This window comes from Silene latifolia, chromosome X (genome assembly GCF_048544455.1).
Source record: "Silene latifolia isolate original U9 population chromosome X, ASM4854445v1, whole genome shotgun sequence".
Classification (NCBI taxonomy): domain Eukaryota; kingdom Viridiplantae; phylum Streptophyta; class Magnoliopsida; order Caryophyllales; family Caryophyllaceae; genus Silene; species Silene latifolia.
Window position 1 is genome coordinate 212,953,182 of NC_133537.1, and position 72,089 is coordinate 213,025,270.

A 72,089-nucleotide genomic window follows, 5' to 3' on the forward strand; every position below is an offset into this window, starting at 1 on the left:
TACTGCGAAACAATGGTTGAAGAGCCTAGATAAGGCTACTCTTGGTATTGACACTTGGAAGAAATTGGCACTTGCTTTCTACAAGAAATTCTATCCTCCGGAGAAGACTAACATGTTGAGAGCCCAAATCACCGGGTTGAAACAAAGGGATGAAGAATCTTTATATGAAGCATGGGAGAGATTCAAGGATACTTGTCGATCTTGTCAACACCATGGACTTAGTGATTGGTTCCTTGTACAACAATTTTTGAACGGTCTATATGAAGACTCCCGAAACATTCTCAATATGGGATCAAATGGTATGTTTACCGAAGTTGATGATAATCAAACATGGAACAAGATTGAGAAAATGACGGTCCATAACTCACAATATAGTAGACCTCGGAAGGCTACTAGAGGAGGGAAGCATGAAGTGGACTCTATTACTCAATTGGGTGCTCAACTTAGTGCTCATATTGATACCATTAATTTGAAGTTTGAGAAGGCTATGGCTAAAATTGAAGAGACCTCCAAATCACCTAAGCAACATGTTAATGCCATAGTGGCATCTTCATCAATTCCAAGTGGAGTATGTGAGAGTTGTGGAACTTTGGGACATGACCAAAGTGAATGTAGGGGAACAAGTGAATGCTTTCCAAGCATACAAGAGTGGTACCCCTTATTCCAACTATCACAATGAAAACACCAAATTCCACCCCAACCTCTCATATAAAAGCCAAAATGTTCAAAACCCTCAAACAACATACACCCCACCTCCAATGAGAAACCAAGCTCAAAGACCCTTTTAAAATCAAAACCAAAGTTATCAAAATCAACCTCCGTATTCAAACAAATGACCAAGGTTTTGATGTTCAAAAAGCGGTCCTCAAAATGCAAAAGAACCAACAAGAATTTTTCACTCAAATGCAAAAGGATAGCCAAGCCAAAGACATCACCATTAACAACATACTAGCTCACACAAAGATGTTGGAGACCCAAATGTCTCAATTAGCATCCTCAAGTTCACAAAGACAAAAGGGGCAATTGCCACCTCAAGGTAATCCCCTAAGACAAGAGTCGGTGAGTCCCATCTATTTAAGGAGTGGTGCAAGGTATGAAGGGCCGAAGAGGCCCGTTGATGAAGATGTTGTGAATGTTAGTGACAAGGAAGGAGTTATTGAAGACTCTAAGAAAGAAGAAGAACCCACCACCATTCAAGAAGTTTCAAAGGAGAATGAATAAAAGGTTAAAGAGAAAGAGCCTATTGTGATTCGACTTCCATTTCCAAGTCGTCAAGCTAAGCCTAAGTTTGATGAACAACCTGGGAAGTTTATGGAGATTGTGAAGAAGTTGAAAGTCTCAATTCCATTTACGGAATTAATCAATCATGTTCCGGCCTATGCCAAATACATGAAAGATATTCTTACGAAGAAGAAATCCATCTGGAAGCTTGAGACTATTGCTTTCACTAAGGTAAGTAGTGCCATCCTACAAGGAAGTTCACGTCCAAAATTAAAAGATCCGGGAAGCTTCTCTATTCCATGTACCATTGGCGACACCACAATCAACAGAGCTTTATGTGACCTTGGGGCAAGTGTGAGTGTCATGCGATATTCGGTGTGCAAGAGGCTAGGAATGGGAGAGCTTAAGTGCACTAATATCACACTTCAAATGGCGGATCGATCAACAAAGACACCTTTAGGGGTATGGGAAGATGTGCTGGTAAGAATTGGCAAGTTCTTCATCCCGGTAGACTTTGTTATTGTTGATATGGAGGAAGACTCCAACATTCCTATCATTTTAGGAAGACCTTTCTTACACACCGCGGGAGCGGTGATTGACGTGAAACATGGAAAGCTCACCCTTAAAGTGGGAGATAAAACAATCACTTTTAATCTTGACAAGACAATGAGAGCTCCCTGACTACATGAGCCATGTTTTATGGTTGATTATTATAGCCGAGAAAGTGATAGGAAGAAGTTGGCATCTCAATGCAAAGAACAAGCTATGGATAAAGAATCACCACCCATGTGGGAGAAGAAAATAGGTAATCTCCAAGATATTACATCCAAAGAGCAAGAATGTTTCAACAAGAATGAGAGCATGAATAGCTCACCACCACTCATGACAAGAGAAGAGGAAGGCCTCTTTGGCCATAATGACAAGAAGAAAGAGGAGTTGTGCTCATAAACTCATGATACTATTGGGGAACAACTAGACGAAGTATGCAGTCTTTGGGATGATGAGTTTGAAGGGATATTCAATCCCTATATTGGTAATGTTATAACCCAAATCCACAATGAAGAACAACATGTGCAAAGGTCTATTGAGGATCTTTATCATAACAATGAACAAGCTTTCGACTACTTCTTCAAGGTGTTGAGCAACATCAACAAATCCTTGGCTATACCCGCTTGACATCTCATAGATGGATGAGAGTTTGGTAGAGTCCTCCCTAAACCATCATTTGTAAATATTCTAACCTCTTAACTTGCACTTTATTTATTGTACTGCATTTTTGACAATTTTGGATTTGTATTTTTATGCCTTCATCAAGATTTTCATCATTTCGAGAGAAAGTGAGGGAGGGACTTATATGATTATTGATGTGCAGTGTTTTGACATAGTGTGGGGATAGCAATTGCCTAGGCTATCCAAGCCTTCGTAGTCCCCTCACAATGGAGACCAAAGGAATGAAGAGTAAATGACACGGGTTATGAAATACCCACGAATGGAACTGAATTCGTGAGGTAGAGGGACAATCCGAGCGGCTCGACAAGAATCCGCTCGTCCTGAAAGACTATCGGAGCGTCCTGGGAAGAAGAAGCTCGTCCTGAGAGAGGTGGAAGAAAAAAAATTTGGTCTGACTGAAGATCTGAGCGTCTCCATAGAGAATCCGCTCGTCTCAGTCAAGACGCTCGTCCCGACAAGGATCCGCTCGTCTTACTGCTGGTAAAATTTGGGATTTCCTCCTGACAAGGAATCTGAGCGTCCTCAAGTAAATTCACTCATCTCCTCAGAAAGACGCTCATCTTCAGCATTAGACGCTCGTCTCAGCACGGTCTTATTTTCTGAAGCAAACTGAAGCAGCATCCGCTCGTCCTGACCCAGAATCCGCTCGTCTCCCCTGTGTAATTCAAATCCAACGGGATTAAAACCCCACCTTTTCCATTTCATTTTACTCATTCAAAACACATCCACATCTCCAAAACCTTCAAAACCCTCAATCCCTCCATCCAGAAAAATCAAATTTCTCAACCAAATTCACCCAAATTAACTCCAAACCCCCTCAAAACTCAAACAAATCACTCCTTTGTCAACAACAGGCAATTAAAACACCAAAATCTTCAAAGTTTGAATTGATTTTTAGGATACAAGGTAAAATTCAACTATCAAAAATCGATTTGGGTCTTATTGAAACTTGAAGAAATCAATCATACCTTTGGTGTTACTACATACAAGGAGAAGATGGCTAGGACAAAAGGTGAAAACAAGGCACCTCCAAAGAAGAATCTCTCAAAAAGGCAACAAGCTCTACAAGCTTCAAAGGCTTTGGTGGTTCAAAGTGCAAGTATGGAGATTCAAGAGACTAGTCCTTCTATGGTGGAAACTACTACTTCTACTCCGGTTGTTGAGCAACTAGATGATTATCCGGAGGTAATTTTCGCATCCGATGCCCATAGGAAGAAATTTTTATCTCTTGCTAAAAAATCTATTTTACCCACCAAGTTCATATGCTAAGAGACTTTGACCAAATCGGGTGTCTTAGAACAAACAAAGAATTTCTTCGAGTCCATGGGATTGCTTACTTTGTTTAATATGCAAGAGTTGACCTACTCATCCCTCACCTTGGAGATTTTAAGCTCATTGAAAGCTACAAAGGTGGACACTCGAACAAACATTGAATTCCGCCTTGAGAATGTTGATAGGAAAATATCTTATGCCGAGTTTGGTATAGTTTTTGGCCTTAGCAATGACTCGGCCTATGTGAAGCAACCCGTCACAAAATATGATCCCACTCCTTTATGGAAGGCTATTACCGGGAGAAAGTTCACATCTTACCATGATTGTCGTGCCCTTTATGTCCATCATCCGGGCATAAGGGTGTGGCACAAGGTTGTTGAGCATACTTTGATTGCTAGAAAGGGAACAAACCACTTCACCGAGCTTGGTTTTATTTATCTCGAGTCAACCTTGAATGTTGGTAGAGAGTTCACCAAGAGGTAAAATGTTCTTCAACTTTTGATCGAGAGGTGGCTCAATATCGACCAAGGAAAGGAAGGCACGACCTTTATTGTTAATGGGGGATTGGTAACTTATTTGGCAAAACACTTCAACCGGGACTTCAATAAAGATGTAACTTATAAACCGGTTAAGGGAGGCCATATCATTGATCTAGCCACCATGGTTCAAAAACTTAAATGGGTCAAGAATGATACTCTTGACGACAAATTTGGGTGGTTAACAAAAGATGCCAAATTCTTCACTTTACCGAACAAAATTTTTGGATTAAATGTCATAGGCCACACTACCTTCTCCCACTCTCCGAGGAAGCCGATTACATTATACAACACCAAAGGGAGGACATTGCTGAGCCCTCCTCCTCTATTATCACTCCACCCTACCCATTCACCTACCATGAGTTTCATCCCGAAAATGTTACGGCGGGGAATGAGTACTTGACTCTTTTGATGCAACAAATGCACAAGCAAGCCCATGAGGATAGAGTCGATGCTTATAGAGCATAATATTCGCCCCTCCTACATCTAGCTAGGCAAGGACTTCTTGACCCATCTTGTCCTTTGCCTAGTTGAGCGGATAGGGAAGTCTTCTTTCCTAGTGCTTCTAGGGGTGCTAGCTTGGGTGAAGTGGAGGTTGTTGTTGTTGAGAGTGGTGGAAAAGAAGGTGAAGAAAATGAAGAAGAAAATGAAGAAGGTGAGGAATAAGAAGGAAGTTCAAGTGCAAGTGATGATAACTCCGGATCTATGGAGGTTGATTCTAGTGAAGAGGTTGATGATGATGGAGATGATAGTGATGACTCCATGGGCGAAGATTGAGGATTATCAAGCTCTTGGGAGGATGCCACATTACTTTGTGAGTTTCCTACACCTCCTTTAAAGTTTGTTTATTTCTCTTGTTTTTCATATAATTTTTATCTTGATCATGATTTTTGAGTCCTAGCATCAATTAGAGGACTCACACCTCGGTCCCATTGAGGTATTTCTTTTAATTGTACCCACATTCAAAATCCAAAATGATAATTTAAGTTTCATGCATAGCATCCTTATGCATGAACTCCCCCAATTTTTGACATTAGCAATAGTGTCTATTTTTGTTTAGGGAAGTTTATGCATATGCATTGGGAGCTAATCTAAATTATGCTCTCCAACCAAAAAAAAAAAAAATCATGCATCATATAGTATAGTTTAGTTGCATCACTTGTTTATATGTCATATAGTTTGCATTTAGTTTAGAAATAATACATCTTCATATAAATTGCATAATTTCCTATCATATTGGCCATTGAGGACAATACCCATGCTAGTGTGGGGATGGAAAATTCTAACATGACTTCTAAAAACAAAAATGATAAAAATTGAAAAAACTTGAAAAATACAAAAACATGTCTTTTTATTTCATAAATCATAAAAACCATAAAAATTTGCAAAATCCAAAAACCCAAAAACATGTTCATTTCCTTTGTAGTATAGTCTTGTATATATTGTGTTTGTTCATTCTTCTTCACATTGATCGACTACGCTACATCCGAGACATGAGGATATTGAAGACCACATGGTATGATCTTTCCAATCTCCTTTTTCCTCTTTATGTTAATGACTATGTGGCTTTATTTTGATTGATGCGATATAAACAATGTGAATTTAGGATTGCATTTAAATTATTTGGCATACTAGTTGGTAGAATCATATGCATTAGAAAGTATAAATGTTAGTTGAATCATGGCATATAGTTGCATTTAGGAAAATTTTGTGAAAGCATCTATTTGGGAAGCTTGACAAGTGTATATAAGGCCCTTGTAGATACTTTTTCTTCTTAATACTTTGCTTGTTAGAATACCTGTAAAACACCCTATGATGTGTCATGCTAGTACTCTTTGACCCATGAATTAAGGCCTAGTCAAGAGTACCTTGTGGTGTGATAACTCATTGGCTACCGTTTATTCCAAGGTGACCCTTGAAACCATGCAACCATCATCCATGTTCTACCACATTTTGTCATCAAAAAGGGGAAGGGGCACAAAAATTGTTCAAAATTTGAGTTCAATAATTGAAATCAAAAGTCAAAAAGTTTGCAATTGCATCAAAATAAAAGAGGAGTAACAAAAATGAAAACTCCTATGCTTCAAAAATAAGCACCCTCACTACAAATGGGGTGACTTTGAAAATGTTCAAAAGAAATCCAAGAAAAAGTTGAAATTGTCAAGTGTTGAAAACGCCAAACATCAAAAGAAATGGCAACTAAATGTTCTCAAAATGTCAAATGCCATAAATTGGGGGGAAAAACACCAACAAAGCAAACTCCCATATGAAACTCAAGTTCTATTGATCCCTTTTCCATCGTATCCACTTTTGTGCATGGTAAGAAGGAGAATTCCGCGATCCTCCAGTGTTTCTAACACCATAGGGGGTCTACTCTTGACGAAAGCATTTAACGATTAAGGACAAAGGTACCCTAGCTTGACACAACTTGGAGGTGATTTATTGGTATCCTTCTAGGCTTAGTAGTTTGAAAAAACCGTATCTATGACGGAATGTGTACCCTTAGATTGCTTCCCTTGTAGATAATTTCCGTCACTTAGATGAGGAAAGTGGCTATTCATTTTTGTAGATGCATCCATTACTTGTTTTGTGTGCTTTTAATGCTTGGATGTTTCGCCATTTTGGCAAGCCCCACCTTGCCTTGCAAGAAGGCATCCTACCTCATTGTTGTCTTGTTGTGAGTTGAAGAGGTGGAGTGAGACCCGCTAATTGTCTCACTTCGGCTAGATTAGTAGGTTAGTTTGAATAAGGGTCCTAGTTTTTGTCACCTCTTTACTCGGGACGAGCAAAGGTTCGGTTTGGGGATATTTGATGTGACTCATATTTAAGCATATTTAGTCCCCAAATTAGCCTCGTTCCTATGCTTTTTAGTGCATAATTGGGTCATTTACTATCTTTAGTTTCCCATTTTGCATATTCTTTGAGGTTTTGTTCCCTTGGTAGGAAAGGAGTGCAAACCTTGCATTTTCATGGCAAAATGAAGCTAAATTGATCAAATTCAATGACCAAGCATCAAAGGGAAGATGATACTAGAAGGCCTATGTAGATAATAAAGTAGATTAGGCAATGATGAAAGGATCTTTGCATCCCCAACAAGATCCCCGAGGATTGTTGAGGAAAGAAGAAAAGAGAAGTGCTGACCCAGAATCCGAGCCTCTCCCTGCCAAGGACGAGCGTCTCCCTGCCCACAAATCTGAGCATCCTGATGCCAAGACGCTCGTCTTGAGACCAACAAATCCGAGCGTCTCTCCCTTGATCTGCTCGGATTCCCTTGCAGAACCCACCGTGCCTACTGCCTAGACGCTCGAGACGAGCAGATTTCCTGGAGACTACCAAAACAGAGATGAGCATCTCCCTGGAGAGGAGCACTTCCTCAACTTTTCTTAAGGGTCTTAATAGTCATTTATGCCCTTAGTAACTCTAATCCTTGTACCTAATCTCTAGTATAAATACCCCATTGTACTACATAGATTAGCATGTCATCTTAGTATCATCTAAATCTTATCTTAATCAAGTCTTAATACTCTCTAAGTCTTGTAATCAACTTTTAATTTATCATTAATACAAATCTCATTTCTTAATCTTTTCTTAATTTCTCTATTGTTCATCATTTATTTTGGGTAATTAGAAGACTATTTGGGTTTATTTGGAGGATTGACAACCTTCCATCAATCATCAAGTACTTCTATTATTCCTTTCTTTATTTTTTGGAATCATCTTTATAGGTATAATTCTCTCTTAATCCTTTTTAATTGTTGTTAACCATCTTTATTTGTTCATCATGTTTTGCCTTGCTAGTATGATTGACAAACTTTTTAGCATGTTAAACTTGATAATGAGTGGGTAGTTTTCTTAACTAGGGTTAATGGGGAATTAGGGGAAACCAACATGGGGATTGATTCATGCTTAATCTAATATGTTTTCATAATTAATTTGCTTGCTTGTTATGATTCCAACTTATGCACATGTTATGTTTGATGAAATGCGAGCTTATGAATCCTTGCATTTTTTTACCCATCACTTACCTTTTCAATGAGACTTGTAAGACATAAACTAACTCGAGTCTCATTAGACCATGCATATAGTTGGATAGGAAGTATTAACTCGACTTGTAGGTGTTGTACAATCTAATCGATTCGGCTCCGGGCCCCAAACCTTCTTAGGGATTGTAAGACATAAACCAACTCGATCCCATCACAACAATAAGTGCTTGCATCTAGTAGAAAACATGTTTGTATGATCAAATCCCATGAATCCCCTATGAACCCATGATACCCTAGTGCTTTTAATCAATTGTTTACATCTCATTTTAGTCATCTTGCTTGTTTTCATTGTTTTGCTTTTATATTGTTGATTAGTTTAGTTGATCTCCTACCTCAACCCAAATTGTGACACCCTTAGATACAACCATTTGAAATCGAAAATCCTACATCAATACCGGTCCCTTGGGATCCGACCTTTACTTACCTCTTTACTAAGAGTAGAGTAGTTTGTGAAATTATAAATATTATTTTTGTCTAGGTAACTTTTGACGACGAGTAACAAAACCGACACCGACCAATTATCGCTTGTTGATGAGCGGGGCTTAGGTGGGGATTGGCTGCGGTCGCCTCCACTGGCGGCGAGGATTACCTGTTGCGATGGGTAATCTGGCAGGGCTACACACTTCAGTGTGTAGTCGGTTACTGTGTGAGAAAGGGAGATCAGAGGTGGATGTTGATCAGCTGGTTACCTTTTTGTACTTGGCTTACTTTGGTTAATCAGTAAATGACCGCGTGTTGTGTTTTCAAAACTGTGGTGATCCATTCGGGGATGGTGAGCAGTTGGTTAAGCAGGTAGAGTTGGTTTGTTTGCTGATGGGCTTAGAGGGGAATCGAGTCACCACGCTACCGGATTAGAAGTCCCGACGCATGAGCTTAATAGTTGTCGTAGCTGGCACTTTATATTCCGTTACGTTTTTTTGTGTTGTAAAGACTAAAGTATTATAATATAAATGTTCTTTTATTGTATATTTTATCTACTACCACGGGTGACCGAGATGGTAACACCTTCATACACTGGGATGGTCCTTGCTAAGGCATCTTGGTGTGCGGGGGTGTTACAAAGTGGTATCAGAGCGACGATTTTGGAACCTGAACCAATGAACCGAATGAACATAGGGCGTCGAATTAAAATGAACCTGGTGTATGTGTGTTGGGAGCCCCTTTTATGTCGGTATTGAGTGACAAGGCGCCTTCATCTCAAAACCTCGGCCCCGATCATAATTAAGCCAGCCACTCGGAAGGATAGATAATAGCAGTAGCTGTGGGAAGTGTGTCTGTCCAATGTATGTGTTGGCTGTAACTCGTGTAGTAATGTGAGTCTAATGCTTGTGAATAGTTGAGTTTGTGAATTGTAGGGTTCATGATAAAGAACGATATGGTTCGAGTGAGATAATGGATGACCAAAGATTTTGTAATTGAGCATGATAGATTTTGTGCATGATACGTGTTGTATGAGACTTTCGTGGTATGTGTGTAGGAATGCGACATGAAGTGTGATGATGTAGCATCATAGTCTGATCCTTACAGGTTATGTAGCTAAGCTTAATTTGGAATCTTGCTTCTGTCCTGTTGAACTCGACCGAGTGTAGCTTATACTCGACCGAGTAGGACACAGTCAGCCGAGTAAAGTGGAACTCGACCGAGGACCCAGTAAGTCAGTTTAGAGGCGCTACTGATCTCTGGATACTCTACCGAGCATCCTGAATACTCGACCGAGTAGTCCATACTCGGCCGAGTAAACCCGATACTCGACCGAGTACCCTTTTATCATTACTCCAGCCGGTTTACTCTAAAAACTTTATATCTTCTTCTTTCTTATTATTTCCGCCTCCCATCTCATTCTTTCACCCCTAAAATATTCAAAACCCTTTTCTCTCTCAAAACCCTTGGGTGATTTGTTGGTAATTGTTTGTGGATTTTCTTCCTTGCTTTCTCAAAACCTCAATCAAGGTAAAGTTTTAATCAATTTCTTCATTTGTTATCAACTTTGGTATGAACTTGCCCCAATTTCGAATCCCTAGCTTGTGTAATTTGAAATTGGTGTTTTGTCTTTTTATATATTGAGTTTAGTTGCTCACAAACATCATCTATGCCGTCACAAACACGATTTCATGATTTAAAATCGCTTCTTGTGTGTTACAAAACTTTTCTAGGGTTTTGCCCTAAGTTGAATTTTCGGTCCTTTTGATCGTTCTAAGATACTCTTTTAAGGATTCTTCGGTAATAAAAATGCCTCTCTTGGATAGTATGCTTTGTATGTTGTTAGAAAATTTCGTCTTAAAACTTTGTCTTAAAGGTATATAATTCAAAAACAGTTCGGCCCATGGTAAATTCCTGTTGAAAACATCCTTGTTAAAATTCATCTTTTTACAGCATGCCGAAAGCGAAAGCCCCAGCCAAGAAACGGACTTGTGCCAACGTCCAATGGGAAACGGGTCAATCTAGCCAAGAACCCGTCGTCCTTCCGGTGGAAGAACATCCATCGGTAATCCTTTCCGACTTCAAGCAGCATAAGGCCTTTGTAGCTTTGATGGGTCGTCCCATGAGACCAACTCGGTGTGTGAACCCCGAGATTTTGGAGACTTTGGGGGTTAAGGAAGACATAGTTCATATCTTTGAGACCTTGGGAATGGAGGGGCTTTACCACTTACGAAAGAAGTCCTACCTCTATCTGACCATGTAAATCTTGAGCTCATTCGTGTATGACGTGAAAGAGAAGACTGTTTCCTTCCGCCTCATGAATAAGGATCATGAGTTGACCCTTGATGAGTTTTCTAGCCACCTAGGCCTAGAGGCAGAGGCGGAGGGATACCTTAGTGACGTAGCCAAGAATAGTGGCGCACCCCTTTACCTACCTTACCTTACTGGCCGACCTGCTCCTAGTGCTAGTGCCATGCTGATAAATGATGTTCAATATGTATCCCTCCGCATGTTTCTTAGGATGATAACCTGCCTTCTGTATGAGAGAGATGACGTGAGTAAGCTGAAATCTCATGAGGTCATGTTGTTGATGTCTTACTTGAACTTGCATCAGAGGAAGCCTTTTTATAATAGTGCTCCGGGGGTGGTATGTTCTAACCTGGATCACATGGCACGATCCCCAAACCGTCACATCTCTTGCGGGGCTATAGTGACCCATTTAGCCTAGCGACTGACTGATTTTGAGGCTCCACCTCCCTCGGGGGACGAGCTATTTGAGGCCGTACCTACCATGAATGCCAAGTAATCGTGTAACAACAGATGGCTGAGGAAGATGGATGATGGGTCATATGCTTGGAGAGTGAGGGGATCCTTGTGGATGGTACTTCCTGACCCCGCACACCTTCCCGTAGTCGACCATTTAGCTGAGTGGGAGCCAGTGGGTGTACCTAGACTTGGGCCTCAACATTATTTGATCGACCCCACCATCCTTCTAGACCTGCCTGCGCCTACCACAGTGTCAGAGAGACAGCAGGCTCCTCCTCCACCACGTGAGCGCCGCAGAGTGAGACAGCCTAGGGTGGACGAGGTTGAGACTGAGCCCTCTTACCCCACACCTAGTTTCTTCCCACCACAGTACTCGCCCTACCCTACCGTTCATGACCCCAGGATAGAGGTGAGTGACTTGACTGAGCGGATCTCCACTACCTCGGTGCTCCGCAACATGCATGAGATGGCCCATAACCAGGATACAGGACCGAGTTGGCACAGCCCGTCTGGTGGAGGGGACCAGGAGTAGACACATGTGTCTTCCACAGCTATGGAGTCGACCCAGGCTTTTGGAGGCCACCAGAGGAAACCGAGTTTGGCTGCCTCACGGGACCGTGGGGAGCCAACTACGGTAGTCAGCTAGGCGGAGGAGGCTACTCAGCTGGAGATTTTCATGGAGCAGGTACATCAGGAGTTGGTACATCCGGTGCAGGTGGTGGTGAGGAGATGGAGGAGGATCCAGATGTGTGATTTCGTTGTATTTCTAGACTTTTTTTCGGTTTGTTGATGGATATTTCTCGTTCTTAGTCGTACTCTTTTTCGTTGGGATGATTGTAATTGGCCATAAGACCGCTACTTTTTTTCTCGTACTGTGTGTGAGACATAGTAGACATAACACTTTTAGTAGGGAGTGGCATATGTGACTTTGTGCCGGTATGTGTTTTGGCAACCGCGTGCCTAATGTCAAAAATTTCTCTCTGCGCACGAAAACTCGACCGAGTATACGGCATACTCGACCGAGTAGAGCTTACTCGGTCGAGTACTCTCTTATACTCGGCCGAGTACCAGGAATTGCACCTTATATTGTTGAAAATCGTTATAGCTTTTAAATGGTTAATTCTTTGTTCTTGAGTGTGCTTCAATATTTTGATGGTGTCTACGAATCTTAGAATAGGGTACCTTGTACATGTAATCATGATCTATGGAAGAGTTTCAAGTATGACGGTAAAGGTAATACGTGGCGTGATTGTGTTCGTAGTAGTAGTAATACCATGACGTTTCATGCTTCTTGTAGTTCAATAAGTGGGTTTTGTGTATCATTTCCTTGTCTGGTATTCATAAAGTGGTATTCATAATGTGGTTGGTTGCTTACGTTTAGAGGTGTGTGTTTGATTTGTCCTAGAGTATAGGTTTTATAATGGTTGTTCGACTTTCGGTTGACCGTAGTTATTGGATGGAACGAACTGTGGGGACGAAGTTCCTTTTAGAGGGGTAGATAACATCGCGATATAAAAGTCCATATAAACCAAAGTTAAAGCAAAGTTCCTTTGTGCTTCACTTTCTTTCTATGTCCATCTTTTCCCTTCTATGTGATCACGAACCTAATGGCTATAACCGATGTTAGGATTGGACGCTATATCTGGGTAATGTTGTCGTGAACTTTGTAGTGGTCGGAATCTTGTGCACCTTATGTGTTTTGTAGTGGTTGGAATCTTGTGCATCTTTTATGTCGTATCGAACTTCTCTTAGGTGGCTGTCCTGGCGGTTGGGACGCATGGGTTAAACTTCGAGGACGAAGTTCCTTTTATGGGGGGAAGATTGTAACACCCGCTATGTTTAAGGACCCTTTTGACCGACCCTTTGACCGCAGAAGACCCTAGGAGGGGATAGGTGCGAGGCTAAGTGAAGATAAGTGGCTTACGAGAAAGGTTGCTCGACCTAGTAGAGACTACTCGGCCGAGTAGTGTGAACACTCAATCGAGTAAAGCTTACTCGACCGAGTATAACTGTTGTTGATGCGTTAATATAAAACGCAAGTTCGCAAGTCTTATTTCATTTTTTGACGGTTTTATTTCACTTTAACCCTAATTTATCTCTCTCTCACCTATCACCCACCTCTCCTTACACTCTCATCTAGCCTAGACTTTAACCATGGAAGGGGACAGGATTCCACTTGAAGGATGCGCGTGAGGATGTCGTCGTTGTCACCGTCGGTCCGCGTCATTTGGATGCGTCTCAGAGTCTTGCTTGGCTAATTGTGGATGCATTTTCATCGTTTGGCGATAAGGTAGGGTTTCCCTACTTGATTTACAGTTAATTGATTTAAGATTTTATTGTGTTTGTTGTAATTGATATTGTGATTATCTGTTGATCTTGGAATTGGTGTTGGGTGTTGGAGTTGTGATAGTTTTTGATGATGTTCGCGAGGTGTGTCCTCGGCTGAGTGGAGTCACTTGCGGGAGTGGCTTCATGCCCTAGTTTCGCCCTCTGTGGAACCCGCCACAGGAGGGGATGTGCACATTAATGGACAGGGTATCGCTCGTTGATGAGCGGGGCTTAGGTTGGATTGGCTGCGGTCCCCCCCACTGGCGGCGAGGATTACCTGTTGCGATGGGTAATTTGGTAAGGCTATACACTTCAGTGTGTATTCGGTTACTGTGTGAGAAAGGGAGATTCGAGGTGGATGTTGATCAGCAGGTTACTTTTTGTACTTGTCTTACTTTGGTTTATCGGTAACTGATCCCGTGTTGTGTTTTGAAAACTGTGGTGATCCATTCGGGGATGGTGAGTAGTTTGTTAAGTAAGTACAGTTGGTCTGTTTGCTGATGGACATGGAGGGGAATCGAGTCACCACGCTACCGGAGTAGAAGTCCCGACGCATGAGCTTAATAGTTGTCGTAGCTGGCACTTTATATTCCGTTACGTTGTTTTGTGTTGTTAAGACTAAAGTATTATAATATAAATGTTCTTCTATTGTTTATTTGATCTACTACCTTGGGTGACCGAGATGGTAACACCTTCATACACTGGGATGGTCCTTGGTAAGGCATCTTGGTGTGCGGGGGTGTTACTGTAGAAGCTAGACTTCCTTCTACAAAGGGTCCCATTCCCGACGTGCTCATGCACGATAATTCTCCACCCTTTGAACAAGCAGAAGTTAATATTCCACCAGGTCCTGCTAAAGCTGAAAAGCGACTCCAGTATTTGGAGGAGCAACTAATGTATCTCAAGAGAGATGACATCTACAGGGAAAACAGTTGCAAATATGAGGCAGTAAATGCCCAACTGTCAACTAACTTCAACATGACTGACATCCCAAAATTTAAGGGGCATGAAAACCCTTTGAACCATATTCGTGCATTCAAAGATTATATGTCTATCAAAGGCATTAAGCAAGAGATGTTCTTAAGGATCTTTCCTTCAACTCTTGATACTATTCCTAAGCAATGGTTCTACTCCTTGGATCAGAAGAAATTTGCTACTTGGGATAATGCTGCAATTGAGTTCACCAAACAGTACGCAAATAATGCTGAAATTCAAGTCAATATGCGCACTCTAGAGGTTCTTACCCAAAATCAGAAAGAAGGTTTCACCGACTTCCTATGTAGGTGGAGAAAGACTAGCATGCAACTCGTCGAACGCTCAAACGAAGCTACTCTTGTTGAATAGTTCGTGGACAACTTAAGGCCAATCTATGCGAACCATCTAAGGTACCAAAACATAAAGTCTTTCAAAGACTTAACTGTGCTTGGAACAAGAATTGAAGAGGACATCCGTGAAGGACTCTTGTCCAAAATGATAGGTCGCGGATATCAAGGCACAACAAGGTGTTCTTATGGCTCCGCTAGCAAGACCGACGAGGTCAACCTTGTCAAATCATCTACTAAGAAGAATAACCCGCAGAGAAAGTTCACCAATGTTGGTGACGCTACTCCAATGCTCTAAAAAGATTGATGAAACAAGGCAAACTTCAACCAATAGGACCTACACCTGACCCAGAGAAGAAGTCTAGGTTCTGTGATGAGAATGCCTACTGCGAGTACCATAAAGGCAATTAAGGGCATGATAAATAGAATTGCTTCAAATTGAAACATGCCATTCAGGATATGATTGAAGATGGGCGCTTTCCTATACCGTTGGAGTATGTGTCCTTGACAATAATGCGATCACATGTTTAAATCTCATATTAAGAATGCTAAGGGAAAGTAATATTTTATTGTCAACTGATCCACATTAATCGGTAATGATTGGCTAACTAGAGTTTGACATTACTGTCGTGTGATGTTGGTGACCAGTTGATCCCTTAAGGTCATACCTCTAGGGAAACATTCTTAATTGATTAATTAATTAAGTGTATGATTGATAACAGTTAATTAATTCCTTAAAATTGACAAATGATTTTGTAAGTAAAATTACGTATCTTATTGTAATTTGATTAAATAAAATTCGTACTAAGTAATTAAATTGTTTTATTACTTAAGGTTTATTTATTGTTTATGAAACATTTAAAATAAGAATGAATGGTTTATTATAAATACAAGTAGTTATTATTTATAATTCTATGACCCATTTTAAGTAATTGTAATTGTGAATTACTAGTTAATTTTTGTGTGTGATTTATTTTGTTTATAAAATGATTTTTAATAAGTTAAAAATGCATTATTTAAATTACATGTCTAGTAACATATCCAATATATCACACTACACAAATTAACATTTGACAAACTTAAAATAGACCCATTTTAAATGGGTATGCCGTGTAAATGGCATTATAGGGGTTAATTGTGTTTTGTTTATTTAATTAAATGGAAACATAATCATAACCTACTAATGATAGGTTTGCATACCTAAACTCTTGAGAAAAACAATTATGTGCATGCATTGGGCACTCTCTTTCCCAACCTACCCGGCCACCCTAAGAAAAGATGAGAAGTTTTCTCTTCTTATTCTAGTTTTTCCATTAATAAGAGATTATTACTTGGTTAATAACTTATCTCTCTAGTTTTTGTTGTTGAACACACTAGAAAATAAATCTCACAAATATCTAATATTATTCCTCTAATACTAGAAGTAGTAATCTTATAATATTAATTTTAAGGACACAAATACTAATTTCTAGTAACTAAATTAGTACTTGTATTAAGAGTGATTTCCTTGGTACAATCTTTGAGGAGTAGATTCTACTATTGAATCTAAGGGTTTTGTTGGAGCACTTGGATTTACTTAAGAAGACTAATTTGGTAGGGGACGATTATTATAATCCACTCGGCCCTCAATGTAAGATTAATCGATTTCTTTTTACTTTGTATCTTTTGTTATGCATGCATAAGATCCTTTTAGTTTATGACTTAACTAATAAATATAAAGTTATTAGAAGTGTCTAATAAGAGATTTATGTATCTAACAATTGGTATCAGAGCAAGAGTTATTTTTTGGTGAAATGTGAGTGTTTATATATATATATTTCAAAACTTTATCCAATTACATAAGGATCAAATGGAAAAACCAAAGGTTATCTCCAAATTAGTCTGTCCACCTCTAAGATCAGTAAGTCTACGAATTTGCTGTTGGATCATCTTCTTCATCCATTCTGCTACAACTACAGGTCAGAACATATTGAGGTGGATTCCCGCATGATTCCGTTAGGACCAGACATAATATCTGTAAGTAGTCAGCACCATTGCTATAGCTTTCCATTTCATGTTGTTTCGATTAGCATTCAGTAATTCATTGACAGTAGGAAAAGGTCGACCAATCCAGTCTTCAACACATTTTTGCGCTTGGCAACTGAATTTGCATTCAGTGAATAAATGATCGATAGTATCAGAATGTTCAGCACACATAATGCATATATCATCCAGGCAGAAACCATAGGCATAGAGCTTAGCTTTAGTATTAAGACCTTCTTGCATTATCAGCCAGGAAATGAATGAATGTTTGGGCACATTCCAATCATTCCACACATATTTCGTCCGGTTCTGTGTAGGATATGTCCCCATTAGCCAGTCATAACCATTACCAATCGTATAACCTTTCTGGTGAGGAGTCCAGCAATTATCAGTGAAGCCATTCTTAATCTTCTCCTTCACCTTACAGATAGTCTTCCAAGTCCAAGTAGAATCATTAGCAGGTGTGTAGTCATGCCAGTTTGCTCCTTTAAGGTAAACACTATCAACCCATTTAATCCAAAGTCTATCAGAGCAAGAGTTGTTGCATGCATAATCGGTTTAGTTTTTCGAGTTAAAATGTTAACAAATAAAACTTGTATTTTGTGATTTATGATGATAAAGGCCACAAATTTTTTTGCATGAATAACATTCTGGTCCTAAATTGGTTTTAGGTCATTTTGATGATTTATGATATTTTATTGCTCTTTAATATGATTTAATAGTATTTTTATTACATTTTATTGAATAAAATGTCACTTAAAATGCTAAAATTAGTTAGACTATGATTCTGACCTTGAAATTTTTACACGACCTCACATGCATATTTTACACATTGTATGTAAAATTTCGTATGAAATGGTTTTATATTGCATGTTTTATGATTTGTACATGATAAAAATTGATTAAATAGTGGTATTTTGGTTAAAAATGGTTAGACATCGTTAATGACCATGAAATTTTAGTATGTTGTCACATGCAATATTTACACACTGTATGTAAATTTTGAGATGAAATGGTTTAATTTTGCGTGATTTATGATTTTTAGATGTAAAAATCACCTAAATAGTGACTATTTTAGCAAAAATAGCTAAAATGAATTTTACGGCATAAAACTTTTTTCCAATGTTGTATATAAGATATGAACATCAGATTTAATGTTGCATGTTAGATTTTATATGATTTGAATGGTTATTAATTTTTATGGGATATAAATTGATAAAAAGCTACTTTAACAGTCATTAATATAAAAATTCAATTTTTGGACTTACAAATTTGTCATTTCCAGGTTCTAGAAACTTATTTAGAATAATCAAAATTTTAATCTTGATTTATTGCATAATTTTATATTTATTTTGTAATTAAAGGGTTGAAATTATGTTTTATACGATTTATTGGTGAAATAAATCAAAATAATCTAAGGGCAAATTTTTATATAATTTTGGAATATTGAGAATTTTCCAGAATATACAAAATTTTGATTTTGAAATTTTCGAATTTTTATGACTTTTTGGGAATTATTTCTTTATTGTTATGAATAATAGTGTTTATAGAGCAATAATAAAATATCAAGTTGAATTATTGTCAAAAATTTAGTGAAGACTAAAATTTTGAGTCTGAAGAAGGTTTGGGTAATTAACTTCGACATAGATTTGATTTATGTAATATTGTGTGATTTTAATAAGTTAATAGTCACAATTATCCATGAAACCGGACCGTATATACGATATTAGCTTAAAATAGGGCGATTTGGCACATCACATGACATGTTTTATACATATATTAATGCTGCATTTTTAGTATGATTGTTATATTTTATTTTATATAATTTTGAATTATGTAATTTGTACTTAGTACGACCTTAGTTTTTAATTGGTATTTCCCGAAATGAATGGGGATATAGATTCGGATGTAATTAATGTGATCTCGTATCACTTTTATTTTTATTTAGTTTTTTTATTTTTATAATGTATAAAGTAGAAAAGCTATGTAATTTATTTATCCCGGAGTTCTTTGAAGACGGCGTCGTTCCGACAAAGACAGTGTTGCCTTGGAGTGCGTGCCAAATGAAGTTGAAGGGACCAAAGGAGTTGATTTCCGAATTTGTAAAATAGTTTATTAGATTTACTATTTTAGGAAGGCCATACTAGGATTTTATCTTTTTGCTTTGCATTTCCTTTATATGTTTGCATGCATAGCCAAATCGCCATAACTATACATGCATATTATTTTATCGAGTCATCGACCGTCTCAATTATGGTTATCGTAGTTCACCCCTTTAGTTCACTTAAAACGAGATAGATAATAAATTGACATGACCTCTCACAAAAAAATAATTGAGCATTAGCCTTACCAAACAGTAGAACCATGAGTCCCAATTTCATAAGGAAGTAGGCTCGGCTCACCGGGGTGCTAAACTTGTTACGTTGGGTAAGTGGGTAGTAAATTGTTATTACATCAAAATTTGGATTGAGCTCAACGGATGTATTCGTTACCGTAGTCGCATGTGTTCCGGGCTAAAGATAAATATTAAAGAAATTTTATCGACCGAGAGTTCTAGAAGTAGAATCGATTAAAGAGTTAATCTACCGAGTTATATTGATAAGGGATGAATCGGCTCACCGTGCCCGAATTGATATGAATCTGGATCTCGGGATCATTTATAATAGTTGGGTAGAGGTCACTATATAAATGCTTAAAACTTGTTTAAAATGTTTACATTTATTATTAAAACGATAGATGTTTATTAATTCCTTCACTTCCTGTTTTGTAGTCGAAATTGTTTTCTCAATTGCAATGGCAACTCCAATTTCATCCACAACCACTAGCTTGAATACTCTCACCAATGTTTCATGGCTCCGATCTTTCATGGATTGTTTTAAATTAGAGAATGGGTCAAACTTCGCCGATTGGGACGCTCAACTTTGCTTGGCCGCGGAGGGTGACGACAAGCTTCGTTACCTTACCGAGGCCTCTCCTGCCGCACCTAACACTAGGTCTACCCCCGCTGCTAGGCAAGCCTATGAGACTTACGAAAAGGAGTCGGCCGCGATCAAAAATGTGTTGATCTTCTCTATGGAGGCCAAACTCCAAAGGAGGGCTATAAAGATTAGCACCGCCTATGAGATCTATACGAAACTTGTGACCATGTTTTCACAAGCTCCGGGGATCATTCAATATGAAGCGGCATCCGCATTCATTGATCTCAACGTCAAAGAGAGCCAAAAAGTTGGCCCTCATGTGCTCAAGTTGATGGAGCATGTTGAGACCTTAAAAATGCAAAAGGTAGAAATTCTCGAGGAACTCATCATTGATCGAATTCTTCACTCCTTGAATAAGGTTAAGGCATATGTTCAATTCAGGGTGAATTTTAATATGCAAAACTTGAATGTTTCCCTCGATGAGTTGCACAAAATGCTTGTGCAAGCCGAGAGGGACATGGGGCTAAGTGTTAGCACCACCAAGGATGTGCTCAACATTAATCATAAGAGCAAAGGGAATTTCAAGAAAGGTGGCAACTAGGGAAAGGAGCAAACTCCCTACAAGAACAAAGGAAAGGCTTGTGAAGCTAGCTCCTCTAAGCCCAAGAAGGGTGCCCCGTCCGGGGACAAATGCCACTATTGTAATAGTGTTGGGCATTGGAAGAGAAATTGTCCAAAGTACCTTGGCGATATAAAGGCTGGAAAGATTATTCCAGTAGGTAAATAACTATCCCTATCTTTTATGTTTCGATCTCAACTTTTCTATTTTGATACAAGTTGTGATGATTACCATTTTTATTGTAATTAGGGCATCATATCAAGGACAAGGGCAAAGAAAAGCAAGCCTAGAAGATCTTGAGGGAAGCTAGATGTAGACGACCATAGTGCTAGATGGATGGAAGTTTGGCTTTATTTTGCTTTGTCTTTATTTTCATGTTGCATTTTGAAATTTTAGAACTATTTTGATTTCCTCGTTCGACTTGGAAATTTGGTTGTTTCCTTAAAACAATGGTTGTATTTTGGATATTGATAACTTGGTTTGCAACCCAAGTCACTTAATTTATCGTATCGTTTTTCTAAAATTTGTCATCATACACTACTTGCATCGAGAAACATGAAGATTTAATCAACTTAAATTAGACAAATATAATGATCAAGTCATTATGTGTCCATGAGCTATGAATTCGATTCTCCTCATGCCATTGTGATTAAAGTCATAACTTACTTATGTAAGATCAATTATAAAGTTATATTGAGTTATTGAACTCATACAAGGGAATATTACCAACCTTATTTTTTACACCTATCAAGTTTAAATCGTCTAGTCTATATCATTTTTTCTAAATTGTCTCAAATAAATCACCATAAAGTTGATATGTGATATGTTTTCCTCCTTCACCATCATTGTTTGTTGCTCAAAAGCTATCCTTGGAGAAAAAGTGCTTTTCTCCTAAAGATAGAGTGGGAGTGAATCTAGCCACAAACCTTGACTAGATGGGATCTATGTGAAGAGACCAAAAGAAGATGTTCTTACGGACAAACCTTGACTAGATGGGATCTACGTGAAGAGACCAAAAGAAGATGTTCTTAAGAAAACTACGTGAGGAGACCAAAAGAAGATGTTCTTAAGGGAACTACGTGAGGAGACCAAAAGAAGATGTTCTTCGATTATAAGATTTTGATCTATGGAGGGATATAACTAGAGATTTTAAAATTCAACATTTTACTTAAGAGCCTCATGAAACTAAAATGGTATCTATGCAAGTAAATAGATTTATTTGAGATTGTTGAGACCAATCTAAAGTAAATAGAAATTTATGATTAAGAGTTGCATACAGAGGCATGTCGATGTCTACGAAAGCTAAGCTAAATGTTAACTGTGCTAAAAATTCAAATCATTGCTATACCTCATTATGAAAATAAGTAAGGTATTAAAACCATTTTCCAAATGGGTATTTTGAAAGGGACATGTGAATGACATATATGGTTTTAACTAATACTTAAAGAAGCAATGATTATTCCAAATCATGTAATGTTTCGAATGAGTTGTCGAAAATGAAACATGTGTATATATGAACTTGAGTCGGAGCCAATGACTGTCATGTTAAGACATGAAGTTCAGTGGGAGCTATCATCCTTCAAGAATTGTATAACTTATTACTCATTGGAAATGACGTGCAAATAGTCTTTCAATTCTGGATGAAATTAGACATTATGCAAATCTATTAAAACATGGGGTGTTGGATTGGCACTTAGATAGGAATCTTATATTGATAATGATCTTTCATTTTAATGATATCAACAAGTTAAGTAGGTTATTCATGTCAATGAATATAGAATTACCATGATAGAGTCATGGTTATTCACTAAACCTAAGAACTGTTGTCTACATGAATTTGATAGCCAATGTTTTCGCCATTGGTATAATCGTGTATGCCATTATGCACATGTCCTAGATGAATCACGTGCTTGGAGCATGATAAGTCGATAACAAGTTAACCCATATGAGACTCATTGGTAAGCCTCAAGGAACCGTCATGAAATCTCAAGGAGAACTAATGGTCTGTTCTGGAATTTGGAAGGATACTTAGTTGTGTGTTAAGAGGTTACACAAACTCAAGTTTCCAAACTCGTTTGGATTTGTGAAAATCCTAGGCTGGTTTTATTGACCTAAGGAGTAAATGACTAGAAAGAGTATTGTATTGACAATCATTGTAAGTTTCTACAAAATATACCTAAGTAAGTTGTGATTAAGTGGTGTACTTTAAAACTACAAGTAGTGTTGGCCACCGAAACCCACATCGCAAGTTATATGATAATAGCGAGAGCTTCTTTCAAGCTAAAGAGCCTGAGTCTAGAACGCAGCCTAGAGATGTACTTAGTGGAATTCATGCTATAAAGGATAACATGAAATTGAAGGAAATCACAATTCATAATGTTTGAACACTTAGACACATGGTATGTTCACAAGCTAAACTTTTATTACGTTAGGCAAGTGCATAAGTACACTTATGATACTAAGACATAGAGTAGTAATATGGTATTGACTACTCGTGTGTGACAATCACATTTATTGTTTGAGTTATCGTTAACTCATCTTGTACTTTGTTACATCCAAATGGGTTGTTGAGACAATATTGAACCCCATTAAAGTGAACTGGATTAACATAGTATTCGCTCCTAGTTACTTATATGAGGTGACATCTCGATAATAGAGTGTGATGCGATTGATGGCAAGTTCACGTGCCATAAAGTCATGAGAGATGACTTGTCGATTACATAGGCAGATTGTGAGGGACACTCTGTCGGGCTTATGACCGCTTATAGAGTTCTAGAAATTTTTATAGCCTGGCCGTGGCGAGAGCTACTATGGTATTCATATGACTCGATTCTTTGACTAAAGACTGTTTGCCTAAGATGGCACAGTTTCAGAGTGACTTTGATTTATGTTTTGCGACCTTCGTAATTGGGGTCTCATGGGCATGTTTTGGGCTATGATGAGATATGGCTATTCGAAGGGAAGAGTGCGATAGGAATTGTCCATCCTCGGAAGGTATCGATGGTAGATAATTCCGGTCCGACAGTTATTCTCCAGATCGAGGAAACCACTTATGATATGATCAAATGCAAGTACGACCTGCAAGATACCTTGCATTGAGTGGGAGATAGTAATAGGACAAGAGAATTGGTGATGCACACTTGTCGTGGACAAGTGGGAGATTGCTGGAGTATGTGTCTTCGACAATAATGCGATAACATGTTTAAATCTCATATTAAGAATGCTAAGCGAAAGTAATATTTTATTGTCAACTGATCCACATTAATCGGTAATGATTGACTGACTAGAGTTTGACATTACTGTCGTGTGACGGTGGTGATCAGTTGATCCCTTAAGGTCATACCTCTAGGGAAACATTCTTAATTGATTAATTAATTAATTGTATGATTGATACAAGTTAATTAATTCCTTAAAATTGACAAATGGTTTTGTGAGTAAAATTACGTATCTTATTGTAATTTGATTAAATAAGATTCGTACTAAGTAATTAAATTGTTTTATTACTTAAGGTTTATTTATTGTTTATGAAACAATTAAAATCATAATGAATGGTTTATTATAAATACAAGTAGTTGTGATTTCTAATTCTATGACCCATTTTGAGTATCTTTAATTGTGAATTACTAGTTAATTTTTGTGTGTGATTTATTTTGTTTATATAATGATTTTTATAAGTTAAAAATGCATTATTTAAATTACATATATAGTAACATATCCAATATGTCACACTACACAAATTAACATTTGATAAACTTAAAATGGACCCATTTTAAATGGGTGTGTCGTGTAAATGGGATTATAGGGGTTAATTGTGTTTTGTTTATTTAATTAAATGGAAACATAATCATAACCTATTAATGATAAGTTTGCATACCTAAACTCTTGAGAAGAACAATTATGTGCATGCATTGGGCACTCTCTTCCCCAACCTACCCGGCCACCCTAAGAAAAGATGAGAAGTTTTCTCTTCTTATTCTAGTTTTTCCATTAATAAGAGATTATTACTTGGTTAATAACTTATCTCTCTAGTTTTTGTTGTTGAACACACTAGAAAATAAATCTCACAAATCTCTAATATTATTCCTCTATTACTAGAAGTAATAATCTTTTAATATTAATTTTAAGGACACAAATACTAATTTCTAGTAACTAAATTAGTACTTGTATTAAGAGTGATTTCCTTGGTACAATCCTTGAGGAGTAGATTCTACTATTGAATCTAAGGGTTTTGTCGGAGCACTTGGATTTACTTAAGAAGACTAATTTGGTAGGAGATCGATTAGTATAATCCATTCGCCCCTCAATGTAAGATTAATCAATTTCTTCTTACTTTGCATCTTTTGTTATGCATGCATAAGATCCTTTTAGTTTATGACTTAACTAATAAATATAAACTTAATAGAAGTGTCTAATAAGAGATTTATGTATCTAACATATACCTCCTGGAAGCGAGCCTAACAATACTCAGAATCCTCTTGGAATTCTGATGATCACAGATGAGGAATCCACCTTGGATTGTTCACACCTCATTTCTCCAGCTGAAGATGAGATCAATGCACTAGAAAATGAGGAGAGTTATTCCACCATCTCCCCTACTATCGCTGATTTTGTCGCATGGGCAAAGGGTGTAAGTAGACAAGTTTCAGAGCTAGAAGCTATAGTGCCATCCCTACGCAATCCAAGAACTACACCTAAGGGAGACATGCCAGTGGTTCCAATCTTATATCAAGGATCCACAATGCAAGAAGTGATCGCAGTAACCGATAATCTAGTCGAGCAAATAATCAGCCTAGAAGCTGAAATCATAAGCTTGAGAGAGCTCCGTATCGTCATTGGAATATAGGCGGATGACGATGAGGATGTTTACCTCAAAGAACTGTTAGGTTTATTTACCTTTTATTAGACTCCTCTAATAATGAACTAATTAACTTCTTTATTATTTGTTCTTTAGATCTAGTGCATGCATAACAAAATAAAAGATTTATGAGGAAAAACAATGTTCCTTACATTGTAAGATGGTTCGATATATAGGGCACAAGTAAGGTCACTTTCCTACACTTGTTCTTGAGCTTAATGTGTTGAATGATCCTACAAAATCCCAAAGTAGAGACTCTCCTTTGATTGCACCCGAGACTTATCCCTAAACTAGTATACTAATTAACTAGATTAATACACTAGTATCCTTAAAATTAATTCTAATAATATATTTATTACTACACTAGTAATCCTATATTGTATTTAGAATGATGATGAACAATTTATGAGGATTCTAAGACCTTTTAGAGAGTTGTGAGAGTAGTAAAGATTTTTGCATGCATGAATGAAATGATGGTAGTGTGTTGTGTTATAAGAGAACAAAACACTCTTAAAAGAGTGTAGAGGAACCGGTGGAGGTAAGAGGAAGGGGCCAAAATTGGCATCTTGCTTTTCACTTTTACTCTTCACAATACAATAGGTGTGTAAGCTAGTCTTTAATAGCCGTGATGATGTCTATTTCTACTAATAAAATAACATCATCCTAACACCCTATACTACCCAATATTTCGGTCCATTTATCATAAAATGGACTACCATTTTATTTTGTCAATTGTCACACAATATGTCACATGTAGTATGTTACATGTTATTAATTAATTTAATGCATATTTATCACATAAATATCATTTCATAAATTAATTAAATTATATACAACAAATTGACTAGTGATACTTGATCATATAAATAAAATGGGTCATATAATTATAACTCACAACATCTTGTAATTATAATTAATCATTCATTCTTATCTTTATTGTTTCTCAAACAATAAGCAATTTTAGTAATAAAGTATTTCAATTACTAAAATAAATCTTATTTAATCCCATTACAATAAGATATCAATATCCTCTCTCACAAATGAATTGTTCAATTTTAAGGAATTGATCACCTTGTATCGTCATACAATTAATCAATTTATCTATTAATGGAATTGTCCTTTAGGTGTGACCTTAAGGGATCAACTTATCACCACCGTCATACGACAATAATGTCAAACTCTAGTTAGCGAATCATAACCGATTAATGACGATCAATTGACTATGTAATGAATCATTCCTTACGTATTCTTAATATGAGATTTAAACATGTGATCGCACTATTGTTGAGGACACATTTTCCAACAATCTCCCACTTGTCCGAGACAAGTGTGCGTCACCAATTCTCTTCTCCTATTACAATCTCCCACTCAATGCAAGGTGTCTCGCAGGTCGTACTTGCAAGTGATCATATCGAGAGTGGTTTCCTCGATCTGGAGAATAACTGATTGACCGGAATTATCCACCACAGATACCTTCCGAGTGTGGCCACGCATTTCCAGTTAACTACTCCTCGAGTGGCCTTGAGATTTCAAACAACCCTGACAAGGGGTGGACAATTCCTATCGCACTATTCCCTTTGTTCAGCCACAGTCATCATAACTCAAAATATACCCATTTGACCTCATTTACGAAAGTCGTAGAGTATAAATCAAAGCTAAACAGAAATTTGTGCCAACTTGGGTGAATAGTCTCTAGTCAAAAGAATTGACTCACAAGAATACTATAGCAGATCTTCCCACGACCAGGCTTTATGAATTACCAGAACTCTATAAGCAGTCACTGCCCGACAGAGTGTCCCATACAGTCTGCCTATGTGATGGACTAGTCATCTCGTATGACTCTATGGCACTTGAACTTGCAATCAATCGCATCACACTCTAGTCACTTCGAGGCGTCACCTCATATAAGTAACTAGGGGCGAATACCATGTCAATCCAGTTCACTTTAATGGGGTTCAATTTGTCTCTACCACCCATTTGGATTTAACAAAGTAATGGATGAGTTTAATAAAACTCAAACGATAAATGTGATTATCACATATGAATAGTCAATACACTATTACTGCTTCATATCTTATAATCTTTAATGTACTTTTTACACTAGTCGAGATGCAATAAAAGCTTGGTAAGTGGATATACCCTATATCCATGTATTCTAACTTTGTCAATTGCTATTTCCTTCTATTCAATGTCATCTCTAATGACATCAATTTATCTAAGTTTATGTCTAGTCTTCTTACTAGACTTGGGCTCTTTAACTTGAAAGATGCTCCCACTGTTATCACATAACTTGTGATAAGGTCCTTGGTAGATGATTCACTCTTATTCCCTACGTTGACCATTTTATCACAATTTACTTAGATTCCTTTTGTAGAATTTACAATGCGCGAAACTTAAAACACTTTTCTACTCTCTTCCTCCTGAGTCAATAAGATATCCTAGGATTTCAACAAATCCTTTTCGGTTTGGAAACTAAATTTTGTGCAACCCTTCAACACCTAACTTAGTTTATCATCCAAACATATGAACGAATCCTTAATTCTTCTAAAAAATCTCCAGGATGTTCTTTAAGGCATTCACAAGCCATATCACGGAAATTATCTTATTTTTGACTTATCTTGCCCTAGGCATCTATCACATCATGGCATGTGTGTCCGTTGGCATACATGATCATTCTAATGGCGGAAACATTAGAAATCGATTTCATGTAATCAACAACTTAATAGGTTCAGGGAGCGTTTATGACTCCATCATAGTAATTCCACTTCCATCAACATGAATTACCTATTCAACCTTGTTGATGTTTAAACAGATACAAAAGATCTTATCCTCATAAGACTCTCAACTCTATGCCAATATTCTCTCACATAGATTCAAAATCTAGAATACTTTGCATCCTTTTCCAAGTCTTCAATCACTCTTTCACAGAAGAGAGAATTCGTGCATTATTCTTTATAAGTAATATGTCATAAACATATAAGACATGGAAAAACAATTCTATCTCCCACTTAACTTCATGTATAATCATGATTCTTCAATCATGTGAATGAAACCATTCACTATTATCACATGAACGAAAAGTATAATCCTTTAATACTTGCTTAAGACCATTCTAGGATCACTTAAGAAAGCTCCGCATAATATGTTAGGATTCTTAGATATTTATCTCGGTTTTGTGTTCCAAACACATCCCTCTCTAAATTCCCATTTTAGAAAAGTGAATTTTTTAATATCATTTGCCAACCTTCATCAAAATAAAATGTGGCGATTCCTAACATAATTTATCTTGATCAACATCTTTATGTCAATCTTATTCATTTGAGTACTCTAAATCTCTACTTACTTTTAAAGAGACCCTCGCTTTAAAGTAAATCTACTCTTGAGTAACAATTTTCGGATTGTAATGTTATGGCTCGTATGTAACAAGGTCATAATACTATCACTTTCACAAACAATATTTTAACCAATAAGACATGTGCGATAAACTCCCACTGAACTATGTTCCCAATCTATCTTTATAGATTATAGTTCAACTATACTCCTACTCTATAGTTCCATTACTTTCACAAAGTAACACTATAAGACATGCATAGTATTAGGAGTTTATCTAGACTATGCATTAGCTTTCAAAAGGCCATTCCTATCATGGCAGTTTGATTCATGTAATATGCAAGTCCCTATTTTTTGAGTTCAATAGCTCATCACAACTTTATAATTAATCTTACATAAGTAAGTTGTTACTTTTAGTAACAATGACATAAGGAGAATCAAATTCATAACTTATGGACATATAATGATCTAATCACTATATCTTGTCTATTTGATCAATTTAAGTTGATAATCTAATGTTTCACTATGCAAGTAATATATGATGATGATCTTAGAACAAATGATATGATTAAACAAGTGACTTGGGTTGCAAACCAAGTCACTAATATCCAAAATACAACATGTGTTTAAAGGATACAGACAAATTTCCAAGTCACACAAGGAAATCAAAATAGTTCTAAAAATCTCAAATACATCATAAAATCAAAGACAAAGAAAATTAAAGCCAAGCATCCATAGATCCATCCCCACGGTCGACTACCTCTAGCTTCCCCATGATCTAAGCTTGCTTTTCCTTGCCTTTGTCCTTGCTTGGATGCCTTATTTATAATAAAAAGGGTAATCATCACAACTTGTATCATCATACCAAAGTTGAGATCGAAACATAAAACATAGGGGTAGTCATATACCTACTGGAATAACCCTTCCAACTTTGATATCGCCAAGATATTTTGAACAATTTCTTTTCCAATGCCCAACACCTCTACAATAGTGGCACTTGTCCCCGGAGGGGTCACTGTACTTGGGCTTGGAGGAACTAGCTTCACAAGCTTTTGCTTTGTTCTTGTGGGAGTTCCCTTACTCTTTCCCTTTTTCCTACTTTTCTTGAAAGTTCCCTTACTCTTATTATTGACATTGAGCACATCTTTGATGGAGCTAACACTTAGCCCCATATCCCTTTCGGTTTGCACAAGCATTTTGTGCAACTCATCAAGGGAAACCTTCTTATCTTGCATATTAAAATTCACTCGGAATTGAACATAAACCTTGATTTTGTTAAGGGAATGAAGAATTCGATCAATTACGAGTTCCTCGGTAATCTTCACCTTATGCATTTTTAAGGTCTCAACATGCTCCATCAACATGAGCACATGAGGGCTAACCTTTTGGCCCTCCTTAATGTTGAGATCAAAGAATGCGGAAGCCGCCTCATATTGTATGATCCATGGAGCTCGGGAAAACATGTTCACAAGTTTCATGTAGATCTCATGAGCGGTGCTAATCTTTATAGCACTTCTTTAGAGTTCGGCCTCCATTGCAAAGATCAACACATTTTTGATCGCGGCTGACTTCTTTTGGTAAACCTCATAGGCTTTCCTAGCGGCGGTGGTAGACATAGCATTAGGTTCGGCGGGAGATGCCTAGGTAAGGTAACGAAGCTTATCGTCACCCTCCGCCGCCAAGCGAAGTTGCGCGTCCCAATCGGCGAAATTGGACACATTCTTTTCTAACTTTCAACGATCCATGAAGGATCGGAGCCATGACACATTGGTAAGCGTGTTGGAACTAGTGGTTGCGGATGTGATTGGAGTTGCCATTGCAATTGATAAAACGATTTTGACTACGAAATAGGAAGTGAAGGAATTAATGAACATCTATCGTTTTGATAATACTTGTAAACATTTTAAACAAGTTATAAGCATTTATATAGTGACCCCTATCCAACTATCATAAATGATTCTGAGATCCAAATTCATATTAACTCGGGTACGGTGAGCCGAGTCATCCCTTATTAATATAACTTGGTGGATTAACCTCTTAATCGATTCTACTTTTAGAACTCTCGGTCGATAAAAATTACTTTGATATTTATCTTTAGCCCGGAACACATGCGACTACGGTCACGAATACTTCCGTTGAGCTCAATCCAAATTTGGATGTAATTACATTTTATTACCCACTTGCCTAACGTAACAAGTTTAGCACCCCGGTGAGCCGAGTCTACTTCCTTATGAAATTGGGATTCATGGTTTCTACTATTTGGTAAGGCTAATTCTCAATTATTAAAAGTGAGAGGTCTTGTCAATTTATTATCTATCTCGTTTTAAGTGAACTAAAGCGGTGAACTACGATAATTGTAATTGACACGGACGATGACTCGATATGAAATACATGTTGTTTTTTATGGCGATTTGGCAATGCATGTAACATATTAAAAGAAATGCAAAGCAATAATAATAAATTCCTAGTATGGCCTTCCTAAAAATAGAAAATCAAATAATCTATTACATATTCGGAAACCAACTCCTTTGGTCCCTTGAATCTTCAAGTGGCACGCCTTCCAAGAACACCGTCTTCGTCGGAACACCTTTTCGAATGGCACCGTCTTGAAGAAACTCCATAATTACAAATAATAATAAAAATACAAAGCTATTCCTATTACAAATAATATCAAGGAGGAAAGACACTCCCTCACTCCACCTTTCCGGAATTGCACCGTCTTGAAGAAACTCCATAATTACAAACTTCCCTATTCTACTTTTGCTCTATTTTATGCTCAACTCAATTGGACATAAAATAGAGGAAAGACACTCCCTCACTCCACCTCCTGCCAGCCGTCCAACTCCCTCCTTTACTACCCCATCAATTGTTTATTTTTCTTACTTGCTCACTTGAACCACTTTTGCATGTGAAGAAAAATAGTTGATTCATCTCTCTAAAATAATTATTCTTCTTTACTAAGTTTGTTAGTAAATAAATTTTATTACTAAGACTTGTTAGTAATATTACAAATAATATCAAGGGTATAATAATAATAAGTTCTAGTTAAATACTTGTTATTATTTTTGGGTAAATTCTTGGGTACAACAAGAAGGAGATCTTCTCTTTGAAGATTTCTAGGGAGGATCATCCATTTGGTATAAGCTCAAGAACAAGCTAGTAAGGTGAACTAGTTTGTGCCCTTTTTACCACAAAATCAATGTAAAGAAATTGTTTTTCCTTATACTTTCATTTTTATGCTTTCATATTAGCATGCATGTTACATACATCACCTAAATGACAAATTATGAGATGATTTAATTTTTATTAGAGAGTCTAAATATAGATCTATGATATTTCAAGTGGTATCAGAGCTTAGGCTTGTAATTTGCATGTTGATTTTAAGCATTTTAATGAATTATGAGATAATTTATAAAAACTCTAAAATTGTGTTAGAAGAGGTTTTAGCACGAAATTTTTGGGACATCCATACCTACTGATCTCAAAAGGTTTGTGGTATTTGTTTGGTGATTTTTGAAGTTATTTTGCTATTTTTAATGATTTTTGGTAGAAAACCGAGTCAAAATGCCGTATTTTAGTTACAAATTGACTAAAAATAGTTAAAGTTGATTCGGTGCATGGAGTTTTTATGGTATGTCATGCATATTTTCTACTGATTGTATGCAAAAAGTTGAAGGTTGGTTCGAATTTTTTGCATGTTTATTGATTTTATGAGATAAAAGTCGATAAAAGTGAAATTAATTAATCATAATTTCGAAACATTTGATTCTGCCCATGATAAATTTATGTACATTTAAAAATATTATTTAAATCTTAAAAGTGATTTTGCATGTGTGTTTTCACTTTGTTTTGATGTTTATTGGTTTTAGTGGTTAAAAACCGATAAATATCGATCTTTTTCTTTATAAAATTTATCAGTATTTTTTGGGCAAATTTTTCTGACATTTTGGTGTTCTTGGGAGTGTTCCAGAATTCTAAAAGTTTTTGTTTCAGTTTTTTGAGTAATTGTTCAATTATTTTGGATTTTTACTTAAATATTATGATTTTATCGATTAAATTAGTAAAATATCTCCAAATCAAACTAATTATTTATCATAAAATTAGTGAGGACTAATTTTGAGGTTCAAAATAGTTTGGACAATTAGTTTAGACTTACATGAGATTTAAGAGTTGATTATTGATTTTTACATGTTAAAAATCGATTAAATCCAGAAAAACCGAGATGGATACCAACGAATGATAGATACGGCGATTTTGGCATCATTTTTACAGCATTTTAAGCATATTTATTTAATTTTAATGAATTATTGTCATTTATTTAAAGTATTTATCTTGTTGTACCTAGTATGGCCTAGTTAATTTTATTCGTTATTACCCGAAATGAATGGGAATATCGATTTGTTTGTAATTAAATACGATCTCGTATCGTCGGTTTGTAATTAATTAATAGTTTTATTTATTTTATTAATTAATGTATAATAGGAATAGCTATGTAATTTAATTGTAATAGTTATTTTTATCTTGGCGTTTCAAAAGACGGATTACAACGAGATTTTAGTCTATTTTTGGAAGGTGTTCCAAATCCCACAAGGAAGAGCCACTTATGGAATGAAGAGGCAAGGGACCAAGGAGTTGGTTTCCGAAATGTAATAGACTAGTTTTTATTAACTAGGTGGCCATACAAGGATTTATTCATATGCTTACATGTTTGCTTGTTTTATTTTCGCGCATGCCAAAATCGCCATTCACATGCATTTTATTTTCGTGATTGTCAATTCACGTCATTTACATTTACCGAATTAATTCACTTATAAGGAATTTATGACTAAATTGACAAGATCTCTCACATAACTAAAATTGAGATTAGCCTTACCAATTAGAAACACCTATGAATCTCTTGTTCATTAGAGCCACGCTCGCCCAAGCGGGGTGTTCTCTTTTTACCTTGGGTAAGTAGGGTGGTAAACGGTTATCACACGCTAAAATTGGTTGGACTCAACGGGATATAAGAAGGTCTTGTGTTCCGGGGCTAGTAGATGAATTTGAGGAAATTCGTCGACCAAGAGTTCTAGAGGTAGAATTAGTCAACGAGACTTACCGAATTTACGCAATTATGGGATGTTTCGCCCAAGCGATGCTCATTTTTGTTTAATATTTGAGTCTTGGAATCATTTATATAATTTAGTGGGAGGTCATTATATAAATGCTAAAACTTGCTAAACATGTTTTTACAAGTAATTTTTAAAACAATGAATGTTAATTTTTCCTTTTTGTTGTAGCATTTTAATTCGCAATGGCAACTTCATCAACTCCATTGACTACTTCACTAGGCAAAGATTCATGGCTAAGTTCCGTAATGGACAAATGTATCTTAAAAGATGACGGTAGTAACTTTCTTGAATGTGAATCCAACATCAAAAGTGCCGCGTTGTCCGACAATGTGCTCACTTACTTGACCGATGCTCCTCCTATCGAGCCCGGTGCAAGAGCTTCATTGGCAGTGCAGACCGCCTATGATGACTATGTGAGGATGTTGAATGATATCAAGAATGTGTTGATATGGTCAATATCCCCAAAACTCAAGCTATCATGCATTTCTTTAAATGCGTACGAGATTGTCACTCGTATGATCACTATGTTTTCACAAACACCAAAAGTCCGTCAATATGATGCGGCGGCACGCTTCTTTGAAGCTAAGCATGAGAGGGGCCAAAAGGTTGGTCCCCATGTACTCAAAATGGTCGAATATGTTGACATCCTAGAGCGTCTAGGGTGTAAGATTCCTAAGACTCTTGTGGTGGATCGTATCCTCCACTCACTCCCCACCAAGTTTGCCCACTTTAGGGTAAACTACAACATGAATGACATGGATAAGAGTTATCATGAAATTCATGCACTCCTCACCCAAGCGGAGAGGGATATGGAAGCTAGTGTGAGTGAAAAAGGAGATGTTTTAACCATGAAGTTAAAGAACATGTCCCTTGGAGTCAAGAAAGGAAAAGGGAAGGAAAAGTCCCAATTCAATAAATCGTCAAAGAAAAATGACAAGGGAAAGGGGAAAGCCGTTGAGAATGGCAATCCCAAGGCAAAAAGTGTCAAGCTCTCCGAGGCCGAATGTTTCTATTGTAATGGGAAGAGGCATTATAGGAGGAGTTGTCCCAAATACTTGGAGGATCTCAAGGAAGGGCGTGTGATGCCTATTGGTATGATTAACCAATTGGAGAGAACCAATTAGATAAAAAGATTAAGACCCTACGGTCCGACCGTGGTGGTGAGTATCTAAATATTGAATTTGATTCACATCTAAAAGATTGTGGTATTGTATCACAATGGACTCCTCCTGGCACACCGCAATTAAATGGTGTGGCCGAAAGGAGAAACCGAACTTTACTTGATATGGTTCGGTCTATGATGAGTCTAATTGAGCTTCCTAGTTCATTTTGGGGTTTTGCCCTCTTGTCTGCAGTATTTTCACTAAATCGAAGCCCGACTAAAGCAGCCGATAAGACTCCATATGAGATATGGACAGGGAAAGTACCATATTTTTCATTCATGCGTATTTGGGGTTGTGAAGCGTACGTCAAGATCAAGTATGACAATAAGCTTGAACCCAGGTCTGATAAATGTCTTTTTGTAGGATATCCAAGGGAAACACGTGGCTATTACTTCTACAATAAACACGAGAACAAAGTGTTTGTGGCTCGTGATGCTGTCTTCCTAGAAAAGGAGTTTATTTTTAGGAGACAGAGTGGGAGAAAATTTGAACTTGAAGAAGTTCGAGAGCCACAAACCGAGAATGAGGTAGAGGAGAACATGGAGGATAGCATTCCCTCTTCAGTTGAAACGGTAATTGTTCCTAGAAAGTCAAGTAGGATTTCTAATCCACCTGATCGCTACCTTGGTAACATCGAAGAGGATGGTGTTTTGTTACTTTTTGAAAGTGATGAACCCACTACCTACAAATCGGTCATGTCTAGTCCCGACTCCTCGCTTTGGCTAGAAGCCATGTGGTCCGAAATGGATTCCATGTAAGGGAACCAAGTATGGGACTTGGTGGATTTACCTGAGGGAGTGCGACCTCTTCAGTGTAAATGGATATATAAAATTAAGCTTGGCGTGGATAAACATGTGGATGTTTACAAAGCTAGATTGGTGGCAAAAGGTTTCACCCAAGTTCATGGTTTACACTATGACGAAACCTTCGCTCCAGTCGCTATGCTTAGGTCCATTAGGATAATCTTAGCGGTTGCCGCATTTCATGATTATGAGATTTGGCAAATGGATGTCAAAACCGCCTTCTTGAATGGGATTTTAGAAGAAGAGGTGTACATGATACAACCTGAAGGTTTTGTGGATACATCTAACCCTAAGAAGGTGTGTAAGCTCAAGAAGTCCATTTATGGTCTTAAGCAAGCATCTAGCAGTTGGAATCATCGCTTTGATCATGTTATTAAACAATACGGTTTCACTAGAAGTGTGGAAGAACTGTGTTTATACATGAAGTTTAGTGGGAGTAAGGTTGCATTCCTTGTCCTATATGTGGATGACATATTGCTCATCGGGAATTATGTTCCATCGCTCACTTCCGTTAAGGAGTGGCTAAGGAAACACTTCCAGATGAAGGACTTGGGAGAGGCACAACGAATCTTGGGTATCCAGATCTATAGGGATAGGTCCAAGAGGATACTAGCATTGAGTCAAGAAGCTTATATTGACAAAGTTTTTGACCGGTTCAATATGAAAGACTCCAAGAGAGGATTTCTACCTATGGGCTAAGGGATTACTTTGAGCAAGTCACAGTCTCCCTCCACCCCTAAGGAAATTGAACATATGAAGACCGTCCCTTATGCTTCCGTTGTTGGGTCTATCATGTATGCTATGATTTGCACTCGTCCCGATGTTGCATATGTCTTTAGCATGACAAGTCGTTATCAAGCTAAGCCCGGTGAGAGTCACTGGATAGCCGTAAAGAACATCCTTAAGTACTTGAGAAGGACTAATGATTCGTTCTTAGTGTTTGGAGTAGAAACTGAGTTGCGTGTAAGACGTTACACGGACGCAAGTTTCCAAACCGATCGGGATGACATGAAATCCCAATCCGGCTATGTGTTTATGCTAAATGGAGGAGTTATTTGCTGGAAGAGCTTCAAGCAAAGCGTTACTGTGGATTCTAGAACAGAGGCTGAGTACCTTGCAGCATCTGAGGGTGCGAAGGAAGCTGTTTGGATTAGGCAATTCATGGAGGGACTATGAGTAGTCCATTCCGCCAAAGATCTTATCACTCTATATTGTGATAACAGTGGAGATATATTTCAAGCCAAAGAGCCTAAGTCTAGTAATAAATCTAGACACATTGAAAGGAAATACCATGTAATTAGAGATTATGTGGAAAGGAAGGAAATTGACATTTGTAAGGTTGGGACAGATTATAATATTGCTGATCCTTTAACGAAACCTTTATCAAAGGCTAGGCATGATGGTCATGTCGTCGCAATGGGATTGAGACGAGTACCATATTTTCTTTAGATTATGGATATGTAATAATTTGATAGTGTATCTTTTATTATATATATGATAATCACATTCATTGTTTTCGCATTCATTCTTTTATGAATCTATTATTTAGTGTGACTAAATTTTAAATACCTGGTTTATCTGAATAAGTTGTGGAGACAATGTTAAACACTATTCAAGTGAATAAGATGAACATTGTATTTTGTCCCTAGTCAATTAATGAGGTGACGTCTCAGAGTGACTAGATTGTAAGTCGATTGATGGTTGTTCAACACCATAAGGTCATACGTGATGACTAGTCGATTACATAGGCAGAGTGTGTGACACTTTGCCGGACAGTGACCATTTACAGAGTCCCTAAGTTCTATTATAGACGCCTGGTCGTGGCGGGGATCTCTAAGATGTTCTAATGAGTCGATTCTTTTGAGTGGAGACTATAATCTGAGCAAGTGCAGTTTCCGAGTGACTTTGGTTTTTGTCCTAGGTCGTGCCGTGAAAGGAGGCCAAAAGGGCATTTACTAGGTCATGGTGAGCTGTATTGTGCAATAGGATAAATAGGGCATACAGGAATTGTCCACCCACGTTGGGTAATTATATCTTAAGGCCACTCGAGGAGTTAATGACTACAAATGCGTGGCCACGCTCGAAAGTAATATGTGAGTGATTTTTCCGGTCAGGTAGTCACACTCCCGATCGAGAACACCACTCGTGATATGTTCGTGTGCAAGTGCGACCTGAAAGACACCTTGCATTGAGTGGGAGATTAAAACGGACAAGAGAATTGGTAGCGCACACCTTGTGTCGGACAAGTGGGAGATTGTTGGAGTTAGTGTCCTCCACAATAGTGCGTTAACATAATAAATCTCATTAATGGAATATCGTCAGATATTTAATTATTTGATCCTCGTCAGTTGATTAACGTAAATCGATAACGGTTGGCTGACTCGAGTTTGACGTTATTGTCGTGAGACATCGGTGATCAACTGACCCCTTTCGGTCACACCTATAGGAACGAACCCCAATAGACAACTAATTAGTTGTATGAGATATAATTTATTTAGTCCCTTGATTTGTAGACTAAAAGGTTAGTCAATTATTTTAAGAGAGAATTCGAGTTGCGAACTCGAGGAACGACAGTTATTATTTAATTATGTGATAATTGAATAATAAATTTTGGGAGACGGGTTTTAGTTAATTAACTGTTAATTTACTAAAATTGTACTAATTGATTAATGTGATTAATATTAGTACGTAAATAATATGTGTAGTGGTACACGTATATTTACGGAGTGAATTGGACGAATTAATTATGGAAGTATTTAAACATGAAACGATGTTTAAAATAAAATTACACGTATTTGTGCGACAAATATAAGAACTAAAATGGACCCGTAAATGGGTCATTTGGACCGTGTAAATGGTAGTGTAATTATGCATGAAACATCATGATTGCACTTTTGTTTTTACACTTCCCTATTCTACTTTTGCTCTATTTTATGCTCAACTCAATTGGACATAAAATAGAGGAAAGACACTCCCTCACTCCACCTCCTACCACCCGTCCAACTTCCTCCGTTACTACCTCATCAATTGTTTATTTTTCTTACTTGCTCACTTGAACCACTTTTGCATGTGAAGAAAAATAGTTGATTTATCTCTCTAAAATAATTATTCTTCTTTACTAAGTTTGTTAGTAAATAAATTTTATTACTAAGACTTGTTAGTAATATTACAAATAATATCAAGGGTATAATAATAATAATAAGTTCTAGTTAAATACTTATTATTATTTTTGGGTAAATTCTTGGGTGCAACAAGAAGGAGATCTTCTCTTTGAAGATTTGTAGGGAGGATCATCCATTTGGTATAAGCTCAAGAACAAGCTAGTAAGGTGAACTAGTTTGTGCCCTTTTTACCACAAAATCAATGTAAAGAAATTGTTTTTCCTTATACTTTCATTTTTATGCTTTCATATTAGCATGCATGTTACATAGATCACCTACATGACAATTTATGAGATAATTTAATTTTTATTAGAGAGTCTAAATATGGATCTATGATATTTCAGTCACATGAATGGAACTAGGGTAGTTGCCATTTCATCCATGAACATATGAATGTTGTAACGTACTCATTTTAGTTTTGTATTTAGAAATGTACCTCACTAATTGTTATGATGTACAACAACTCTAAATAAGAATATAATTCAAGTTTTTTTATAAAACGCAAAGGGTTTCTCAATTATGCAATTAAAACAAGCGTTGTGCCCTAACACACCACTATTAAGTTTATGGCGAGACCATACAAATCAAGGTAATTATATTCAAACTAGAAATAAAATGTCATATATATACAAGACTCGAATTGGTGATCCCAAATTCTTTCTCATTTCTAGTTTGAAATTCATATTTAAACTAGTTTTGACTAGTATCCCACACCATTTGATTGTGAATCTCATGAAATGTGTGAATCTTGTATTCAAAGCAAGATAATTCATGACCTTTTCTTGACACGGATTATGAATAGAGCAAGATATTCGCCCTATTTACACTTTGAAGTGCATGGTCGAATATAATTTCAATCAGAAAAGGTTATTACTTCTTCATCTCTTTTACCAACGAACTAGGTAGATACTAGGTATCCACTTAATAAGGGAAGAAGAGAAATTCTTTGAATAAGTTCAATTAATTTTTAAAAGTATCAAAACCTAGAGATTATAAAACCAAAGTAATAGTACTTTGTCAAAATGGGGAACGATAAAGTGATGACTTTTATCTGCACCAAAAGGAGGGTGATATGGTATCACAAATTCACTTTCATTACGATATGAATGAATCTTTACAATGTAGTTGGAGGTAGTTTCTGTTATAAAAATTTTGCTCGCATTTAAATTTCCACTAAATCAAAACACAATTAAAGCAATCATCCACTTTTCATATGAGATATGATTAGGCATGGTACCTAAATTGTAGCTTGTTTCGATAGTAAACATGTGCTCTCTCTTCATATATGATCACGAGAACAAAGGGTTTGTGGCTCATGATGCTGTCTATTAAAATGATAATTATTTCTGAAGGACAAAGTGGGAGAAAATGTTCAAGAGCCACAAACTGAGAATAAGACGTAGGAATATGTTCCTTCTTGGTCAAAATCAGTAATTATTTCTTCGAAACCTAAAGTGGACATGAGTCATGTTATTTTTGAAAGTAACAAACCTGTAAGTTATTAAGATGCTTTATCTAGTTTCAACTCCGCATAAGTCTGAATTGAGCATAAACATTAAGATGTTTATGTGCCTTGGTGGAAAAAGGTTTACACGAATTGCAACGCTTCGTTAAATTCGGATTTCATAATATTATTTAACTGTTGGATTTTAAAATCATCTTGCATGAGTCTTGTAAATCGCAACTATCTTAAGGTAGGATACGAACTTAAGAAGAAGTGTTAAATAGAAGTTAAGGAGTTGAATTGTATGTTTTGATCATGTGATAAACTTTTCTCGAATTGTCGAGTAGTTTTGTTTATACATGAAGTTTAGTGGGAGTAGGGTGGTATTATCTCTAAGATATCCAGTTCGATGGATATTAGCATAAGGTTAATATTCTTATGTTAATAAGAATCTTGACAAGTTCAAAAGTATTGAACATGAAGAAATTGAATCCACATGCTTCTGCTGCGGGATTACTTCATTACGCTAAGATGTATCACCATTCTTAAGCTTCGTATACTTGGAGTATGACAAGAAGTTACAAATCGAATCTTTGAGAGAAGTCTCTATATAGCCACATAGTTCATTAGTTAGTACTCAGGAAGTACTAAAGATATGAAGCTATGCATTTAGAAATGAGATGGATTTATGTGCAAGGAGTTACACGAAAACCATATTCTAAACTCATTAGGATGGTTAGAGAACCATCTTGGCTATAATATTTAAAGAGGATATCTGCTAGAAATGTCCTAGGCAGTTGAACAATGAGATATAGACAACGAAAATTGAGTACACTTGCAATAATGAGATATGCAAGAAGGAAGGGATGATATTGGATTTGGTTTTGTGAATTGGAAGAACTATGGTAGTTCGTTCCAATAACCGAAGGCCCTATCCCTACTTACTGTGAGGACATCGGGAGTTATTCAAAGGTAAGAGAGCCTATGTCCAGATTGGATCTAGAAACGTACTCAAATAAGTTCTTATAATACAAGATTATGCACAAGAATGCGAAATAGTTTATAGTAAGGCTAGGAAAGTGAAAAGTCTTGCTAAGACTTACTAACCAAAGCCTTCTCATAGGCTTAGCATGATAAGTCATGCCATTTCAATTGAATTGAGATGATCCACTATATACAAGATTAAAATTAAAAGGCATTATAGATTATGTAGTAATTGATATTGTATCAATTTTACCTATGTGATAATGCATTCATCGTTTGAGTTTTATTCAAAACTCATTTCTTTAATGCTTTGTTTTTCCAAATAGGTTGTCGAGACAATGTTGAACCCTATTAATGTGAACTGGATTAACATATTATTCGCCCCTAGTCACTTATATGAGATGACGTCTCCTAGTGACAAGGGTGTGAGTCGATTGATGGCAAGTTCAAATGCCATAGAGTCATAAGAAATGACTAGTCGAGCACATAGGCAGACTCTATGAGACACTCTGTCGGGCAGTGACCGCTTATAGAGTTCTGGCAATTTTATATAGCCTGGTCGTGGCGAGAGCTACTATAGTATTCTTTTGAGTCAATTCTTTGACTAGAGACTGTTCGCCCAAGTCGGCACAGTATCTGATTGACTTTGATTTTTGCCCCAAGCCATTCTGTCAAAAGGGGTGAATGTGCATCTTTTGGATCATGATGAACTGTGGGTGTACGAAGGGAATAGTGCGATAGGAATTGTCCACCCCTTGTCAGGGGTATTTGAAATCTCAAGGCCGGTCGAGGAGTAGTGAATTGGAAATGCGTGGCCACGCTCGGAAAGTATCTACGGTATATAATTTCGGTGAAACAGTTACTCTCTAGATCGAGGAAACCTTTCTAGATATGATCAAATGCAAGTACGACCTGCAAGACACCTTGCATTGAGTGGGAGATGATGTAATAGGACAAGAGAATTTGTGACGCACACTTGTCTCGGACAAGTGGGAGATTGTTGGAGTATGTGTCCTCAACAATGGCGCGATCACATTATTGAAACTCATGTTAAGAATACGTAAGGGATGATTCAATATATAAAGTCAACTGATCAACATTAATCGCTAATGATTGGCTAACTAGAGTTTGACATTACTATCGTTTGACGGTGGTGGTCAGTTGATCCCTTAAGGTCACACCTAATGGATGATTCCCTCAATTGTAAAGTTAATCGATTGTACGACGATACAGATTGATTAAATCCTTAAATTGAACAAATTCATATATATATATATATATATATATATATATATATATATATATATATATATATATATATAAGAGAGAATATTATATCTTATTGTAATATGATTAAATGAGATTCAACTTAGTAATTAAAATGTTATATTACTCAAATTTATTATTGTTTATGAAACATTTGAGAAAAGAATTATTAGTTAGTTATAATTGCAAAATGTTATAGATTATATTAACTTGGTTAAAGATGACCCATATTACATACATGTAATTTTGAATTACAATGTAAATTGTCATGTATAATTTATTTAATGAATAATGATATTTAATTTGTTAAATATGCATTAAGATTACTTGTGACATGTTATGTGTCACATGTCACACATTACAAATGACAAAAGATATTTTGTAAAATGGATGTCCATTTTATCCCATCAAAACCGTTTTATGGGTGGTGAATGGACTTTGATGGTTTTGTTTTTTAAATGGTAAAAATAGACACCATGATGACCATCTTACATACCTATTCACTAGCTATTATATTGATAAGAGAAAAAGCAATGCATGCCTCTAAAGTGAGGAGGAAAACCGTGCACCCCATAAGGATGAGTTGGAGTGTTCTCATTTTTGTAGAGATTATTATTATGCTTATCTCTCTTCTTTTCTCCATATTCTCTCTAAAATACATAAATTAGTTTATGTAATATAATTTGTTCTTAGATCTAATATCACAAATATATTACTAAGTGTGTAGTAATTTCATTAGATCAAAAATTTAAGGTTCACTACTCTTATTATCTAGTTAATAATATTTGTAGTATTGAGGGATAGTCTTGGTGCAACTAAGAGGATGTATTCCACAATGAATACTTGAAGATTTTGGAGGATCATCCTTTTACTAATAGCTCAAGATCTACAAGAGAAGGAGTCTCTTGTGGTGCTCTATTTCGAACCATACAACAATGTAAGGAGAATTGTTTTTCTTCTTAAACTTCTTATTTTGTATGAAGTCATCTTGCATGCAACTAGAGCCAAGAGATAAATTAATGAGTAATTTATAAAATCTATTAAATAAGTTTAATAGAGGTTTTTGTAACTTTTATTGAGTAGGAAGAGTGTTCATTCACTGTGTGGCATGGACAAAAACCACTTGAGCTTCTCTTTCTCGGACAAAACCAACCCGGGCAGGTCAGTGCAAAAACCGAGCAGAATAGCAAAAACCCAGCCGGTTTTAGGGGCGAACCGGGCGGTTTTTGTAAAAGCCCTATTAGACTACTAGAAACCCTTACGAAATAAGAGAAAACCTGGGCGGGTTTTTTTGCTTCTCGGCAGGGTTTTTCTTCAAATGAGGCCTTAGCTCATCTCCTTCAAAGGGGATCGTTCCTTGGGCTATTCTTTTGCTTCCTTTGGCCTAACTTTGATCCATTTGATGCTCCTGGGCCCTACGGTGTCAGCTCGAACCTTCGAAAAGATGTGGGAATCGCACCGAAACCCGTGACAATGTTGTAAGTTACTAATAAGAGACACAAATGGAAAATTAAAGGAAATGTTAGTAATAATGCCCAAATGGACGATTAAAATGGCCAGGAACGGGATTCAAAATAGCATGAATTATGCATACATCAAACATCCCAAACCAAACCCTTACTCATCCCCGAGTAAGCTAAGTCTATCAAAGTGAATGCACATTATAAGAACCACTTGACTTATTTTAACTACTAATATCCGAATTGACTATTAGCGCACTCAGCGCCCTTTCAACTAATGTAGCTTTGCTTATGAGGGAAAAGCAAAACTCGAAAGGCAAGTAAGGTTGATAAGGCTATTTTCAGTCGTTTGCCTTAATTAAAATAAATCCTATAATACTACTAACAAGTAGCTAGTGGTAAGTAAGATATCGTATCCACAGGGAGGCAAGATAATTAATCTAGTTTACTTATATTTAGATCGTCTTAAAATAACCAATTTTATGGGGGTTTTGTTTGGTTTGATTTCTAATAACTAATAGCAATGTAGATAAAAGATGAATTCAAATATATTAAAAGAGTCTAGGGATCGGGTTCACTAGTAGTCATCCAAGGGTAAGGTTTAATTTCATTGATTGAGCAATTTATATTTTTGAAAGTCATATGATCGGTCGATTCTAATATGTCTTTTTAGATCTAAACTTAACATGTAATCGCTATCATTAAGTCGGTCTAATTCAATTATCATGGCCTATACTAGTCTTAACCCGGTCGGTTAAAATCCTAGTTTATGCAAGACTAATTAAACAATTCTGATCAGTAATTAACTAATTAGAAGAAAGACAATAATTGAACAACAATCAAAAGCACTTTAACAATCAATTCATAAGTTAACCATTTTCTAACAACCTATAGATCCCCTTTCACCCTAGATAATAAATTTAGCTACTCATGATAAAGGGAATAACAACAATAAGATGAATGAACAACATAATTAAAAGCATAAAAGATGAACAAGCAATTGAATTAATAATTGAGGAAAGATTAGAACAATACCGTAATGAAGAACAATAGATCCGATGCGACAAACTAAACTAAAAGTATTCTAAGAGAGTTTTTAGAGTAGCTATACGAAACTAGGTAGAATAAAGCGTAAATAAGGCGTAAATAATCGTAGGTTAAGATTTAGGTATTTATAATAAAACATAACCGACTTAAGGGAAATTGCGGAAAATCTGGAATCAAGTGGTTCCTCGATCGAGCCTTGTCGTACTCGATCGAGTCACCTACATCCTCGATCGAGCCCAGCTCCAGTTGATCGAGGCATCACTTGTTTCTGCTCTTTTCTTCGTGTTTTCTTCTTAACTTCTCTTCCTTCATTCTTATGGATTCCTGTGACATGCTTCGTGTATTCCTCCATGCCTAGTCCGCGATGCCCATTTCATTTCTTTGCTCCTCAAATGCATCATTCCTGTATTAAACATCAAATAGCGGAAGTATCGACATTCTAACATAAAAGGCATGTAAATAATATAATCTAGCATGAAAACCGTATCAAAAGCAACTAAGGGGAGGCATAAATATGTATATAATTATGACTCATCAAACTCCCCCTCACCATCTCTTTTCTGGTTCTCAAGCAAAGCATCATACATTACAAAAGGCAATCATACAAATGGCGAATAAATTACTCAGAGCTAATGTTGATGCACATACAAATCCCTGGCTATCCATATCTATAACAAAGCAATGACGAAATTGTACCAATAAAACAAATTCAAAGGTACGGGTAATAGAAAACGCAACTCAAGTCTCAGGCCACCATACTATAGACAAATGCCTAATACCTTTCGATCTTGCAAGACAAATTAGTCGAATTCTCGCGGATTTACTCATGCACTCATAAGTATGTAAGGGTGAGTTCTATGTGAAGATAGAAAGAAGTAGAAACACTCACTCAACTTATGAAACATGCATGCAATCTAATGTGATAAAGATTTCCCCAACTAATATGCAATCACAATGTAGACAAAGTACATGTATCAGGGACAATAAGGGTGGCAAATGGGTTAATGGGATAGAAATGGTTTGTCCCAAAGCACGTTATGGATATGTGGAGCTAAGACGGTAGTCGCAGCGCTAAACCAAAACTAAATCTTTGAATACAAATGAACCCAACTTAGAGAAATAATCTCAACTTTACAACACATGAGAGCGAATAAAGTACTCTCCAAAAGTGCATTACACTCTAACGACCATCCTTTCGATCCTTGACAAAACCAAATGAAGCAATCAATTTCTTTCCTCTTCCTCTTCAATGCTCTTCTTTTTTCTCGATTTTTCTTTCTGTTCTTTCTTTTTCTTTTACTTAATTTTTTTCTTTTTCAAACACACGGATACAACACAATTGGTAAATAATTCTACTACACCACAATTGACAATAATCAACCCAATCCCAACCATAGTAGTAAAATACACATGATAAACAAGCAACCGCGACTGTCCCGATAAGGTACGCAAATTCTAGGATTGTAGCTATGAAATTAAGATATGAAATGGCACAAGGGTTCAAACGGGCTAACAAAAAGGATAATTGTATGGCTTATTTCAACGGTAAGAACCGCCTATCCACATGTACTTAGTCAAATGAAAGCAATAAAAGTATCAAGAAATCAATGTCACACTTATGCAGTTTGATATTACATATTCCACAAGGAGAAACCACACTCAAGCCTAAATAACAATGAGACCATTTTATTCATGTTCCTGGCCTAGGAAGCTCTATAGACCTCAGAATTTAAGTAGTTTGCCAACATAATTGTGTTAAATCTAATTAGCAAAAGGCATGTCAATACGGTTAAGACTTCAATTGTGAGATTTGTTTTCATGGAAAACGGGTCAAAACAATGTACATGGACAACTTTATGGGCTTCAAATGCGAAAACAATGCAATTTAACATCATTGTTATTAAATTCACCAAGACTCGACTCAAAAACAAAGGAAGAAACATGTTTTTGTATTTTGAATTTTTTAGATTTTTATGGATTTTTTGATATAAAAGCACACAACAATAAGTAAATCACACAACATAGTTAAAATCCTCCCCCAAACCTAAATGTCACAGTGTCCTCATTGTGACGCCTACAGCATAGCAATCACACAAATTTTCCAACAACCTAAAGGACATAACTAACAAAAGGGAATGGGAAATAACTAAAGATAATACAATAAAAGAAGGTACAAGGGAAGAGAATCCCTGGTAAGAAATGAATTCGCCCAAACCAGCTGCAAAAATAGGGGAGAAAGATCAACCACGCAATTCCCATCATCGTCTTGCTATGAATCAAACCAAACGAGCAAGGTTAATCGATCGAGCCTGCCAGCACTCGATCGAGTCACCATCTTGCGAGCACATGCTGCATTCAAAACAAATGCGCACACAAACCACGATCAATACAACTTAAAGTGCGTAATAGTAAATCAAAAAGTAGCGCATGTGCTACACACAAGCATAAGTAGCACCAATAAATAGTCCAAGAGAGAATAAATGACAAAAAAAGTTCTTCTTCATCAAACTCAAAGTCTATTGTAAAATATGAGCAATTATGATCATTGGTTTTTAAGTCATCATCACTTGGTAGGAGATAGGGCACTTCATCCATCATAGGAGCTTCATCAAAAACTTTGACTGGCTCCTCTCTGAAAACCTCAGCTTCCAAAGCATCCAACTCGGCTTCTATGTCAGCACTTTCATCACAACTGTAAGCCATCTCAGGAGGAGGCTCATCTCCATAAATCAACCTCTCTATCTCATCCACCTCCTTACTCTATGGATATGACGCATCAGCAGGGGCATTAAATGGATTCCTGTCAAAACATAAAGCAAGGGAGTCATCAAAAGTAGGATCAAGAGCATTAATCATATGACAAGAAGCTTTTAAATCAAGAGGACGTGATGCTTAGTCAAGACCAAAAGTGATAGTATCATCTCCAATATTGAACGTAAGACTCCCATGCCTAACATCTATAACCACCCCCGCTGTATGCAAGAATGGTCATCCTAGATTAATAGGAACAAGAGAATCCTCAACTATATCTATCACTACAAAGTCGACTGGAATGAAAAATTTCCCTATTCTAACTGGCACATCTTCTAAGATACACATAGGGTGCTTAATAGACCTGCCAGCCAATTAAATAGTCATGTTAGTACATTTAAGCTTAGTCATGTTCAATTGATTGCAAATTTTATACGGCATGACACTGACGCTCGCTCCTAAATCACATAAAACATTGTCAATAGTTAAGGGTCTACGTTACAAGGAATAGAGAAACTCCTTGGATCCTAAAGCTTAGGTGGAGAATTGGCTTATAATGTGGCGTAGCATTCATGAGTGAACGCGACAGTCTTCACTTCATCAAAAGACCGCTTCTTTGACAAAATTTCTCTCAAAAACTTAGCATAAGCAGGCACTTGAGTTACCAATTCTGTAATTGGCACTGTCACTTGAAGATTCTTTACTACCTCCATAAATCTTCCAAACTGTTGTTCAAGTTTATATTTCTGCAATCTTTGAGGAAAAGGTAGTTGAATTTTTATCGGCTCGGCTTCTTTAGCTGTAGAAGTACGCTTAGAAGCGTCATCGTCAGTTCTAGAGGTGACTCAATCGAGTCCAGTAGTCAGTCGATCGAGGAACCTATTTTTGTCTAATGCCGTAGCTGAAACACGCGAAAAATCACTGTCGGGGGGGGGGGGGGTGCCTCGATCAAGCCCGGGGTGAACTCGATCGAGTACGGGTGATCCCCGATCGAGCTCGTGTTTACTCGATCGAGGAACCATACTCTGCATCGTTTTCTCGCTTTTCGTCTTTTCCGGTGTTTGATCTTTGCAAATTTCTTTCTCGTCTTCACTTAACTCGAGATTGTCCAATCCCTTAGGATGCATATAGGGAACTTCATCATCATTAATGGGCGTGTCCGGACCTTGATAGGTAGTACCACTCCTCAGAGAAATAACATTAACTTGCTCGTGTGCTTGTTTACCTTAAGGAGGAAGGCCGGACTGTTTTGAAGGATTTTGAGCCGCCATTTGAGCAACTTGAGTATCCAACATCTTGATATGATCCATTAGTTCGGAAATATGAACCGTTTGCCTTTATTGAATCATCAAAGTTTGTTGCAATAGAGCTTTCAACTCCGACATATCATTACTTGGAGCTTGAGGAGGAAGTTGAATTTGTTGAAAACCTCCTTGATTTGGCAGAACAAAATTTACTTGTGGTTGGTTACCACGATTTGGAGGAATAATATAAGCACTTTGTTGTGGAGCTTGAGCATAAGCATTCTGACTCCTGTCAGGGAAGAAGCTGGAATATAGAGTAACTTGCTTGAAAGAGTGGAAGGTGATGCGTGTATTTTATATAAGGTTTTTACCTCATTTTTACACTCATTTCTGTACTATTTATGTAGCATCTAGCTGCAAATACACCCGAATAGTCTAATTTGGTTTATCTTGTGTAAATTGCAGGTACGGACAAGAAAGAAGATAAACCGAGCCTAAATTTATCTCATTGGCATGCATTTGTGGAGAAAAAGGAATCGGAGCCTGGAATCTATCATTTGAAAGACCCGTGAACTGACCTCGGAAGGTGTTAAGGAGTCCTACGTGCTAATATAGCTCGATGGACCTCTTATTAGTCGATCGAATGCTTTATCTATTGAAGATTCACTCGATCGAGTTGTTTTGATACTCGATCGATAGGGCTGAAACGAGAAGTACTCGATCGAATGGTTTTTCTGTTCGATTGAGAGGAATTGCTGGATTTGATCTTGATCGAATGGTTTGATTTCACTCGATCGAGAGGTTTTATCATTGTATACGTGTTTTTGCCTTATTTCGAGTGGGCTTTGTAATTAGGATTTAATTAGGTTAAGGAGTACGTGATAGTACTTATTTTTAATTAGCTAGACCTCGACATTCTCTACCCCCCCCCCCTCTACTCTCTCATACTCTTACTGGAAAACTATTGCTTGGATCGAAAAACATGTAATCGGTATCTCTTTCTTTAATCTTAATCTTTATCTTTTGCTTCTCTTTAATTCTTTCTCTCTTTATTTATATTTGTTATCATCAATCTTTTGTTTCTCGCTACTATGTTTAATCCTTCTTGTTTACGTATGATTGTTGCTATTTCAATAATAATGCATAGCTAAATCCTTCGCTAGGAGATAGGGGAGCCACGATTTTAAGGGATTTGTAATTTGAATTATTAGGTTTAATGCTTGTTTAGTTTATGTTGTTAATCGCTACATTTAATTGTTTCTGTCTAATTGAGTCGACGCAGTTAGTCATTAAACCGCAGTAAACCCTGACCTAGATCGGAAGATTGGAAAGGGTGAGACTTGTAGCGAACATTAGGGCACGTAGTGAGGGCGGAAGCTAAGCTATCTGTGCTTTAGGGCGAATTGAGACCGGAAGGAGATATTCACTGCCCCATAGACCATACTTGCATTGACTTGAGACCTAGATTGCATGACTGAAGAATCATGGTTAACCGACTGTTTTAGCTGTTTTCTCTCTGTTTGCTTAATCCTTATTCCTTTGTCTTTTCTCTCTTTCCTAATTTCATTAGGTTTGAAGAACCCTTTCAAACCCCAGAATTGGTTACCTAGACGGACTAAATTAAGGCTGACATTTTCCCATCTCCCTATGGAGATCGACCCTGCTTGCTGCTAGCTTCTGTTAGTTATATCTAGGTATTTCTTTTTTGTACCTGACGACGGTATCAAATTTTGGCGCCGTTGCCGGGGAGGTGGCGTAATTTTCTTGCTTGTAATAAGTTTGTCTCTCATCTCGAGGAATTTATTCCTTGAGATTGATCTCATATTTTTTGTTATTCTTGATAAGTTTTGCAGGCTATCCGTTCTAGAAGAGAACATTGTCGTACCTACTTCACTGTAAATTCTATCTGTTAGGATGCCGAATATAGCCAGTCATTCAGAGCCTACAGTGGATTCCCTTCCAAAAGGTTTCCTATTACCCACTGCTGATTCAGGGACCTTTGGAATCCACCCCTCTTACATACAACTGGTTGAGATAAATCTCTTCCGGGGGGTACCTGGAGAAGATTCGTGCAAGCATATAGAATTATTTAAAGAATACTGTTACACTATTCCTCTTGCTCTTGGGGTGACACAAGACAGAGTGAAGGGAGTCCTTTTCCCCTTCTCTTTGACTGATGATGCCCGGGAATGGTTGAGAGATTTAGACAGGGAAGCTGCCGGTGTAACCGACTGGAATTCCCTTGCCTTGGCCTTTTACAGGCGATATTTCCCACCACAGTCCACTAATGCGTTGAGAGCTTAAATTACGACATTTGAGCAACTACCTACTGAAGACTTGAACGGGGCTCGGACTAGGTTCAAGAAGCTTGTCCGTTATGTGCCTCATCATGGTTGCAAGCGCTGGTTCTTATGTACCCAATTCTACAATGGTTTGTATCTGGACAAGAGGGTTGTTCTTGATAATGCGGCCAAAGGAAGATTTCAGAAGAACGTAGAGGATGATAAAGGGTGGCATCTTATTGTAGAGATGGCCATCCATGTTGCCGAGTATGGAAATCCCCGAGGAGGTAGGCATGTGAACGAATTGGTAGTAGCTGAGGTGGAGAGTTCTAGCGGAAGTCTAGGTAGTCCGGAGATTATACAGACTACGAGTGAACATGCACAAGTTTGTGCTATTACTGAGCATGAGATAATATGTGGTAGAAGCGGTATGGAGGGGCATGACCATATTGGTTGTATGGCAAATGTAGAGCGTGTCCTTGCTTATCAAAAATTCGAGCAAGGAGTTCCTTTTTCCAAATTATATGAAGACTTGATCTCAACGAGTGCTTCTACTCCTTCTACACCAACGCCGCAACCGAATTCCCCCTCTGTCAATGGGGAGTTAGCCGAATTGAAATCCTTGGTATTGAACTTAATGCAACAGCTTGGAGAGCAATGCAACAAAGATAATACCGCTATTGTGGAGCTAAGAGAGCAAGTTGTGCAATTAACACTCGCGCAAAACCAAGCGAATCAACCACCCTCATGCGACCCAATAAATGCCATTAATCGCCGAAGCGGTCTCACTTATGATGGACCGAAAATGCAGGAAGACGGGGTCGTGACAGCTGATGATACCCCGGATGACGAGTTGGAAGAGCTAATTGACGATATCCCTGCTGAATACCGTCCTGCTACTCGATCGAATGAAATTCCTGTTCGATCGAGGGAATTAGCCCCTCCCATTACTCGATCGAGTATAATTCCAACTCGATCGAGAGGTGCCCAATTAATGGATCTCGATCGAGGAGAATATTCCTCTTGATCGAACACTTTGGCAGAAAATGTTACTCGATCGAGTGGTCTTGGGACTCGATCGACAGAACCAGAAATCCAAGGACTCGATCAAGAGGTTCAAATGTCTCGATTGAGTGATTCTCAGGACAAAACCATTCGATCGAGTGAAGAAACTGCTCGATCGAATGCCAGAACCAGCTGAGCTTCAAATTTAATATCTAATTCCGCTACCATGTCATCTTCCCCTGCTGTGAAGGCATCACGTGGTGATAAAGGTAAAGAGAAAGTCGCGGGTCCACTCATTGCTATTAGAATACCTTATCCAGGACGTCTGAAGGACACCAAGGTTGAGCGACAGTACGGTAAGTTTGTGGACGTGGTCAAGAACCTCCAGGTCACTGTCCCTTTTACCGAACTTATTAACCAGGTACCTACTTACGCTAAATTTTTGAAAGATATTGTGACGCGTAAGAGAGAGCTAAGTGAATTTGAGACTGTTGCTTTTATGGAAGAGTCTAATAATTTACTTTTAAACAAAGCTCTGCCTAAAATGAAAGACCCGGGTAGTTTCTCTATTACCTGTATTATAGGCAATGAAGTAATAGATAAGGCTCTTTGGGATTTAGGATCCAGTGTCAGTGTCATGCCTCTGTCTGTCTACAATAAATTGAAAATGGGTCACCTTAAAATGACAAACATTACATTACAGATGGCTGATAGATCTATAAGACGACCCTTGAGTATCTTAGAGGACGTGTCTGTGAAAGTGGGCAAGTTCTTTATACTAGTAGACTTTATCGTTTTAGACATAACTGATGATACCCGGACCCCAATTATACTAGGAAGACCATTCTTATGTACAACTGGGGCTATTATTGATGTCAAACAAGGGCGTTTGACTCTTGCAGTAGGGGACGACATGATTACTTTCAGTCTGCCTAGTACTTTGGCTCGACCAATGATAGAAGATAAATGTTAGTCTGTTGATATTGTTGACGAGTCTGTCTATGACTTTTGGTCGGGTTGTTTTAAAAAGGACCCACTAGATGCCCTAATACTTTTGGATGAGTGTGCAAAAAACACAGATAACAATGACGCTGTATTGGAATTTCTTGAAGCTGCTTTAGATGAGCGTGAACTCACCGACGCTGAAGGAGGGAGAGTGGAACAAATGATTACTACTCTCGGCGCCATAGAGGTAAAGGTAACTGAGCGTAAGCCTCTCCCTTCTCATCTTAAATATGCTTTCTTAGATGATACAGAGCAATATCTAGTCATTGTTAGTGCTAAACTTGATGATGATCAGCTGACTGCTTTGTTAGCTGTGCTTAAGAAAAACAGGAAAGCTATGGGTTATTCTTTGGATGATATCAAGGGGATCATTCCCGATATTTGTATGCACAGGATCGAGCTGGAGGAGGATCGCAAGCTTTGCAGACAGGGTCAGCGCCGGCTGAACCAAAAGATGCAAGACGTTGTGATGGCTGAGGTAATGAAGCTGCTTGACGCAGGTATTATTTACTCTGTTGGTCATTCTAAGTGGGTGAGTCTAGTTCAGGTAGTTCCGAAGAAAGGAGGGACTACTGTGGTCACGAATGACAAAAACGAGTTAATACCTACTAGAGTAGTAACTGGCTGGCGGATGTGTATCAACTACAGACAGCTGAACGCCGCCACAAAGAAAGATCACTTTCCCCTTCCTTTCATTGATCAGATGGTAGAAAGGTTAGCTTCCCGTAAGTTTTTCTGTTATCTAGATGGGTACTCAGGGTTCTTTCAGATACCTATTCATCCCGATGATCAGGCTAAGACTACTTTTACTTGTTCTCAGGGCGTTTTTGCTTATCGCAGGATGCCTTTTGGTTTGTGTAATGCCCTTGCTACCTTTCAAAGGTGCATGATGGGGATATTATCTGAGTACATTGAGTCTATTATGGAAGTCTTTATGGACGATTTCAGTGTCTATGGAAGTGAGTTTTCTAACTGTTTATCTAACCATGATAAAGTGTTACAGCGCTGCATTGAGGTTAATCTTGTGCTTAACTAGGAGAAGTGTCATTTCATGGTCAACGAGGGAGTTGTCTTAGGGCACTTAGTTTCTGACAGGGGCATAGAAGTTGACAAAACAAAAGTGGAAGTGATTCAGCAATTACCTCCTCCTGTTAATGTTAAAGGAGTGAGGAGTTTCCTTGGTCATGCTGGCTTTTATCGCTTGTTCAACAAGGACTTTTCAAAAATTACTAAACCACTTACACAGCTGCTGCTTAAGGACGCCCCTTTTGTATTTACTGATGAGTGTTTTTCTGCTTTTAACAGGTTAAAGCAGGCCTTGATTTCGGCGACGATTATACAGCCTCCCGACTGGGATTTGCCGTTTGAGATCATGTGTGACGCTAGTGACTATGCACTAGGAGCGGTGCTAGGCCAAAGGAAAGACAAAGCTTTGAATGCAATTTACTATGTGAGCTGAACTCTGGATGAGGCTCAAGTGAAGTACACCACTACTGAGAAAGAGCTGCTAGCTGTGGTTTATGCTTTAGAAAAATTTCGTTCTTATTTGATAGGGTCAGAAGTTACTGTTTTTACTGACCATGCAGCGCTGAGACACGTTCTTGTTAAGAAGGAAGCTAAACCACGGCTACTGAGATGGATAGTCCTTCTTCAGGAGTTTGATTTGTAGATAAAAGATAAGAAAGGTGTTGAGAACGTTGTAGTTGATCATCTATCAAGACTGTCACAGTAAGGGGGAGAAGATTCTTTACCTTGGTATACAGATTTAACTATTTACGTTGTCAGTGGCACGCTGCCGCCTGACCTTTCTAATCAGCAGAGGAAGCGTTTTCTGTATAACGCTAAGCAATACTTCTGGGATGATCCTTATTTGTTTAAGGAATGTGCAGACGGCCACTACAGACGGTGTATTCCGCGGTGGGAGACCAAAGTGATCTTCGAAGGCCGTCACTCATCCTCTTATGGTGGTCACCACGGTCCATCGCGTACCGTGGCTAAGGTACTGCAGTCTGGTTTCTACTGGCCCACTTTGTTTGCTGATGCTAAAGATTTTGTTTCAGCTTATGATGCCTGCCAACGCTCTGGGAACATATCAATGAGACATGATATGCCGCAGAATGGTATTTTAGAGGTTGCGGTTTTTGATGTCTAGGGCATTGATTTCCAAGGACCCTTCCCGTCAAGTAAAGGTAATAGGTATATCATAGTAGTTGCTGACTTTGTGTGTAACTGGGTGGAGGCAATTGCTTCAGCCCATTGTGATGCTAAGACCGTGATTAAGATGTTTAAAAAAATTATATTTCCCCGATTTGGTGTCCCTAGGGTCGTCATTAGTGATGGGGCAATGCACTTTAAGGAAAAGAAACTAACTTCCATTCTGTCTAAGGTTGCTGTTCAACACCGGCTTGGTTTGGGGTATTATCGCCAAACTAGTGGTCAAGTTGAGGTTTCTAATCGCGAGATTAATGAGATCTTAGCTAAAGTAGTTTCTAAATCAGGGAAAGACTGGAGTCTTAAACTAGAGGACACATTATGGGCTTATAGGACTGCCTTTAAGACGCCGATTGGTGCATCACCTTATCGGTTAGTTTATGGGAAGTCATGTCATTTACCTGTTGAGTTAGAATGTAAAGCTTGGTGTGCAATTCGTGAACTTAACTTTGATCTTAAGTTGTATGGTCAGAACCGTCTATTGAAGCTAGATGAACTGGAGGAGTTTAGGCTCAACGCCTTTGATTGTTCACGCATCTACAAGGAGAAGACGAAGAGATGGCATGACAAAAGGATCCTACCTCGAGAATTTCATGTCGGGCAGAAAGTGTTGCTATTTAATGCCCGACTGCGATTATTTCCTGGCAAGCTGAAGTCCGGGTGGAGTAACCTTTATACAGTGACAACTGTAACTAAATTTAGGTCTGTTGAGCTAGAAGGTTCCGAGGGAAATAGGTTCAAGGTGAATGGGCAATATGTGAAGCATTACCACGAAGCAAACGATGTAGACGACCGTATTGAAGTCTTGTACTTCGACGAGCTTGATGAGCCAGCTAGTTGAAGCCAGAAAGGTCGTGTGGGACCTCTTAAACCAGCGCTTTCCGGGAGGCAACCCGGACTATTTTGTTGTACTTTAGTTTAAACTTATTTTCCTTCTTTTTGTTGTGTGTTGGAACTTTGAACACTGAACTATGCGTTTCTCGTCTTTCATGTACTTCTTTTATGCGTTTTGCAGGTGATTTAGGTCGATCGAGCGGTTTTTCTACTCGATCGAACCTTTTTGGCTAGAATATTACTCGATCGAGCGTCTGCTGTTCTCGATCGAAATGCTGCAAATCCACTTCTCTTGATCGAGTATACCATCTTCTCGATCGAGCAATTTTGACACCTATTCCACTCGATCTAACCTCTTTACCCTGTTCGATCGAGCAGTTATGTGGTCTAGCTTCTATTTTTCGTCCACTGAGCTGCTTCGTGGCTACCCATGACCTCCCATGTTCATGGTCGGCTCGGGGAGGTCCCTTCTTCTTCCGTCTTATAAGTTTTTGGACTCCCGCTATCCTTTTCTCCTTAGTTTGCATTTCTTTCCCTATTTTTGGTATAATGAGGGCATTTTACAGTTTGGTTTGGGGAGGTATGCATCCATATCTGTGTCTGCATGTTTTCTTGCATTTCCGTTTGCACGTTTATTCATTTTCGTATGCATCGTTGTTTTTAAGTCGAAAAATCACATAAAATTCAAAAAAATTCATGTTTATTTCGAGTCGGAACGTTTGAACTTTGACCCTACTTTGAGTCTTTACCCTTGCCCTGCATATTCTTAACATTTTGTTGGCATGGTAATGTGCATAATCTACGAGTTTTTATTTCTCCCTTATCTGAACGGATAGACTTGACTCACGTATTGGCAAGCTACATTACATTCTGAGGTTAGAGCTTTATAAACTGATGACATTCATGACCGGTTTCATGTAGGATGTGATTAGTACTCTCTATAAGGCATGTAACATCAATTTGCATAAGCATGAATCTAGTCTTCTTAATACATGTATGCATTCGGTATGTGGATGGTGACACATGTTACGAGAGGCAGTTCCCTTTATTTCATTCTACCCATGAGCCTCACATAGCCAATTTGCCTTCTTTGTCCTGTTTAGCTACAATCTATAATTATGCCTACCCTAGCCGAGCTAGTAATCAGTAGATAATGGGAATGTTTCATTGTGGTTTGGTCATATATCCGATTTGAAGAAGTTTGTGGAAATGTTGAAGGGAATGGAAAGAAGAAAAACACGTAAAGAAAAATTGTGGAAAAAGAATTGAAAAAGAAAAAAAAAAGAAAAAATTATGAAAAATCATGAGCTGAAGTTTAATTTGTAGTGATTTTCCTCCCATGTTCTATTTGTATCTTATGGGGAGTCAACAAGTTTATGGTGTTTTGTGAGTTGAGTCCATCCATTTTGCACTGGTTTGTATTGATTTATTGAGTTTGAAGTTGGGATATATCTCTAGTTTGGACCCGTTATTGCTAGGTTTGCTGCTAACTCCACATATCCAAATTCATCTTAGCCTCTTCTTATCCAGTACCTCACTTACCCAAATGTAAGTCCTCGACATGTGTCTTGGTCATCAGTTTGTGGGAATGCATATGTACGGTTGTAGAGATTTTGTTCATGTTAAACTGCATGCATGTCTGTGATACTACGAGTGTTTTAAGTTATTTTGTGATACCTTGTTATAAGATTGGCATGGTTGATAATCGTAAAATTCATAATTGTGTTGGATGGTGCTTAGTTATGAGAATGTCTATGTGTGTTGTGGTAGTAGTTGTGGGAGAACTTCGGGACGAAGTTCATTTTAAGGGGGGAAGACTGTAATACTCCGTATTTTAATAATAATTTATAAGAATAATTTATGTAATTTAATAATTGATTAAATGACATTTCTAATAATGAATACAAGTAAGACGTTAATAATAAATCAAGTCGGGAATTGGGTTTAGCTAATATTTAGCATTGGGTCATGTGCCATTGTTAGTTGGGTCGAATTTATGATTCATCTAGTATGAGTATGATCGGGATTTATATCGAGAAATTTATAATAATATAATAAGGAAATAATAATATATAAGGGTAATTATAATTATAATAATAATAAAGTTATGGCAATAATAAATTAGTAAGTATTATATGAGGAAATCTTAGTTATGGTAAGATTAATAGTATATGATAATAATAATAATAATAATAATAATAATAATAATAATAATAATAATAATAATAATAATAATAATAATAATAATAATAATAATAATAATAATAATAATAATAATAATAATAATAATAATAATAATAATAATAATGAAATTGTAATGACAATTCCTATACTAATTAGAATAAGGTAAGGTACATAGTTTCCTAATTGGCCTTGTATTCTCTAAATCTTACACTATAAATACCACCTTAAATCTGAGAAATAAATCACAAATTAAAAGAAGAAGCTTTAGGAGATGGAAGAAGAAGGAATTAACATAAATCAATTAATCAACTCGTGGTAATTATTCATCTTAAATCGGTTTATATTCTTTTCATGCAAGCATCTTTAGATCAATAGTATGACTTCTATAGACCACCATAGGACTCGAGAATTGGACCAATAGCAACCTTAGACTGCAAAGTTTCTGACCTGACCATTGTTTACCGTCGTTGACCTTGTTAGGGTGGCTTTTTGGGCGGTTGAAAGACGGCTGGTCAGAGGGGATTTCGGGTTGGTGTCGTGAGTTTGGGGTGGTTATTTAACCCACTAGTTGGACACGGCCTGACCTGGGGTTTCGATGGTTGGTATTGTCGACAGGGGCGATTGTAGTGGTGGTGTTGGGGTGGTGAGGGATGGTGGTTTGTGCGGTTGTGACGGAAAACAGGGGAGGAGGTCGTGTTCTGGGCAGGCGGTTTTCGGGGGGATTTTGATGGTTGTTGGTTGTCTGGGTTAGGGGGTTTTTGGGTGGTTCTTGTCGAGGGCGGAAAGGGGAGTTGAGTAGTGGTTGTGGGTGGCAGTGAAGGTGGTGTTAGGTGGTGGTTACGGGCGAGTTTTATGGGGGTGTTAGGTGAGTGTTGTTGGTGTCGTGGGGATTTGGGCGTGCGTGTTTTGGGTTGCTGGTGGTGGTGGAGCTGGAGGTTGGTGGTTGTCGGGAGTTGGGGTACTGCAGGCTGCTGGTGTCGGTCTTGGGTGGTGTGAGTGGTGGCCTGTGGTGGCGTGGAAGGAGGGGTTTAGGAAGGATGTTTGTGACGGGTTTTATGGGTGTAGTTGGGGTTTGTAAGCGGGTTTTAATTAACTAATTTATCGGGTGACTCGGGTTAGTTTATAAACGGGTCTTTAATATCGTAATAATTAAATAAATTAGTTGGTTTGAATAAAAAGAATAAATAAATAAATAAATAAAGTTAGTAATTATAATTGTTATTATTATATAGGTGACGGAAATTCTGAAGAGTTTAAAATCAGATTTGTTCGCTTTAATTATTGGACTGCGTAATTGGAGTTTTTGCTTGCCAAGTAGGGATAATCCTACTTAACTCGACTTTTAATTATCTATGTTTGGTATGGTGAATTACTTACGTTAAAGTGGAATTGTTCATATGTTGAATCGGGAGGACTATATTGTTTTGTGTTGGTTGTATTTAATAATATTGGCAAGGTGGATGGAATTGAAATTGTTTATATTGATAATGTTGACGGGATGAATTATGTTGGTTGTGACGGTGACTAATGTGTAAAGCTGTGCGACAGACAGTGTACGTTGTTGAGGGAGTTTGTACACTGGGAGATGGTAATATGTACGTTGTGAGGGAGGGGTACTATTACATATTACGGTACGTTGTTAAGGGAGGGGTACCAAAGTAATTGAGCACGTTGTTAAGGGAGTTGTGCTAAGTAAAGGAAAGGAGCACGTTGTCAGGGGGTTGTGCAATGAAAGTGAATTGAATTGGACTGATAATTGTATGTTCTTGTTGTTTAGTTTTATTCCTTCTCAACCTCTCGGTTGACTGTGTATTCATGAACACCTGCGGTGAACCGTTTTATGGGGAGCAGATTTAACAGGTACCAAAGATTAGCTGACTTGGGAGCATTGGGATGAGAGCCAAACTTGGAACCTTAGATGAAGTCTAGATCACATATATAGTTATATCACCTATTTATTTTCCGCTGCGAGTTGTATTTATTTTTATATTTAGTTTTAGTTGATTAAAATTGTAAAACATATGTAATCACTAAAGTTTTATTTAAAGTACTTTGGTGAGTTGGACTTTGTTAACTACTACCTCGGGAAACCGAGATGGTAACAGTCCTATTTATTTGGAAATGTCTAGCTAAAGGCTCCTAAATAACTCGGTGTGTTACAAAGTGGTATCAGAGCAAAACGATCCTCAAGCCTAACCAATAAACCTAATAATAAATATAGGATGTGTCTAATAAAATGAACCCGGGTAGAAACTGTTAGGTGCCCCCTTAGGCTTGGGATGAGTTAGGGGCCCCCTCACACCAAACTTCTGGTCCTTTCAGTTTTGAACCGGTAACCTTGAGAGAATACTTGAGAGTGTGGGGTAATTTAAAATTAATATAGTATATTTCTCTTAGGAATTTTGTTTGTCTTGGTTGCACATTGTTGTCATTGATGATTGCGGTTACGGGGGCATAACTTTTTCCTTGCGGAGGAGGGATATAACATGATTTATTTTAAAGCATTGTTATAAGCATGATGATATGGGGAAAGTATGTTGGCATGTATGTCGAATGGGTTAATATGATTAAACATGTGAAGTATTAATTGTTGTGTGGAATTGTGAAGAATGCGATTTTGGTTGATTTCACAAGATTTTACCCTTGATTGTTTTGGCTGCCATTTACTGTCTGTTTTAAATTCTTATATGAGATTTTTATGTGTGATACTATTATGAGTAAGCTTTCATTTACCACTGGTCTCATGTTCAAATAATATACGGTTTAGGAGGAAAAAATATTTTAGTGGACAGTAGTCGAAATATTCCTGTACAGTAATGTTTTCGCGCCATGTTTTTGTAAAACTTATCATTTAAAAACTACGTAATTATTTGTTATAATTCCAACTCCACTGTTTAATAGACTCATGTACGTCTCTAAATTGGTAAGCCACGTTATAAGGAAATATATTGACAATTTATGGTGATTTTTACAAGTTGACCTAAGTTTCTGACAAGTTGCTGTAAAATTTCTGTTTCGACCAAGTAGATTGTAAGATGCATTATAAATTGACCCTTTGAATTTTTGGCTTGATTCTTTTTCTCATAGTTTACTAACTCTCTGTATTTTCTAAAAAGTATAAGTTCTCAAAGTGTACTTAACTTATTATTTATTTATGATTTTTAGAAGTTTTAACATGTTTTCTTTGCCTTGAAAAGTATAAGTTTTGTTTCTTATCTTTTGCACATTGATATTTTGATGTTGTCAATTATGTGAAGTAGAATGACATGTCTAGTGATATGCGGAACGTGTTTCCCTAAGCCTATATTGCATCCATGTTTAAGTTAGATATCATTATTAAGAATAGATTAACTAAACAATTATGTGTATTTTGTTATAGATTATTACTGATTTTTGCAATGTATTCGCCAATAGTTTAAATAAAGTTAGTTTAAGTTGTGGTTTTGCTACTTGGAAGTAAATCGAATATTTTGTATTCAGTTAACCATTAATTCATGTTGGAAGTAATACTTGTTTTATATTACAATGGGTGTTTAATATTTTGTGGCGTTACAACAATGAATTGTTGTTTCTAGTTTTTGGATATTCCGAACTTCGAGGACGAAGTTTATTTTTAGGGGGAAGAAAATGTGATACTACGAGTGTTTTAAGTTATTTTGTGATACCTTGTTATAAGATTGGCATGGTTGATAATCGTAAAATGCATAATTATGTTGGATGGTGCTTAGTTATGAGAATGTCTGTGTGTGTTGTGGTAGTAGTTGTGGGAGAATTTCGGGACGAAGTTCATTTTAAGTGGGGAAGACTGTAATACTCCGTATTTTAATAATAATTTATAAGAATAGTTTATGTAATTTAATAATTGATTAAATGACATTTCTAATAATGAATACAAGTAAGACGTTAATAATAATTCAAGTCGGAAATTGGGTTTAGCTAATATTTAGCATTGGGCCATGTGCCATTGTTAGTTGGGCCGAATTTATGATTCATCTAGTATGAGTATAATTGGGATTTATATCGGGAAATTAATAATAATATAATAAGGAAATAATAATATAATAAGGAAATAATAATATATAAGGGTAATTATAATTATAATAATAATAAAGTTATGGCAATAATAAATTAGTAAGTATTATATGAGGAAATCCTAGTTATGGTAAGATTAATAGTTTATGATAATAATAATAATAATAATAATAATAATAATAATAATAATAATAATAATAATAATAATAATAATAATAATAATAATAATAATAATAATAATAATAATAATAATAATAATAATAATAATAATAATAATAATAATAATAATAATAATAATAATAATAATATAATTGTAATGACAATTCCTATACTAATTAGAATAAGGTAAGTTACATAGTTTCTTAATTGGCCTCATATTCTCTAAATCTTACACTATAAATACCACCTTAAATCTGAGAAATAAATCACAAATTAAAAGAAGAAGCTTTAGGAGACGGAAGAAGAAGGAATTAACATAAATCAATTAATCAACTCGAGAAAATTATTCATCTTAAATCGGTTTATATTCTTTTCATGCAAGCATCTTTAGATCGATAATATGACTTCTATAGACCACCATAGGACTCGAGAATTGGACCTATAACAACCTTGGACTGCAAAGTTTCTGACCTGACCATTGTTGACCGCCGTTGACCTTGTTAGGGTGGCTTTTTGGGCGGTTGAAAGACGGCTGGTCAGAGGGGATTTCGGGTTGGTGTCGTGGGTTTGGTGTGGTTATTTAACCCACTAATTGGACACGGGCTGGCATGGGGTTTGGGTGGTTGGTATTGTCGATAGGGGCTGGTTGTAGTGGTGGTGTTGGGGTGGTCAGGGATGGTGGTTGTGCGGTGGTGACAGAAACAGGGGAGGGGGTCGTGTTCTGGGCAGGCGGTTTTCGGTGGGATTTTGGTGGTTGTTGGTGGTCTGGGTTAGGGGGTTTTTGGGTGGTTCTTGTTGAGGGCGGATAGGGGAGTTGAGTAGTGGTTGTGGGTGGCAGTGAAGGTGGTGTTAGGTGGTGGTTATGGGTGGGTTTTATGGGGGTATCAGGTGAGTGTTGTTGGTGTCGTGGGGATTTGGGCGTGCGTGTTTTGGGTTGCTGGTGGTGGTGGTGGTGGTGGGGGTTGGTGGTTGTCGGGAGTCGGGGTACTGTAGGCTGCTGGTGTCGGTCTTGGATGGTGTGAGTGATGGCATGTGGTGGCGTGGAAGGAGGGGTTTAGGAGGGATGTTTGTGACAAGTTTTATGTGTGTAGTTGGGGTTTGTAAGCGGGTTTTAATTAAATATTTTGTCGGGTGACTCGGGTTAGTTTATAAACGAGTCTTTAATATCGTAATAATTAAATAAATTTGTCGGTTTGAATAAAAAGAATAAATAAATAATGTTAGTAATTATAATTGTTGTAATTGTTATTATTATATAGGTGACGGAAATTGCGAAGAGTTTATAATCGGATTTGTTCGCTTTAATTATTGGACTGCATAATTGGAGTACTTGCTTACCAGGTAGGGATAATCCTACTCAACTCGACTTTTAATTATCTATGTTTAGTATGGTGAAGTACTTACGTTAAAGTGGAATTTTTCATATGTTGAATCGGGGAACTATATTGTTTTGTGTTGGTTGTATTTAATAATATTGACAAGGTGGATGGAATTGGAATTGTTTATATTGATAATGTTGACGGGATGATTTATGTTGGTTGTGACGGTGACTAATGTGTAAAGCTGTGCGACAATTAGTGTACGTTGTTGAGGGAGTTTGTACACTGGGAGATGGTAATATGTACGTTGTGAGGGAGGGGTACTATTACATATTACGGTACGTTGTTAAGGGAGGGGTACCAAAGTAATGTGAGCACGTTGTTAAGGGAGTTGTGCTAAGTAAAGGAAAGGAGCACGTTGTTAGGGGGTTGTGCAATGAAAGTGAATTGAATTGGATTGATAATTGTATGTTCTTGTTGTTTAGTTTTATTCCTACTCAACCTCTCGGTTGACTGTGTATTCGTGAACACCTGCGGTGTACCGTTTTATGGGGAGCAGATTTAACAGGTACCAAAGATTAGCTGACTTGGGAGCATTGGGATGAGAGCCAAACTTGGAACCGTAGATGAAGTCTAGATCACATATATAGTTATATCACCTATTTATATTCCGCTGCGAGTTGTATTTATTTTTATATTAAGTTTAAGTTGATTAAAATTGTAAAACATATGTAATCATTAAAGTTTTATTTAAAGTACTTTGGTGAGTTGGACTTTCTTAACTACTACCTCGGGAAACCGGGATGGTAACAGTCATAATAATTTGGGAATGTCTAGCTAAAGGCTCCTAAATAAATGGGGGTGTTACAATGTCCTTATATGTCGAGTTAGGTGGGTGTCTTTAATTCTTTCTATCTTTCACTTATATACTCACCATGTGCCTAATTTGAGTGATGAGCGACCCGTGAGAGTCCGATACCTATGAGTCCTGCAAGGTCGACGGTTCAGTAAGTTTGAGACATAGATTTAATTCGTTTGCACTTATCAATTGCCACTTTGTTAGTTGTTGCATGAAACTGGTTTGGGTGGATGATTTGTAGCTGATGAGTTGGTTCCGTCCCACTATCTGTTCTTAGCTGCATTCATAGTTTGATTGGGACAAGCAAAGGTTTGGTTTGGGGAGATTTCATGCATGTATTTTATATAAGGTTTTTACCTCATTTTTACACGTATTTTTGTACTATTTATGTAGCATCTAGCTGCAAATACTCCCGAATAGTCTACTTTGGTTTGTCTTATGTAAATTGCAGGTACGGACCAGAAAGAAGATAAACCGAGCCTAAATTTGTCTCATTTGCATGCATTTGTGGAGAATAAGGAATCGGAGTCTGGAATCTATCACTTGAAAGAACCTTGGCTGACCTCGGAAGGTGTCAAGAAGTCTTACGTGCTAATATAGCTCGATCGACCTCTTATTAGTCGATCGAATGCTTTATCTATTGAAGATTCACTCGATCGAGTTGTTTTGATACTCGATCGATAGGGCTGAAACGAGAAGTACTCGATCGAATAGTTTTCTATTCGATCGAGAGGAATTGCTGGATTTGATCTCGATCGAACGGTTTGATTTCACTCGATCGATAGGTTTTATCATTATATACGTGTTTTTGCCTTATTTCTTCTTAATTAGTTAGACCTCGACATTCCCCCCCCCCTACTCTCTCATACTCTTACTGGAAAACTATTGCTTGGATCGAAAAACTTGTAATCGGTATCTCTTTCTTTAATCTTAATCTTTATCTTTTGCTTCTCTTTAATTCTTTCTATCTTTATTTACATTTGTTATCATCAATCTTTTGTTGCTCGCTACCATGTTTAATCCTTCTTGCTTATGTATGATTGTTGCTATTCCAATAATAATGCATAGCTAAATCCTTCGCTAGGACATATGGGAGCCATGATTTTAAGGGATTTGTAATTTGAATTATTAGGTTTAATGCTAGGTTAGTTTATGTTGTTAATCGCTACATTTAATTGTTTATGCCTAATTGAGTCGACGCAGTTAGTCATTAAACCGCAGTAAACCCTGACCTAGATCGGAAGATTGGAATGGGTGAGACTTGTAGCGAACATTAGGGCACGTAGTGAGGGCGGAAGCTAAGCTATCTGTGCTTTAGGGCGAATTGAGACCGGAAGGAGATATTCACTGCCCCGTACGTAGACCATACTTGCATTGACCTGAGACCTAGATTGCATGACTGAAGAATCATGGTGAACCGACTGTCTTAGCTGTTTTCTCTCTGTTTGCTTAATCCTTACTCCTTTGTCTTTTCTCTTTCTTGATGTCATTAGGTTAGAACAACCCTTTCAAACCCCCAGAATTGGTTACTTAGACGGATTTAATTAAGGCTGACATTTTCTCATCTCCCTGTGGAGACCGACCCTACTTGCTACTAGCTTCTGTTAGTTGTATCTAGGTATTTATTTTTGGTACCTGACGACGGTATCAGAAGTCATGAACTTGCTCAATAGTACTCATACACTTGGTCACAGTGTGGCCATCTATCCCACATCTCTCGCAGGACACTTCATGTTGAATCACGTGAACCGTTTCATGTGTATTACCCAAAGATTGGGTAGTCTTCAACTCGGCTATTTGAGCCGTTAAGGACTCTAACTGTGCTGCAATGACATTGTCTGAACCATTTTCTCTCTTACTTCCTGTGGGGTTACCATACTCAGCTGTGTAAGTAGCTATCTGATCAATCAACTTTCAAGCATTACCGTCATTAATATTATCTTGGAATCTCCCATTAGCAGCTGAATCAAGCAAAGCCCTGTGATCGTCATACAACCCGTTGTAAAACCGGTTGCAAAGGAACCAAAACTCGAAGCCATGGTGGGGGACGGATCGAACGAGCCGTTTGAAGCGTACCCAAGCTTCATTAAAGTCTTCGGTGGGACCTTGCTTAAAAATTGTAATCTGACTTCTAAGAGCATTAGTCTTCTGCGGTGGAAAATACTTCTTGTAGAATGTAAAAGCTAGTGAGGTCCAATTAGTGATTGCATCGGTCTCCATATCCAAGTCACGTAACCACTCAGCTGCATCATCTCTCAAAGAGAATGGAAATAAAGTCTGTTTCACTTGATCTTGAGTCTCCCTAGCTGTCAAAGGAAAAGAACAACAATATATGACAAACTTCTCCATATGCTTTGCGGGGTCCTCTCCAGCTTTTCCTCCAAACAAATTTCTCTCAACTAGGCTTATAAAGGGAGGCTTGATCTCAAAGGTCCCTTTATCAGTGTTAGGGAGCTTAAAGCCTTTACGAATAGAATTAACCATGGGTTCGGAGTGACTTGCCAAGGTAGACATCTTTGATGTTGTAGGAGTAACTGGTGCAGAAATAAGAGTGTCCTCTTCAAAGGACGAATCTACTGTGAAAGTACACCGCTCGTTGTCAAGTGTAGTCAAGTCTTCCACCTGACTTACTTCTCTTTGAAATTTTCGTCTATAGCAAAAAGTCTTTTCTGGCTCGGGATAAAAAGGTACAATCTCTAACGTGTTATACCTGGGCATACACGAAAACAACAAGAAAAAATAAAACTGTCTCAAGGAACTGATGCTCCCTGAGACAAAAGACAAAAATAAACAAAAACAAACAGAAAAATTGTTGCCTCCCCGGCAACGGCACCAAATTTGATAAGGCTATTTTCAGTCGTTTGCCTTAATTAAAATATATCCTATATTACTACTAACAAATATCTAGTGGTAAGTAAGGTATCGTATCCACAGGGAGGCGAGGTAATTAATCTAGTTTGTTTATATTTAGATCGTCTTAAAGTAACCAATTTTATGGGGGTTTTGTTTGGTTTGATTTCTAACAACTAATAGCAATGTAGATAAAAGATGAATTCAAATATATTAAAAGAATCTAGTGATCGGGTTCACTAAGTAGTCATCCAAGGGTAAGGTTTAATTCATTGATTGAGCAAGTTATATTGTTGAAAGTCATATGATCGTTCGATTCTAATATGTCTTTTTAGATCTAAACTTAACATGCAATCGCTATCATTCAGTTGGTCTAATTCAATTATCGTGGCCTATAATAGTCATAACCCGGTCGGTGAAAATCCTAGTTTATGCAAGACTAATTAATCAATTATGATCAGTAATTAACTAATTAGAAGAAAGACAATAATTGAGCAACAATCAAAAGCAATTTAACAATCAATTTATAAGTTAACCCTTTTCTAACAACATAGATCCCCTTTCACCCTAGATAATAAATTTAGCTACTCATGATAAAGGGAATAACAACAATAAGATTAATGAACAACATTATTAAAAGCATAAAAGATGAACAAGCAATTGAATTAATGATTAAGGAAAGATTATAACAATACCGTAATGAAGAACAATAGATCCGATACGAATAATAAATAAACTAAACTAAAAGTATTCTAAGAGAGTTTTTAGAGTAGCTATACGAACCTAGGTAGAATAAAGCGTAAATAAGGCGTAAATAATCTTAGGGTATGATTTAGGTATTTATAATAAAACATAACCGACTTAAGGAAAATTGCGGAAAATATGGAATCAAGTGGTTCCTCGATCGAGCCTTGTCTTACTCGATCGAGTCACCTACTTCCTCGATCGAGCCCAGCTCCAGTTGGAGGCATCACTTGTTTCTGCTCTTTTCTTCGTGTTTTCTTCTTAACTTATCTTCCTTCATTCTTATGGATTCCCGTGCCATGCTCCGTGTATTCCTCCATGCCTACTCCGCAATGTCCATTTTATTCCTTCGCTTCTCAAATGCATCATTCCTGCATTAAATATTAAATAGCGGAAGTATTGACATTCTACCATAAAAGGCATGTAAATGATATAATCTGGCACGAAACCGTATCAAAAGTAACTAAGAGGAGGCATAAATATGTATATAATTATGACTCATCAAAGGTCTTGCACAAAACTTCGATACATCCATCTATTAAGCACAAAAAAACAAGTAGGATGTATCTACAAAGAATAGCCACTTTCCTCATTTAAGTGGCAGAACCAACTAAAAGAGAACCAATCCTAAGGGCATGTACTCCATTATAGGTACTAGTTCTAAAAAACTAAAGTTTAAGAGGATAGAAACAAATCAGCTCTAAATGGTGTCAAACTAGACTACTTTCATCTTCAATTACTAAATGCCTTGTCAATGGCGGAATCCCTATGACCTTAGAAGATACTGGAGGATCGCGAAAATTCCCCCTCTTACTTAGACAAGAGGAAGGGCCGTCCCTTCAAAACCATGCAACAAAGGAAAGGTCCATCAATAGAATAGGGAAATAGATATTTGAGTTTCACATAGGTAGTTTGCTTGGGTTATTATTCCCCCCCCCCCCTCCCCTTTTTTGTAGCATTTGACATGAAGCACATTTCTTGCCCATTTTTTGATATTTGATTTGCACCTTTAGTAGTTTGTCTTTGTCAAAGGAATGCGACGATGACCAACAATATGCAAATCCTCACCGAAGTGACATTAAGAGCGACCCCATATGTAGTAAGGGTACTCTAGAAAAGCATAGAAGCCCCATTTGCACTCCTAAGCTTAGGACTAAGATAACTTGAAAAAATTGCAAACTTTTTTACTTTCATTTAGTATTTAAACTCAATTTGACATTTGTTTTTGCCTATTCCCTTTGGTAAAATGATATATATGGTATAGAGGATAGATATTTACATGGTCTTAAAGGTCACCTTGGAATTAATGGTAGCCAAGGAATTATCACATCATAGGGAACCCTTGACTAAGCAAACAAAGTCTTAAATAGAAAAACTATCTATAATGCCCTATTTACCCTTGTCATAGTTCCCGATTAGACAATTTTTAAAAACATTTTATCCAAATGAAACTATATGCCATGATTCAAACTATATATGAACATCCTAATGCATATGCTCTACCATCTACATGCCATATAAACTTATGCAAGCTCCTAAGAACACATAGGCACACAATCGCCATAGTCTCCAAAATACACTTCATATCCTCAACATACAAGTCCATCCTCCTCAAATGTAACAAATGAAAAGAGATAGAAGGGAAAGAGGGCTTAGAACGATCATACCGCGGCGTCTTCACATTTCTTTGCGATGTTTCAATTGAAGTGATCTACCTATGCGAGAAGAAAACAAAAGCACACGTATATACAATTCTACACTAATAAGGTAGTTCACATGTTTTTGTCTTTTTGAAATATTCAATTTTTTGTTGAGAATTTTTTGATTTTTTTGAAAGAAAGGTGCAATAAAATAAATAACATATTTTTCAAATTTTTCAAATTTTTATGGTTTTTATATAATGAATCCCCTCCCCACACTTAAAACGTGACATTGTCCTCAATGGAACAAATGTAAGGAGAGAACTAAAATGCAAGTAACGTATAAGTAAAGCAAGCGAAAAGGATATATACAAATTCGTAGTTCTTGAGGGACTCCACCAAACCTCTCATTCAAAATTTTGTCTCTTGACTCCTTTGGTGATGTGATCCATGTCACACAAGACACGTAGTAACCGGTCAAAGGCTTTAGAAAAAGCCTCAAACAAGCACAAATAACACCACTTCCTAACAAGGCACACCCAACTTCTTTTCCAACACTTCTTGTCATGGTTCCTCTTACCCTCCTTGGCCCCCTTTGTTGAGTCCTATTGATGTCTAAAACCCTTCATCTTGGAATGGTAGCTAGGTGATAGAAGGAACGGGGTCTCATAGGCTTCACTTATTGGGCAAATCTCTTCATGGTCATCAAGGCAAAGAAATCGAGATAGGGAATAGTAGATGGAGGGATCAACTTCTCAACATTGAGACTCATAATGCTATCGTTCATATCCCAATTTCCTTGACCATCCTTTTGAACCGAACCATTTCCATTGAGTGCCGCCTCTAAGGCATCAATTTGAGCTTCCCAATCACTTAAAGAGTTATCCAACCATGGTGTACCTTAAAAAGAGCCCAGCTCTAATTATTTCGGAGAGCTCAAAAACAATTCAATCTCATCATTAATTTGGTCTTCAAATTCATCTTCTCTTGAGTCATCTTTACCAAAATCTCCTTTCACATCAACTCTCAACACAAGATCACCTCCATTTCCCTCCTCATTTGTTGTGCAATCTTCCAATGGGTCCGAATATGAAGGCTCTATATTAGTTTCATCCAAGTTATCTTCCACCAAATCCAACCTACAACAAGAGTTACCCATAGGAGGAGACTTCATGGAATTGTTGAGTTCAAACTCAATCTTCTCATTACCTACTTGGAGTGTGAGTTTTCCACTCTTGACATCTATCATAGCATCTCACGTGGCCAAGAAAGGCCTACCCAAAATGATTGGCACGTGGCTATCTTCGGGCATGTCCATGACAAAGAATTATCACGGGATCACAAGTTTTCCAACTATCAAAGGAAGATCTTTAATCATACCCAAGGGATACTTAACCAAACGATCGGCTAGTCGTAAGGAGATCCTTGTCGGTTTGAAATCTTCCAAGTGTAGCTTCTTAAACATGGAAAGATGCATTAAGCTAACACTAGCTCCCAAGTTACAGAAAGCTCTCTTTATATTCACCCCTTGGATAGAACAAGAAATAGAAAAGTTTCCCGGGTCTTCAAGTTTACAAGGATGTTTGTGAGTGAGGATTGCATAATATCCTAGATAGGTTAACGAGACAAGTTCCTTAAGGAACTTTCCA

General features: G+C 37.4%; 1 non-coding gene across 1 annotated transcript; it reads right to left on the reverse strand.

Moving 5' to 3' along the window:
- Positions 1-112: 112 nt before the first annotated feature.
- Positions 113-219, reverse strand: LOC141625061 (small nucleolar RNA R71). Its single transcript, XR_012534860.1, has one exon. It is a non-coding gene; the product is annotated as a small nucleolar RNA R71 (small nucleolar RNA).
- Positions 220-72,089: the final 71,870 nt, after the last annotated feature.